The sequence below is a fragment of the Chlorocebus sabaeus genome, chromosome 25 (assembly GCF_047675955.1).
Source record: "Chlorocebus sabaeus isolate Y175 chromosome 25, mChlSab1.0.hap1, whole genome shotgun sequence".
NCBI lineage: Eukaryota > Metazoa > Chordata > Mammalia > Primates > Cercopithecidae > Chlorocebus > Chlorocebus sabaeus.
In genome coordinates, this window is record NC_132928.1 from 23,666,360 (window position 1) to 23,736,178 (window position 69,819).

The following is a 69,819-nucleotide window of genomic DNA, read 5'->3' on the forward strand; positions in this document are numbered from 1 at the left end:
AAGTTTGGCTGGAATCCTTTGATTGTGAATCTGGGTTGCTAAAAACATGGCCACCCTAAACCCGGTATTCCTTTTATCCAAGGGAGATAATAGGAGACAAAGTTCCTACTTGAGAGCTGAACATTTCATTAAATTTTTTTTTTGAAAATTCAAATCTAATCAAAGAGGGTTGGTTTTTATTGTTGTTGTTGTTGTTTCTTGAGAGGGGGGTCTTGCTCTGTCACCCAGGATGGAGTGCAGTGGCAAGATCATGACTCACTGCAGCCTCAACTTCCCAGGCTTAAGAGATCCTCCCACTTCAGCCTCCTGAATAGCTAGGACCACTGGTGCATGTCACCACACTTGGCTTTTTGTTTTTCTATTTTTTTGTAGAGATAGGGTCTCACTGTGTTGCTGAGACTGGTCTCAAACTCCTGGGCTCAAGCAATCATCCTACTTCAGGCCTCCCAAAGTGCTGGGATTACAGGTTTAGCCACTGCACCTGGCCTAATTAAATATTTTATAAAAACAAACCTACTTGCAATTCTAATATTCAGTGTCCATCTAATGTCAATAAAAAGAATCAGTATCATGTTTAACATGTTGTATCTAGAGGTACAAATATAAAAATGTAACAATAATACAAATTATTTATTACTACAAAATGTTTCTTAGCACCAACGTGCAATGTTGCAAACACTACACTAATTCATGGGTACCTCCAGAACCAGAAATTGGAACATAAAACAGAGCAAGAAAATGGACACTCAGCACTACTGGTAGATAATATGTCATGCGAGAATTCACTACACAGCCAAACGCGGTGGCTCATGCCTGTAATCCCAGCACTTTGGGAGGCCAAGGCAGGTGGATCTGACCTGAGGTCAGAGTTTGAGACCAGCCTCACCAACATGGCAAGACCCTGTCTCTACTAAAAATACAAAAATTAGCTGGGCGTGGTAGCAGGCGCCTTTAATTCCAGCTACTTGGGAGGCTGAGGCAGGAGAATCGCTTAAACCCAGGAGGCAGAGGTTGCAGTGAGCCGAGATGACCACTGTACTCCAGACTGGGCAACAGAGCAAGACTCTGTCTCAGAAAAAAAAGAAAAAAAAATCCACTACAGGCAGGGCGCAGTGGCTCACGCTTTTAATCCCAGTACTTTGGGAGGTTGAGGCCAGTGAATCACTTGAAGTCAGGAGTTTGAGACCAGCCTGACCAACATAGTGAAACCCCATCTCTAATAAAAATACAAAAATTAGCTGGGTGTAGTGGCATGCGCCTGTAATCCCAGCTACTCAGGAGGCTGAGGCACGAGAATTGCTTGAACCGGGGAGGCAGAGGTTCAAGCAATGTGCAGTGTGCAGTGTGCTGAGATCACACCACTGCACCCCAGGCTGGGCAATAGAGCGAGACTGTCTCAGAAAAAAGGAATCCACTGCAGCCATGCTATCTAAGAGGAAGGATTTGACAAGTTAATTTTCTTTTCTCTTAGCTAAGCACTTGGACAGCTCAATTCCTGCCTACACTCCAAAACCACAGTGGCCTCCAAAGTTCACACTGATACAACCCACAAACCTTCAGGGCATCCAGACACAGTTACCTTTCTTTTTTAAAGACATAGAGTATGTTTGCTTAGGTAGTACATATACTAAAACTGGAACAATACAAATTTCCAATTAAAACAACACAACCACACAAGGATAACACAAAAATATGTGAAGCACTCCATATTTTTAATGTATACATATTTCAAAATGTCAAGTACACAATAAATACATACAATGTTTATCTATCAACTCAAATGAATAAGACAGAGCAAGATATATAAAGAAGTGACCCCCGGGGTCTGAACTGTATTAGACTCAGTAATGTGTGTTCAGTGTTACTGGTTGTTCTGTGCCAGTGCTGAGCACAGAATCCCAAGGGACAGAGGCATCTCTGTGTTTGTAATGGATTTATTTCCTTTGTGGTTATATTATATGGTGCCTTCTAAAGCATTCAGTTTGGGGCAGGGGGCTTTCTTGCCTGGGTCTGAGAGGTAAGGTGTTATTTTATATGCCACATGGTGCCTGGTCTGGAAAATCAGGAAGGCCTCTGGTGAGGAAGTCATGATTGAAGCTGAGACTTCAAGGTTGAGTAAGAGTTAGCTAGGCAAAGCACAGAATGGGAAAAAATATTTGCAAAATTTGCATCCAACAAAAGTCTAATATTCAGAATCTATAAGGAACTGAAACAATTGAATAAGCAAAAAACAAATAACCCCATTAAAAAATGGGCAAAAGACATGAACAGACACTCCTCAAAACAGGATATACAAGCAGTCAACAAACTTATGAAAAAAATGCTCCACATCACTAATCATCAGAGAAATGCAAATCAAAACCACAGTGTGATACCGTCTCACACCAATCAGAATGGAAGTTATTAAAAAGTCAAAAAACAGATGTTGACAAGGCTGCAGAGAAGGGAACACTTACACATTCTTGGTGGGAATGTAAATTAGTTCAGCCACTGTGGAAATCAGTCTGGAGATTTCTCAAAGAACTTAAAACAGAACTACCATTTGACCCAGCAATCCCACTACTGGATATACATCCAAAAGAAAACAAATCATTCTGCCAAAAAGACACATGCACTCACATGTTCTTAACAGCACTATTCACAATAGCAAAGACATGGAATTAACCTAGGTGCCCATCAATGGTGGTTTGGATAAAGAAAATGTACATATATACCATGTAATACTATGCAGCCATAAAAAAGAACAAAATCGTGTCCTTTGTAGCAACATGGATGCAGCCAGAGGCTATTGTCTTAAGCAAGTTAACACAGGAACAGAAAACCAAATAGCATATGTGCTCACTTATAAGTTTGGGTATTCACGGACGTAAAGATGGCAACAATAGACACTGGGGACTGTTGTGGGGGAGCAAGGAAAGGGGGATAAGGTTGAAAAACTAACTATTGAATACTATGCTCAGTACCTGGGTAACAAGATCATTCATACCTCAAACGTTAGCATCACACAGTATACCCAGGTAACAAACCTGCACAGGTACCCCCTGAATCTAAAACAAAAGCTGAAAAACAGAAAGAAATGAAAATATATATCCCTAAAAAGGCTTGCACACATTGCATATAGCAGCCTTCTTTGTAATAGCTCCAAACTGGAAACTACTGAAATGTCCATCAACAGATGAATGAATAAGCAAACAGGTGCATCTATATGACGGAACACTACTCAACAGCAGAAAGGAACAACCTGTTGATACACATAACATGGATAAATCTCAGAATAAGTATGCTGAGTGAGAGAAATCAGACAAAAAAAGATATCTACTACATGATTCCATTTATATGAAATTCTAGAAATGAAAAACATCTATAGTGACAGACGGCAGGTGGCCCAAGGCATGGGTTGAGAGAGAAAGATGAAAAGAAGCAGGAAGAAATGCAGGGTGTTATGGATATACTCTTTACCTTGATTGTAGTGATGTTTTACTGATGTATACATATGTCAAAACATCAAATTGTACACCTTAAATCTGTGCTGTTTATTGCATATTATACCTCAAAAAAGCTCTTAAATTTAGAAACAAAACAAAAAAACAGTGAGTTAGCTAGGCAAAGAGTTGGGGGGGCAAGGGAGAGAATTATGCCAGACAGGAAATACAGTAGGCAAAGTAGTAAGCAAAAGTAAAATAGTAAGGCAAATGAGAGCCTGAAACCTTCATGAAATGAAAGGAGTTGGCCAGCCACGGTGGCTCAAGCCTGTGATCCCAGCACTTTGGGAGGCCAAGGCGGGGGATCACCTGAGGTCAGGAGTTCATGACCAGCCTGACCAACATGGAGAAACCCCATCTCCACTGAACATACAAAATTAACCGGTCATGGTGGCGCATGCCTGTAATCCCAGCTACTCTGGAGGCTGAGGCAGGAGAATCACTTTTACCCAGGAGACGGAGATTGTGATGAGCTGAGATTGCGCTACTGCACTCCAGCCTGGGCGACGAGAGCAAAACTCTGGCTCCAAAAAAGAAAAGAAAATAAAAGAAAGGAGTCCAGTTGGGGCCTTGTAAATTAGGAGTGGAATTGTGGGCTTTGACTTAGGACAATGGGAAAGGAAGTATAGCTAAGAGGTCCTTCTTTCCTTCTGTTCTTTTGTTCCTTTTTCTACTTTCTTTTTAATACTTATACATGATTTCTTATATGCCAGGCACTGTTCTAAGTTATATGTACATATATATAATCATTTAATCCTAATAATTACCCTATGAAGTAGGCAAATTAGAAGGTTACTTAGGTTAGTCATTTGGGAAATGCAAATCAAAATCACAATGGGATACCACTTCACATCCACTAGGTTGACCATAATCCAAAAATGCAAAATAATAAATGTTGGTGAGGATGTGGAGAAACTGGAACCCTTGTACCTTGCTAGTGGGAATGTAAAATGGTGCAGCAGCTATCGAAAGCAGTTTAGTGTTTCTTCAAAAAGTTAAACATAGGCTGGGCACGGTGGTGTGTACCTGTCGTCCCGGCTACTTGAGAGGCTGAGGCAGGAGGATGACTGGAGCTCAAGAGTTCAAGTCCAATCTAGGTAGGAAAAAAAAAAAAAAAGGCCAGGCACAGTGGCTCACACCTGTAATACCAGCACTTTGGGAGGCCAAGGCAGGCAGATCACCTGAGGTCAGGAGTTGGAGGTCAGTCTAGCTAACATGGTGAAACCCTGTCTCCACTAAAAATACAAAAAATTAGCCAGGCATGGTGGTGCGTGCCTGTAATCCTAGCTACTCAGGAGGCTGAGGCAGGAGAATTATTTGAACCCAGGAAGCAGAGGTTGCAGTGAGCTGAGATCATACCATTGCACCCCAGCTTGGGCAACAAGAGTGAAACTCTGTCTCTAAAATAAAATAAAAAGTTAAACAGAATTGCCATATCACCCAGCAATGGTATATAGTCAAAAGAAATTAAAACAAAAGATATTCAAATGAAACTTATATATGAATGTTCACAGAGGACTATTCACAATCAAAAAAGGTGAAAACAACCCAAATGTCCATCCATGGATGAATGGATAAACAAAATATGTTGTATCCATACAGTGAAATATTATTTATAAAAAGGAATGAAGTATTGATCTATGCTACAGTGTGGTTGAACCTTGAAAACATTTGGATAGAATATTTGAGGGCAAAACATAAAACAACAACAACATAATTATGTTAAGTAAAAAACCCATTAGCAGAAAGTTACATATTGCATGGTTCCATTTATATGACATATCCAAAATAGGGAAATCTATAGAGACGAAAAGTGACTAGTGGTTGACTAATCAGGGAGGGGAGGGGAAGGAAGGGGAGAGTGGGTACTGACTGCTAATGGATACAGGATTTCTTTTTGGGGTGATGAAAATGTCTTAAAACTGGACAGAGGTGATGGTTGTCCAACACTGTGAATATAATAAACACCAATGAATTGTACATTTTAAATTTATGTTATGTGAATTTTACCTCAAAAAATAAATAAATCCAAAAAAAAGTTATTTAGGAGGTAGAGTCGATGCACAGCAAGTGGTGATTGATGGGTGGTGGGCGAGGAGGCAGGGAAGTAGAGGAAGGAGTCAAGAATGACTCCCAGATGGCTGACAATCAAATGAGAGAGGGAATCCTCTTTTTTGGGATGGAGAAGACAGAGTAAGAAATATACATCTGGAAGATAACTAGCACATTTTGGATATCACAAGTTGGAAGTGCTGAGACATCCAAGTTCAGAGCTCAGAAGAGAAGTCTAAGACAAAGATATTTGGGCGTCATCAACAGAGCACCATAAATGGACGCTATACAAGTGAATGAGACTCCATATGTAAGGGTCTGACAGAAAGAAGGCCCAGATGTGTAAATTACAAGGTGTCAGCAAACCTCACAGAAATTTTTAAATATAAGGCATTTAGAAATTAATATAAATTTTAAAATATAAAGTCTCTGTGTTTAAGGACTTTGTGATCAAGCATAAAACAATAAGTTCATGTTAAAGAAGGCTTCAGCTGTGTAACATACCACCAAAGCCTACCATTTCATCTTTCATTTTACACGTCCCTACATGCATCAACCACATGTTAAAGAACCTGCTGTTCCTTGAAAATGCCAAATTCTCGCTTGCCTGCCTGCCATTTCACTCTGTTCTCTCTAACTGGAATAATTCTTTCCCATTTCCAATTCTTTTAGGCATATACTTAGGAGTGAAATTGCTCAGTGATATGGTAATTCTGTGTTTAACCTTCTGAAGAAACATCAAACTGTTTCCTATAGCAGCTGCACCACATTATATTCTCACCAGCAAATGGACAAGGTTCCAATTTCTCCACACTCTCACCAACACTTGTCATTTTCTGTTATTTTCTCTTTTTTTTTTATTTTTATGGCCAACCTACTGGATATGAAGGGGTATCCCATTGTGGTTTTGATTTGCAATTCTCTAACAAGTAACCTAAATAACTTTTTAATCTATTTACCATTCTCCAACCCACTGACCTCATTTTCCACCTGATATATTGCAACAGCCTACCTCCTAGGGTAATTATTAGGATTAAATGAGTTCGCATATAAACCCACACAGTCAGAGTCAATCAAAGCACCTCCATGTCTTTGAAGACTTCCTGAGCCTTGCCTTCCTGTGACAAAATATACCTTTGTCACAATGTTTCCTCCTGTGACAAAGGTATATTTTTGTTAAAGCTCCCCAGAAGATTCTAATATGCAGCCAAGACTGAAAACCACCAGACTGGGGCAATGTTTCCCAACCCGGTAGGATCATGGGAGTCACCTGGGGCACTTATTTAAAAAGGTAGGTTTCCTGGCCCAGCACCAGACGTTTGGAAACAGAATTTCCAGGAAAGAGGCCTGGAAATCTATATTTTAAAAGAAGTTCCCAACAGGTGATTCCTATGACCAGGCCAGTTTAGGAAACCCTGGTCTAGAGGATAATCATAGAGCAGTAGGCAGTAAACACAGAGGGCAGTTTGAAACTAGGTAATCTGGTTTACAAGGATACAGTCCTTTTGCCTCCTGGCTCTTGCAAGATAAAGTTTGCTCATCTTTGGCTTGTGACCCACTGTGGGGATGCTGCCCCTATTAGCTCCCACCTGCATCTATGTAAGAGACTGTCCATCATTGACCCTTTCCACGTAGGCGTGCCCTCACACTCTGGGAAGTCTAAAATTTCATGTGAGGCCCAGAGAGAGCCTGAGCTGCCCGTTGCAAATGCCTAATCCCTGTTTATGGCTCTTTCTCTTTGGTGAAATCTTAACAGTCCTACTGTGTGCAGGGAATGTTCCAAATGCCATATTATCCTAATCCTCTCATCATCTGTGAAGGCTAATGCAACCCCATCTTGGATGCTAATCCACCGTGTTGACTTCTGATTAACCCCAGTTCCGGAAATGCCTCTAAGATTTCTATTTTATCTACTATTCCTTGGTTAGACCATGTACTTACCATAAATCCTGCTTTTAGGTTAAAATAATTGACCATAAATCCTGCCCTTAGGGAGCTTCACATAGCATTCTCGCCTTTCTCTACACATTCCTTCCCTGTAAGGTATAGGTATTCCTTCCTTACAAGACATACAAGCCCTGGTCTCACTGCTCTCCGAGATATAGACAGGGCTTCTGTTCAGAAGTCCCTATTAAATGCTTCTTTCTAAGAAACCAGATTTGTCAGCCTCTTTGGCCTCTCAGCTTTCTCAGACTTGGGGGGTAGGTTTACACAGAACTGCTCACCATGGAATATATGTTGCAGAAAGGGAATTATGTCTCCATTTGATAGACATGGCCCAAGGTCACGTACCTAATGAATGGCTGAGCCATTCATGGATTCAAATCCATGTGATTACAAAGCTGTGGTATATTCCGCTCTGCAGCACTGCCTCTCAAAGATTGCATTTCTATCCCCAGTTATAGTTCACCAGACCATTTTGTTTGCTGTCAAGGCTTCCCAGCTATACTCAGTAAATTCAGAGCCGTAGCTCCAAAACACCTGGAACCATCTTGCCTAAGGGAATCCCAGCGCGGGTATCCAGGGGGCTTTGGGGAAGGGGAACTCAGTTTTAGAGAAGCAAAGGGAATGATGACAGTGCTGAGCACAGATGGCCACACTTCCCTATCCCACCCCCATCACTACATCCTCCTAAAACTGAATGAAGCCGGAAGGGGATGTCACCTCAGCTCTGGGCAGCAGGAAAGAAGTTGACCTCTGGGAGGGAGGGAGCAGCAGAGGGGTCACAGCAAGGGGAAAAATGGGAGGGGGCACCCTCCCCCACAGAACAAAATACAGAAAAGTTTCCAGCCATGTCAGGCTAGTCTTATGACTAGCCATGCTGGTTAGGGGGTCCAGGATCTATGGGGCTCTGGAATTTTATGATGTCTCAAGATGAGTGTTCAGGTAGTCTATGGAGAAGCCATTGGTAGACAGTACTTGGCCCAGAAGGAAGGCCATGGGGCTAAGAGAACCTCAGGATAGAGGCTAAATTACCCACATATTAGGACAAGTGCCAAGCAAGACTGAAGAATGCTGCCCCACAGAGGACTTTCCTACACAGGCTCCTTCACAGGCCCCTGCCAGTGATCAACAATTCCTTTTGCCACAACCCTCTTTCCCACCCCACACCCAGCATATGCTCATATTCTAAGTGAAATCACTGTGCTTGCTATACAAATGCTGTTTCATGAGAAGTCACCCAGCCTCTCTCCAACTAGATGGCATCCTCAAGCTCAGTTTATATAAAAATTTGGGGTGCTACTACCAGCTTCTAGGTAAATGCCACATTATATTCTGAAAGACATGAGGAGGGGATGCTGTGAGTTTGTTAGGGTGCTGCAAGGAGAAATTTCTGTCTCCCAGAGTAACAGGAATCAGTGAGAGACTCTTGACCAGACCTGGTCAAGGATGCTGGAGAGAAACACAGCAAGAGAAAAACGCTATAGAATGCAACAGGCCTATGAAAACAGTGCATGGAGAAGAGGCTGACTCAGTGGTATTCCATATTCAGGATGGACATTACAGGCCATGAGGAAGTTAAGCTGATTTTGAAAAAAGAGTTGCCCAATGGGGGATAGGAATAAGACCCTCCAACCAAAGTTTCAGGGGACCTCCTTTGGAGAAAGAAATGTGTTTCTAGGTGTGGAAGAGCTCGCTTGGCTAACCAGCTCTAAGATTGGGCATGTCTTGAGGCAAGAGAGAGTCCACATGACCTTTGGAGGTTCTTGTCATACAAAGGTCCACGGTGATGCTTAGAGACCCTCACTATCTTTTTGACACCCCCAACTGAGTCTCTCCTGAAGTATCTGGCTGGCCTGCTACTTGCTGGTAGTTCCTGTCTTTTCATCTGTGACCTCTGCTCCCTACATCTGTGTTCGTCATTTCACAGACTGTAGCTATTTCTGCTCTTTCAGTAGAGAAGGGCCAGGATGTCTTCCTCTTCCCAAGGTCACAGCTGGCTAAGCCAGAGGAAATCGGCTTCCCCCAGGTCCTCTTGGTGTTTGACTCTAGGGATCAGCACAACATAGAGCAAGGTACCTACCTCAGTCTTATCCACCTCATCCATCATTCATTCAACGTATTTATTAAGTACCTACTATGTGCCAGGAGCTGGGTTTACACTAGTGATCGAAATAGATATAGAGATTATATTCTTGTTCCAGTGGCCCTGACACTTCAGAAGACACCAAAACCAAGGGCTTTTATATTTATTTACTATAGAAATATTTGCAATACCTATAACCAACAAAGGACTCATATCTGATATTCATGAAGAACTCCTACAAAGTAATAAGACAGGGCCAGGCTCAGTGGTTCACACCTGTAATCCCAGCACTTTGGGAGGCCAAGGCAGGCGGATCACTTGAGGTCAGGGGTTAGAGACCAGCCTAGCGAACATGGTGAAACCCTGTCTCTATCAAAAATACAAAAATTAGCCAGTCATGATGGCATGTGCCTGCAGTCCCAGCTACTAGGGAGACTGAGGCAGAAGAATCACTTGAACCCAAGAGGTTCCAGCCTGGGCGACAGAGCACGATGCCATCTAAAAAAAAAAAAAAAAAAAGTAGTAGGACAGAAGGAATAGAATAATAGAAAATGGACATAATACTTAAACAGATATCCAAGGGTCAAATAAATGTATGGAAAGGTGGTCAACTTCATTGGTTATCAGGACAAAGTAAATTTAAATTGCAATACCACTATATACCCACCAGAATGGCTAAATTTTTAAATTTTTCTAGATTGACAATATCAAGTGTTAATGACAATATAGAGCAACTGGAACACTAAGACGCTGCTGGCAGGAGTGTAAATTAATATGAGCACTTTGAAAAAATTGTTTAGTCACATTTGCTAAAGTTAAAAATATGCCTATCCTTTTATGACTCAGTAATTCTACCCCTAGGTATATATCTAGTATAAATATGAACGTAAGTGTACCAAAGGACATGAACAAAAACATTATCACAGTCTTATTCATAATAACGCCAAAGTAGGAACCACCCAAATGTCCATCAACAGAATAACAGATAAATTGTGGTATATTTATTTAATGGCACACCGTACAGCAATGAAAACAAATAAGCTACTGCTACCACAATGTTTTTGATGAGTTTCACAAACACAGTATTTAGTGAGAGAAGTCAGACACAAAATAATACCTACTGAATGGTTCCATTTATATAAAGTTCAGAAGCAAGCAAAACCAACCTGTAGTGTTAGTAAACGTTACTTTTGAGAAGGAGTGTGGCATAGTCACCAGGAGCAGATAGAAGGAGGGTATCTGGGATGCCAATAATGATCTCATTCTAGATCTGGGTGGTGGTCATAGGGGGATGTTCACTGTGTCATCATTTGTTGACCTGTACACTTAGGTTTCCTGTTCCTTTCCTAAATGCCTGGTATATTTCAATTAAAAAAAAATACACACAGGAGAGGGAAACTGTTTTCAAGTAAGTGAAAACATGGAAGGTAGAAAGGAAATAGGAGAGAGATCAAGGATTTATACACCGGTAGCTAAGCTGTGGCAAGATTAAATGGGGTAGTGGAGGGGAGGGAACTGTTGAATAAAACAGGGCAGAAGTTGCCTCCAGCCCAACTGAAGTTTCTCCAGATATATCAGCCTTAATTCCCCATCCAGCCCCACACCCCGTATTCACAAACCTCATCTTTCTGGACAAGGCCCAGCATTTTCCAGACTAGCAGCTACTTCTCCAGGCAGAGAAACCCAGTATTTGAGGCCAAAACTGGGGTCTGAGACACTGATATTTTGCTCTAGTAGGTCCTGTGAGTCTGCAGGCCCTTGATGCAAATACTCCAGAGCTGATCCAGAATCATCCTGGGGGTACTGGTTTGGGGTGGGTGAGGGGAACAGGGTTTGGTATGTGTATTTGTCATCCTTATCAAAAGGAATGACCTGTTCAAGTTGCTGTGTGTGCTCTTGTGTGCACGTGCCCAAAGTTTCATACACAGCACTGCGTTCTCCTCTCCCCAGGCACATCTTTGTTCCAAACCCTATTCAGGGGTCTAGAGCCATGTTCGAATGCCCCCGGGCCACTTTCAGGGAGGAAATGGACAGGAAGGAACCGTTGGTCACAGGTTCCACTGACAAGAGGGGAAAACTTGGGGGTGGGAGTTCCTTTATGGGGGAGGTCACACCCCCTGCACAAAAACATCCCAAAGAGGACTGGCATTGAGTTTGTGTTGGAGAGGTGGAGATACCCCAGGGAGGAAGTGGTGAAAGGTGAGCATGGGAACACCCCTCTTTGATCCCACAAGGTGCGTCAGGGAAAGTTGGATTTCATTTAGCGCGGGATGGAGACATCTCTCCGCATGCTGCCACCAGGCTCAGTGGGTCAGAGGAAGTGAGGCTCCCATCCGCTCCTACCTCAGGTGATGCGTGTGCGACCCCAGCCGTGAGTCTGACCTCCTTTCCCTCCCGCCCACCAGTCTCCACCCCTTTCAAGGCTGGGACTTTTTTAAGGCCGGATTCGTCAGGGGTGAGCCATTTGCTCAAGGAACGCGGAATCTGGAGGGAGCTGAATGACGAGCTGGCGGGAGAGGAGCTGTGTCCAAGAGCAAGGTAGGGACTGTTCTGTCCGGCTACCGAGCGGGAGGAGGGAGCACGCGGATGGCTGCTTGAGCCCGGGGTCAGAGGTGGCTGGCTGGCTGGCTCCACAGGGACGTTTGCCCGTCTTCCCGAAGCCCAGAGGCTCCAAGGAAACATCCAGCGGCAGGAGAGGACGCGCACTGTCGCACACGCCTCTCAAAGGCCGCTGGGGCTCCGGCGCGGCGCAGCGGACCCGGGGGCGGCAGCACCACGCAATAAGCTCGGGCAGAGGGTCCCCCGGACCCCGGGCCGATGGGCGCTGGGACCCGCGCGCTCCAGGCGCGTAGAGCCGGCTCCCGGTTCCCGTCACTACTCTTACTGCGTTTCCCCGGCGCCCCGCCTCCAGGGCACCAAGCAAAGGAAAGGGGCCGGGCCGAGGGTGATCCCGCCCCCTCCCCAGTCCCTGATTGGCTGCTGCTGCTGTCCATCCGAGAATCTATTTTTGATGGAGGGGGGTTGCCACCCAGTCTGCCCCAGATCACGTTTGCCACCGGCAGCCAACCAGTTGGGCCCAAGTCCGCGGGCAAGAAGCGATTGGGGGCGAGTGAGCTCGGCCCCCCGGTCCCCCGTCCGGGTGCTCCGCCGCCGGGCCTGAAGCGGTGTATCCTGCCCTCCCCGGTCACCTCCCACGCGTGGAAGCGGAGCGGCGGCCTCGCTGTAACGCAGAAGCGAAATGTAGCCAGCCGGGTGTCGCGGCTGGACGCTCGCCTTGGCTGGGGGTGTGGGGGGGGCACGCCGGGGGCCAAGGAGGACTGCCGAGGAGGAGTGATGAGAAGAGGGGGTACCCTGCACTCCCCGAGACCACGGGCCCCGTTGCCACTCGCCAGGCGCCCCCCTTCCTCCCAAGCGAGAGGCAGGTCAGTCCTGTGGGGTCCTGGGGCGGGGAGGGGGTGGTGGAGGGCGGGAGTCCTGGCGCGCAGCACATTTGCTGAATCTGAGTGGTGGAGAGACCGAGGAGGCCACCCAGTTACTTTCTCTCCCTCCTCAGGGTTGGGGATACTAAAATGGGTCTTTTTTGTCCCCGCCTGGGAGGAGGGGATAGGGCGTCCTGGTTCACTTTTGCTTCTTTCGTCGCAGGGCCTTAGGCCCGTCTGAAGTCTCTTTACTGGGGGAGTGGTGAGGGAGGACTGGCTTCCCCTCCTACGAGCCCCCTCTCAGGTTCAGTGGCCTGCCAGGAACACAGGAGGGAGGCGGGGGTGTCAGCTTTTAGCGGACTCAGAAACTTTTCTGGCATAGGGGCCCTAGGACTCAGAGGTTTCCTCCTGGATCTCTGGTGAGGGAGTTTGAAAGAACCACAGTACTGTGTTTAAAGAGATTGAAAAAGGGAGCCCTAGTGGGTGACTGAATTGATAGAGGAAACAGTTCTCCTGGCCAGTTCCTGGGGTTTGATACCGCCTTTCCTAAACTGAAGTTGACTAATTGTGTGTGTTTGGAATACTTAAGGACCTGTTCCTCTTACCTGGTGGAACTCTCTTTAAGTTTATTTTTTACGAATAAGAGTTATTCTGGTGAAATGGAATAGGATGAGAGTCCATGAGGAATTAGGAAGCCTGGGGATTCCTTTAGGCAGAGAAGTGGAGCCATTACAGCTAAAGAGATGCATTTGGAGCAAGTGCATATTGGCTTACGGTGCTTTGGTTTTTGTTTGGGGTTTTTTTTTTTATTGCTACTTTTGTTTTTTTGTTTTTGTTTCTAAGAATTCCACTATATCCAACTCTCAGTAACCCTGGGGAACAGGAGGAACCTAATTAACTGAAATGCGTGGGTAATAAGCAATCATTTTATGCTCTGTCCCTTCTAACTGAGATAACTCCGTTGTCCTATCTGACAAGCTCACAGGGCCAAGAGCAGGGGGAGACGGGGAGAGACAGAGGCCTGGATGCGAGTCAGCTGTCTGAGCTCTTTGTAACACTGTTGACTCTCAAGGGCAGGAGTGGGTAGGCCTCTGGCTCTTGGCCTTGGTCTGGCAGGCTTGCCCCACTGCCCAGGGAGTCCTCCTAGCTTTGTTTTGTTTTCTCAGAAGCTAGAGCGTTCTGGGGTCTGGGGGACTTCACGCAGCAATCAGTTCCTCCCTGTTTCTTTGCCCTGTGTGACTGTCTTTCTGTTGCGGTCTTGTGATGATAAGCAGTCACTTTATACAGGGGTGGCTGTATGGCAGGGAGTTTGTGACTGAATTTGTAACTGAACCCCACTTAAATAATGGAGGGGCATTCAAGAAGGGGTCTTGCTGAGGACATACCTACCCACCCCCAGTTGCTGAGGAAACAATGCAGAGGGCACCTGCATGGCATCTTCCCAGTCCCAGGCTGGTCACATCTCGTTGCTGGTGACCATGGTGGTGATCCCCCAGGAGGGTTGCTGGTGGGGAGGATGGCAGGGATAGCTCCTGCTGAGCCTCCAGATGGAGCAGTGCAGGACTAAGTAATTTTTGTGGAAAAAGGGAGGCAAATAGCAAACTCTATAACTATATGACGAGTGCCTAACTGCCTTGGGGGGATATTCTCCCAGTAGGAGCTGTCCTTTGCTATAATGTAATGTTCTTTTTCTTTTCTTTCTCCTTCCCACATAAGGTGTTCCACACTGATTCTCGTGACTTTAAGGACCAGGGATTTGAAGAGGTATTAGCTCTTCCCAGGAAGAGAGAAAGTTTCTGGAAGAGAAGGGAAAGACAGCAGACGCTGCACTGGGACCAGCAGAGCCTGAGGAGCTGTGGGAAGCTGACAGAGCCCAGCCAAAGCAGTGGGAAGAAGCCACAGCCCCAGGCGGGCACTGTGTTCTGAAAGATTTGAACTCCAGCTGCTTTTCAAGGAGGAGGGGCCACTTCAGAGGGCACCCCAGACTTTGGTTGAGCTCTTCTACTCTGGATGCCCCCTACTCCAAGGAGCCTGCCGCTGAGAACCAAAGAAGATAAGAGGACAGATACATTTTCTTCAAGCACAGAGCTGGTGGGTTGGAGTCAGGCATCTCTGCACCCCTAGTGGCTGTCTGGTGAGGAGTTTCTTGTTTCTGCCCAGCTTGCGGCTTCAGTGCTTGATGGGGCTGCCTGTTGGTGGATCAGTTTTTGCAGTGCCTGGTAGGAGTGGAGAGCCGTGGGAAGAGGTCCCGCGGCGCCCAAGCCTGGGTTCACCCCAAGACTAAGTTCTTTCCCAAGTTAGAGAAGGAGAGAGAAAGCAAAAAGAAGAGAGGAAAGTTCTCCCTTCCCCTCCTCCCTGCCTGTCATGTCCTCTAAGCCAGAGCCGAAGGACGTCCACCAACTGAACGGGACTGGCCCTTCTGCCTCTCCCTGCTCTTCAGATGGCCCAGGGAGAGAGCCCTTGGCTGGGACCTCAGAGTTCCTGGGGCCTGATGGGGCTGGGGTAGAGGTGGTGATTGAGTCTCGGGCCAACGCCAAGGGGGTTCGGGAGGAGGACGCCCTGCTGGAGAACGGGAGCCAGAGCAACGAAAGTGACGACGTCAGCACAGACCGTGGCCCTGCGCCACCCTCCCCGCTCAAGGAGACCTCCTTTTCCATCGGGCTGCAAGTGCTGTTTCCATTCCTTCTGGCAGGCTTTGGGACCGTGGCTGCCGGCATGGTGTTGGACATCGTGCAGGTAGGACCTGAGTAGGGCAGCTCTTGACTGAGCCCAGGGCCACCTTTGCCTGCTGGGAAACTTGGAACTTCCTCTCTACCTCCCTGTCAGAAGTGGCTGCTGCTTCCTAGAATACTGTTTCCCTTTGGATCATGTCCTTGGTTTCTTCTTGGTCTAGTTCCTTCCTACAGAAGCCTCAAGGAAGCCAAGTAGCCCGGGGGAGGCAGTCAGGGCAGTATTGCTAAATAGAAACAGAATTGGCTCCAGAGCTCAGGCTTGGGAGAGGAGAGATGGAACAGGGTCGTTGCTTGCCATCTCTCCCAAGCATTCCTGCTGAGCCCAGCTCAGTAGGAGACATTTACAAGGGTCTCCTCTTTATGCCTTTTCTCCCCTGCATTTGTGGTTTCAAGGATACCCATAATAGAAAGCTCAGTTTCAAGCCTCTGCTCCATCCCCCTACTGGGCAGGAATTTGTTCAGCTGCCAAGAGGGTCTCAAATTAAGTGGGAAGGCTCTTGAAGGCATTTTGCTTTGCTTATCTTCCTGTAACCTTGGCATAATCCCCTTGCGGGGGTGGGGGTGGACACTTGCTGTCTGATGCATGATTCGGAGATTTGGTGTAACAAGACCCAAAAGCACTAATTATCTGCTGTAAATGGGGACAAAATGTAACTAGGCCTGGGCAGAACTGTCTCTCCTCTTTGCTCCTTACCTGTCATTCTGAACCTGCCCTGGGCTAAAAGGGTTCTTTTTGAGGACATTGGGTAGAATGAAGGATGAGAGTCGGAGGGACCTGGAAGCTAAGAGCCGGAGACGTGCTATGTTAATTTATTGTGAGTCAGGACTTATAAAGAACCTCCAGGTCCGAGAGACAAAGTTTTGTTTTTAGATGAAAGTCTTTTAGGCATAGTGTGGCACACCAAACTTTTTGAAGGTTGCTGGGTTTATCTAAGTCATTCAGCAATGTGTATCAAATTCCTGCTGAATGCTGGCCTCTGTCCTAGGTACTCAGAGAAATATTAATACCGAGGCAGGAGGAGATCTGGCTTTTGCTTTTTGGCACCCCCAGTGTTCCCTGACTATGGTATCTCCTAGAAGGACACGAAGCTTAGCGTCACCTTCCCTGTGCCAAGCCAACCCTACAGACCATAGTGATATAGAGTCCTGCTGGTAGGTCTCGCCATGCCTGTGTCCCCGGAGACTGAAGATGGTTGGTTCTTGATAGTGTGTGCACGTGGAGTACTTTGACTTGAGCCCTTCAGGGGAACCCTGAACCTTTGATTGCTCATAAGAATGATGTTTAAGTCATGCCGAAGTGCCTTGCACTGCCTCCCCTTTCCCCAAACCTGGTACCTTGAAGATTATTCCTACATGGAGGTTGAGGACCAGGCTGGAGCTTTGGGTTCCTCCCCCTAGTGGCTGCTCCTCCCCCTAGGGCAGTGACTGGGACAGTAGGAGGAGGAGAAAGAGACTAGGGTAACATTTTTCTCCACCTCTTCTATTCTTTTCCTATGGCCTCAGTTCTCATTCTTGAAGTTTTTGCATTCTGGTTTGATACCTACAAAGGGGTGCAGAACCAGCGTCCAGAGGTGAACTGAAGAGGGTTGTCTTATTTTCTGGATAATAATAATGGTATTGGGGAAGCATTTGGGGGGCTCTTCTGAAGGCCCATGAGGTAGGATCCATAATCATCTCCATTTTGTAGGTAGGGAACCTGTAGCTTAGAGGGATTAGGTAACTTGTCTCTGGTCATCTGACCCTAGAGCCCACACCACTAACCCCTGTGGCCTTCACCATGGCCATGGTTTACCAGTTGGTTAAAAACTCGGAGAAGAGGCCAAGTGCAGTGGCTCATGCCTGTAATCCCAGCACTTCGGGAGGCCAAGGCAGGTGGATCGCCTGAGGTCAGGAGTTTGAGACCAGCCTGGCGAATATGGTGAAACCCCATCTCTACTAAAAATACAAAAAAATTAGCTGGGCATGGTGGCGGGCACCTGTAGTCCCAGCTACTCGGAAGCTGCGGCAAGAGAATCGTTTGAGCCCAAGAAGTGGAGGCTGCAGTGAGCCAAGATCGCGCCACTGCACTCCAGCCTAGATGACAGAGCAAGACTCCACTCAGAAAAAAAAAAAAAAAAAAAAAACTCTGGCTGGTCATGGTGGCTTATGCTTATATTTCCAGCACTTTTGGAGGCTGAGGCCGGAGGATCACTTGAAGCCAGGAGTTCAAGACCAGCCTGGGTAACAAAGTGAGACCTTATCTCTACCAAAAAAAAAAAAAAAAATTAGTCAGACATGTTGGCATTCTCTTATAATTCCAGCACTTAAGAGGCTGAGGTAGGAATGATCACTTGAGCCCAGGAGTTTGAAGTCACAGTGAGCTATGATTGTACCACTGCACTCCAGCCTCAGCGACAGAGCCAAACCCTGTCTCAAAAAAAAAAAAAAAGACTCTAGGAGGAGCCTATTTTCTTTGTCTTTTCTTGAAGAACTGGGTGGACTAGAATCTGGATTAATTAGAGTTATCTTCTGACGTGAGCAAGAATTCAAGTTCTTAGATGGGGTAGGGAGGGACCCCCACATACACACCCCTCCCCTACCCATCCCACACACTTAGATTCCAAAGCTTCTGATGTGTTGCCCCACCCCCACTCCAGGCCCATGAGCTGGAGACATTGAGAAGCCTAGGTAGGAACCTTTGGAGCTGCTGTCAGTGTGGCACCTCGGCTCACCCTAGAGCTGGGGTCCACTTGGTGTGGATGACAATGGCAGGTTTGTCCACATCCTCCTCCCCCAGTCTTCCTGCTACAGCTCTGGCTGGAGCAGGCCCTGCAGATGGCAACAGTGAGATGGCAGGAGGGGGTGAGTGCAGAGGGACCAAGACATGGGACCACAGAGAGATTCTTATTCCACATCCACAGGAGTGAAAGCGGGACTGACAATCTCAGATTCAGGAAGAGCAGGACAGTTTCTAAGGATTCACACCTATATTACCCCTTCATAAGCTAAGATGGCCTTCGGTAAGACAGAGTCTGGAAGTGCCCCAAGACCCTGGGGCCATCTGGAGAAGCTGGCTATGGAGTGTCCCCAGTGTCTTGGAGCAACTGAGCAGGAGTCCGTGTTGGCCATGGTTCAGATGTCTCCTTGGTCCACAGCCCCCATCTTTCCTTGCTGCTACAGAAAACTTGCTTTCTCTTTCACCAATGCGATGCAAACAAAAAAAAATTAAATTGTAATTTTAATTTAAAAGAAAAAGAAAACCCACTCTCTTCCTAGAAGGCTCATTTCTGCTTCCTCTTATCTGCCCTCTGGTAAATGTGCACAGCAGCATCTGCAGTGAAATAAGGGGCTGGTGCTGGCCCAAAGCAGGAAAAGAATAAATGGACATCCATCTGCTCTAACTTCCCAACCATGGCTGAAAGTTCCTGCAGCATCTGGAAGGGAAGCAGGCTGGGGCCTGGTGTTGGCTTCTGAAGGGGGTTGGGATATGGGAGCCTTCTCACTGCAGGAGCCTTGTGCCCATCTGCCCAGTTTGGTCCTAGGCTGCTCCGGACGTCTCACTCCCTTTGTCTGTCAGCCTTTCTGAGGGATAGGGTGGCAGGAAGTAGTGTGCCCATCTGCACTTTAATTCCCAGCTCGATTAAGATGGGTCCTTATTTTGGCTCACTACTCACCTGCTAAGGATCTTGAACAAAACAGACCCTGCTGTGTATACAGAAGTCTACAGCAATGAAAGTGGATGGCAAGCGTGGCCTTGGGGAAGTAGAGTGGGAATGAAGTATTCCTCCTGGGCCTGGCCTGCTCCTGTGGTCGCAGCATCCCTAGGCAGGACACTCATATCTGCTTCACTTGACTACCCCTTCTGCTTTGCCCATCTCTGTCCCCTGCCTGCTGTCAGGGACCCATTTGCTTTGCTCCTGCTTTGTACTGCACCGTATATCCAGGTGTGCCCTAAAGCCCTTTCCTGGACACCTAGAGGATGCTTCTTGGAAAAGCCTCAGACAGGTGAAGCCTGGGGTTACTGCAATCTCATCTGACCCAGTCCTTACCCTAAAAGATCAGCTCCAGCCCAGCTTCTCCCACAGGAGCCGATTCTCCCACAGCCTGGAGCCTAAAGCTTGTATCTGGGAATTTAAGTCTTCTTAATGTCTTGATTCCTGGCTCTGACTTTCTTCCCTGCTGCTACCCTCCTGAGGTGGCTCAGGCCAGAACCCTTGAAGGCAGTTCGGGGTCAGAGTATGAGCTTGGAGTAGGTGAGGGACGGAAGAGGCGCATTGGAAGGGCAAGGGAGAGGTACTGGCAGGACCACCGAGGATCGAGACTTGCGATTGCTGTGCCTCAGGATTCGTTTTGGCCATGGGGGAGGCAGTCTCTTCCCTCACCTCCAGATTACCAGGGATCCATGAGCCCCTCACCCCAAGGTTAGAGAAGGAAAGAGATGAGGGGCTGCATTTCTGAGAAGCAGTTAAAATTTAGATGTTCCCCTCACCCCCAAGCAGGGCAGCACTTCCCGGAACGTGCCCTTTTTCATCCCCGTCAGAGCAGGAAGGCGTGGGTGGCTGCTTGGCGGACGGGTGTGACTTCAGGGGCAGATACTCCCAGCCTGGATGAACAGGATGGGGCTGAATTTGGCCAAAAGAGGAAGAAGAGCTACTTACTGTCTGCCCCTGCCACATCCTGCCTACTCCTAACCTCAGGGCTACCCTGATTCCTGGGCTGGTTCCACATCTCCAGCCTCCAGCATCCCTTCCCAGAGTCCTATGCGTGCCCATGTGTCAGAGGCTTTCTGCCTGAGCTGCAGCTTTGAGAGGGTTTGTGGGTGAAGAAAGTATGTGTGCAGGAATTGGCTTCTCTGACCCAAGTGCCAACTCGGGGCTTTGCTGGCCCAGGGTCAGGTAGTGTGAGGTTCCAGGCTATATTCTGTAAGAGTCGGGAAGACTTTTGCACAGGGGCTCTTACTGTGACTGCTCCCTCTCCTTGCCTGTCTGTCTCTCATCCCACGCTCCTAAAACTCCGTACTTTGTAGGTCCTCCTGTAGCTATAAGGAGAGGGTGCATTGTGCTGGGAGGTGGAGAGATTTGGGGGTGCTTATGGTAGCAGCCAGAGGAACTTAGCTGAGCTTTATACATTTTTTGTTAAATAATAATAAAAGCAAGCAATATTAGTTACAAACAGCTCAGAAAACATTGCTTGCATACATGTGGGATCTTCTTCTGGGTTTTTTCTTTCTACGAGTACATATATATTAAAAAATATACCTCCCTGCAGAAGTGAGATTTTCATGGAGCTGGCAGCTTGGCAGCAGGGTGGAGCCAGTGTTTTGGGGTGAAGATGAGATCTGAGGCTGTGCTCTGAGAGGAGCTTTGAAAGCCCACAAGGAAGGGGAGAAGAGGGGGATTTTTCCCCTCTCTGGAACTGGTTTGGGAGGAAGCAGGAGGCGAAGCAGAGCAAGGCGGGACTGCAGGGAGCTGGAGCCTCAGTGGTATGTACCAGCCGTGTTCAAGAGTAACAGTCCCCACGTTGCTCCAGGGCAGAAGGGGCTCACTGGGGCTGCCTTCACTCTGGGGGTTCTGAGCGTGGGAAGGGATTTACCTCCCTTCAGTGTTTGGAGGGGGCTGGCTCATCCTGTGGCTGCCTGGAAGCCCAGTAACTGTTGTTGAGATGGGGGGCTGTCTCCTCCCCATTGTTAGTCCTTACGGTGGGGCTTCCCTAAGGAGAGTCCCAGGTCTTGGCCAGACCAGGAGCGCAGGCAAGCGTATGCTCCAGCCCCATTGAAATGAGCCCTTCCCCAGGGTCCTGTGAGGCCTCCCACCCCATCCACACAGGGACAGCTCTGACAAGAAAAGAGAGGTTCTTGCCTCATAGGGCCACCCAATACGCAGCCTCTCCTGGTCTCAAGCCCTAGCCCCACCACCTCTGATAGCCTTGCTTTTTGGTTATTGTGGTAAAAAAATATGTAACATAAAATTTACCGTCTTAACCCTTTCTAAGTGTGCTGTTCAGTAGTACTAAGTATATTCACCTCATTGTACAACAGATCTCCAGAACTTCTCATCTTCCCCAGCTGAAGCTCTGTACCTATTAAACACTCACTCTTTTCCCTGCTACCCCAGCCCCTTGTTTCCACCATTCTTCTTTCTGCCTCTATGAATTTGACTACTTAGGCTGGGCACGTGCCTCATACCTGTAGTCCCAACACTTTGGAGGTCTAGGCGAGAGGATCCTTTGAGCCCAGGAGTTCAAAACCAGCCTGGGCAATATAGTGAAACCCCTGTCTCTACAAAAAATATAAAAATTAGCCAGGTGTGGTGGTGCATACCTGTAGTCCCAGCTACCCAAGAGACTGAGATGGGAGGATGGCTAGAGCCTGAAGCCATGATTGCGCCATTGCACTCCAGCCTGGGCCACAGAGTGAGACTGTGTCTCAAAAAAAAGAAGTTGACTACTTTGGATACCTCAGATAAGTGGAATCATACAGTGTTTTTTATGACTAGAGTAATGTCCTCAAGGTTCATCCATGTTATGGCATATGACAGGATTTCCTTCCTTTTTAGGGCTGAGAAATATTCCATGGTATGTATGTACCACACTTTGCATATTTTGTTTATCCGTTCATTCCTTGATGGACATTTGGGTTGCTTCTACCTCTTGGTTATTGCATATAGTGCTACAATGAACATGGGCATACTAGTATATCTTCAAGACCTTGCTTTCTATTCTTTTGGATAAATATCCAGAAGTAGGATTGCTGGATCATGTGGTAGTTTTATTTTTAATTTTTTGAGGAACCACCATACTGTTTTTCATAGCAGTTGCACCATTTTATAGTCCCACCAAGAGTGCACAAGGGTTCCAATCTCCACATGCTTTTTTTTTCTCTTGAGACAGAGTCTTGCTCTGTCACCCAGGCTGGAGTGCAGTGGCACAGTCTCGACTCACTGCAACCTCTGCCTCCCAAGTTCAAGCGATTCTCCTGCCTCAGCCTTTAAAGTAGCTGGGATTATAGGTGTGCGCACCACTCTCGGCTAATTTTTGTATTTTTAGTAAAAGCAGGGTTTCACCATGTTTGCCAGGCTGGTCTCCAACTCCTGATCTCAAGTGATCCACTCGCCTCGGCCTCCCAAGGTGCTGGGATTACAGGCATCAGCCACTACGCCCAGCCCAATCTCTACATATTGCTAACACTGATTATTTTCTCGGTTTTTAAATAGTAACCATTCCTAAGGGGCATGAGGTGATCTCTTACTAATCTACAGTATTGCTCATCTTTATTTTATTTATTTTATTTTATTTTATTTCATTTTTGAGATGGAGTTTCACTCTTGTTGCCCAGGCTGGAGTGCAGTGGTGCGATCTTGGCTCCCTGCAACCTCCACCTCTTGGGTTCAAGCAATTCTCCTGCCTCAGCCTCCCGATAAGCTGGGACTACAGGCGTGTGCCACCACGCCCAGCTAATTTTGTATTTTTAGTAGAGACGGGGTTTCTCCATGTTGGTCAGGCTGGTCTCGAACTCCTGGCCTCAGGTGATCCGCCCGCCTCGGCCTCCCAAAGTGCTGGGATTACAGGCGTGAGCCACCATGCACCCGGCCACTGCTCATCTTTCACGACAGAGTGTGGGTGTTGGAAATGCCTTGAGAGACCATCTGACTGGTCCCTGAATTGAACATTTTTCAAGAGCTTGAGGCCCTTGTAACTTGTCTAAGGTGTCCAGCTGGTCTACGTAAGGAGGCATATTGGGGAGATAAGCAGGAGGCCCGTCCCTGCTGTCTCCTCTTGGAGACCCAAGGGTCTTGGTCCAGTGCCCTTGCCCCACATAGTCCTTGGCCTCCCAGCCATGATACCCAGACCAACCCATATATATCCGCCTGGCCTGCCTCCTCCTCCCTCTCCAAACCTGGAGGCTTTCCATTCTTAAAACAAATAAAGGAAACCACCTACCTGGTTAGGGCCAGGAAGGGAGACACAATCCTAACCTTTTTTGCAAGTCCTTAGTTTCAGTTGCAAGTAAAGTAGCTTTCAAATAGCCAGTCCTGGCTCCTGCAATCTTCTTAGCACTAACTAGTAGGATACACTCTGGACCCCAGTTTCCTCATTCACAAAATAAGAATAAAATAGCCCCTACCTTATTGGGTTGTTAAGATAATTAAAAGAGAAATATATGGAGATCACTTAGCCTAGCACATAATCAGTCCTTAATAGATGTTAACCAAAGACATTGGTAGGAAAGCCAGGATTGATTGTCTTGGGACTAGAACTCAGGTCTCCTGACTCCCGTCCAGGGCGCTTCCTACAGGAGTACACTTGCTTCTCCTAACTGAGAGACTGAGGAAGGTATGTGGGGTAAGGCAGTGCACAGAGGAATAAAAAGCCTCTTACAGGCCAGCATTCAGAGGTTTGGGGGCCACAATCTTAATTCAGAGCCTGTTCAGAAGGAGAGTTGCTGTGGCTGAGGCCCAAAGCCCTTGGAGATAGAAACCAAACAAACTCTCTAATCTCCCCAGCCTCGGCCCCAGCCCCGTGGAGCCCAGCTCTCCACAGCTGAGACAACAGAGAAACTGGACTGAATGCAAAGGGGCCAGGGATTGCAATTTGAGGGGGGATTGCAAAGGATTTCTAGGGTGTCAGGCAGCCCAGGGCAGCTCAGCTGTGTGGGTCCCCATTACCCTTCCCCACCCACCTCCAGGAAAGCAGACAGAGGAGGTAGTGCCAGACTGAGCGTCTCCCAACCAGCAGAGACCCTCTCCATCTCCCTGGTTCTGGGTAGCAGGAAGGGGGGTTGTGTTGTTTGAAGAACCATGGGCTTGGTTTCGTTCCAGGGTTCTTGGAGGAAAGGTGGCTAGCGTGCTCACTCCCTGCTGATTCTATTTCCTCCTCGAACCCCTGATCTCAGACTACCTGTTGAACCTCAATGCCCACCCTTTGGGGCACTGAAATTCCTGGGTTCTGTTTTCACCTTGTAGCACTGGGAAGTCTTCCAGAAGGTGACAGAGGTCTTCATCCTAGTGCCTGCGCTACTGGGGCTCAAAGGGAACCTGGAAATGACCCTGGCATCAAGGCTTTCCACTGCAGTGAGTGTCCTGGCTGGGAGGAGTGGGGCACAGAGAGGACTCTGGGCAGCACAGAGCCAGAGACTGGGAGAGGGCTATGGGCACTTCTCCACTACCCAGGCCTGGAGTGTGGGACTGGGGTGGGAAGGGAAGGCCTGGCTGGGCAGGTGTAGGGAGATCCCAGGCTGGGTGTCCTGCTCCTGGGCAGGGGCTCCCTGCCTAAAGTGGTTCCCAGGCTTGGTTTCTGGATGTCCCAGCCACCCCTGGACTCCTGCCCCACCCCCTACCTCTCAACCACCTCGTGACTGTTTGTGCAGCTTTGACAGGCAGGCATCATGCTGGTTCCTCCACCCGCACAGATGGGGGCCTCCTCTGATCTCCAGCCCTGCTTTGCAGCTGGGCAGGAGCAGAGCCAGGCCCTCCCAGCACCCCCAGTCCCCCGGCCCTCCCATTCCCTTTACCCATGGCAGCTTGCTCTTCTTTAAGGGAACAGACAGAGGGGAACTGCTCGTCACTCCTACCTCCCGCAGTCTTGAGCCATGACATTCCGGGCCTGAACAGATACAGGGCCCTGGGTTGGAGGTGGGAGATGATAAAACTCAGGAGGCCTGGGATGTCCCTGCACAGCCAAGAGTCTAGAGAAGGTGACAGAGAGAAGTGGCATCCAACTTAACCCACCCTGACTTGCCCTACCCAACTTCTGGCCCATGCCCCCATCTCCTTCCCGAATACTCTTGGAGCCTCAGTCCTGCACCAGCAGCTGACCTTTCTTTCCTTGGGATAGCAGGCTGGCTTCAGAGTCAGGGACTGGGTTGTTCTGACCCATGCAGGAATGGGCTGCCCAGATAAGCAGGGCAAAGAATGGAATTTGCCTCTGCTCAGCTGGTGTCCTGAGAGGAAGAGAGGCGACTGCCTAGGGGACCCCCCTCCCATCCCCTACCCAGCTGCAGGAGCTCAGCTTTAGCTCCTTCCCTCTCGCCTCAGTTTCTCTGATCCTGCTTCACCTTTCCAGGACTGTCAGGTCCTGCTCTCAGAGTCTTAGGCCACATGTACTGCCTCATGATCTAGGCAGGAGCCTAATGGATGGAACTTCAGGCCTTTTCCAGCCTGGAGCTCCAGCTCCTTGCCCTCCCTCTCCCAGGCCAACATAGGACACATGGACACACCCAAGGAGCTCTGGCGGATGATCACTGGGAACATGGCCCTCATCCAGGTAAGAAGGCAGGGACCAGAGAGGGTGGGCTAAGCTTCCCCTTAGTCAGGAATCTCTGAAAGGCTTAGGTCAGCCCCAGCAGGCTCCTGAGTAAATCTCCAGTATCCCACTGAGCTGGCTTCCCCCAGAGTAGCTCTAGGAGATAACTAGGTTACCCAAGAAAATGCCCAAGATGAGGAGAGCCCAGCATCACCCATTCCAGTTCTCAGTTTCTGGTGGTGCAGGTGCCTTTGAGTCCCAGCAGATCCTGGCAATATGAGCAGACTCAGGAGTGCCGAGATGTCCTGTGCCACTGCTGTTCCATCTCACCATGAGACCACACAGGTTCAGACCGGGAGCCTTCCTCCTTGAGGCCCAGGCCTTAACTCTGGGTGGAAGGCTCCAACTCTGTTGAACCTCACTCCCATCCCCAGAGGCACACTCCTTCAGCCAATAACATGTTCTGGGCTCCTGCAGAGTGCACTGCGCAGTGCTAGTGTCTGGTGTGAACCTAAATAAATAAAGACATCCTTCCAGCCTGGGAGGACTGGACAGTGCAGTCCAGCCTGCCTCCTGGGGCTATTGCCAGCCAGGAAGAGGTCTGCCCAGATGCACATGACCTCAGCTTAGGAAGCCCACTGCTCTCAGGGCTTTCCAAGTTACCACTCCTGTCCCCAGGTGCAGGCCACGGTGGTGGGCTTCCTGGCGTCCATCGCAGCTGTCGTCTTTGGCTGGATCCCTGATGGCCACTTCAGTATTCCGCACGCCTTCCTGCTCTGTGCTAGCAGCGTGGCCACAGCCTTCATTGCCTCCCTGGTACTGGGTAAGGAAGGGAGGGCGTAGAGGAGTAAGGAGTGCCACCCCAGAGGTGTTGGCTGCACCTGGCACTCCACTCTGTCTTTTTGTTTGTTGAGACTCCTTTATCTCTTCTCACCCTGCCTGCCCCTCCCACTTCCTCACCAGGTATGATCATGATTGGAGTCATCATTGGCTCTCGCAAGATTGGGATCAACCCAGACAACGTGGCCACACCCATTGCTGCCAGCCTGGGCGACCTCATCACCTTGGCGCTGCTCTCAGGCATCAGCTGGGGACTCTACCTGGAACTGAGTGAGCCACCAAGAGTGTGGCTCGGGTGGAGTCCTGGGTGGGGTTGGGAGAGATGGTAGTAGTTTGGAAATGTGCAAGAGTTTCTTCTGTGTTCTTAAACTATTTGGTTTGAACACAGGTTGTAATAATTCCTGATCTTAGAGATGTGAAGCTAAGTACTGATCTCAAATTCAAGCAGGCATCAGGGTCGGGGAAAAGTATCAGAAGTATATTCCTGTTTGGTCATGCATATTCTTACTTCTCTTGGAGGGATGAGGTGGAAAGAGTAAAGGAAAGGAACCAGAGGCTGGGATCTGCTTGCAAAATGAAGAAATGGGTGGGAGATGGTGATTTCTGGAATCCAATCAAGAGACCGAGAGTCTCTGTCCTCTGGTCTCTGTCCCTAATTGGTTCAGTGCCTGGCTAGCTCTCTACCTTGGTTTCCTCATCCATAAAATGAAAAAGGCTGGTACCACCTACCTCCTGAGCTGCCAGTGAAGATCAAATGGGGTAGTGTGTTTACTGGCATTTAGTGTAGTCTTGCTATTGATCTGTTGGGACATTTTCAGGCTGAGCCAGGGAGAAACTTGGAGTAGGGAACCACAGTGCTTATCTCCCTCTCACCTCTGCCCTCTCAGATCACTGGCGATACATCTACCCACTGGTGTGTGCTTTCTTTGTGGCCCTGCTGCCTGTCTGGGTGGTGCTGGCCCGACGAAGCCCAGCCACGAGGGAGGTGTTGTACTCGGGCTGGGAGCCTGTTATCATTGCCATGGCCATCAGCAGGTAGGCTGGAGCCCTGAGTATCCACTCCTACCCCACTCCCACCCTGCCACAGACTTCTTTTTAAACCCTGGAGAGAGGGGGTGAGGGTCAGACCCTAGAAATGTGTTCATTAGTGTATCAGTCACATATCCTTCTGTTGAAAATGACAGAAACCATCTGAACTGGGTTTCATTCCAAGGCAGAATGTATTGGCCTGGAGAACCAAAAAGGCACAGCTGAATTCAGGGACATACCTAAGATCAGGGCCCCAGTACTCTGTGACTCTCTGCTCTGCTCTTCTCTGTCATGGCCTGCAGCCCAGGTTTATGCTTTTCTTATTCCTACCAATTCCAGTGGGAAGAGAGATTCTTTCTCCCACCAATGCCACAAAGTCCCAGTATAGAGTTCCACTGCTTCTCATCTGGTGACATGATTATCTCCAAACCAGTCAGCGTGGCCTCAGGGCCGCGATCATCTGACTGGATGGACCTGGAGCCTAGCCATCATTGAGGCATTGTCACCTGAGCCACAGTCACTGAGCTTGAGAGGGGTGGTTCCCTGAGGAGGAGCCCAGTGCTATCACCAGAAAGGGAAGTAAATGCTGAGTGGGCAGAACAACAGAGGTCCTCAGCGGCAGATAGTCCCACAGGCTGCTCCTCCAGCCAACTTAGAGGGCAGGTACAGGGGGTGGTTGCCTGACCCAGTACCACCGGCTTGTTCTGGAGTCACTGCCTAGTCAGAATGTTATGAGCAGCACCTAATCCTGTCAAGGGAGGCAAGGACTGGACGATGAGGAACTCCTGAGAGCCACAGTGCTTCCCTTCATCTCCAATGATAGCTGGGCCTGGACCTCTCATCCCAGAGACTAAGGCAGAACCCTTCAGTGGTCTTCGCGTCATTTTGTCTTTATGTCTCTATAGTGTGGGAGGCCTCATCTTGGACAAGACTGTCTCAGACCCTAACTTTGCGGGAATGGCTGTCTTCACGCCTGTGATTAATGGTGAGGTCTGGGCATCAGCTGTTGGAGGGCAGGGCTGGGGGAAGGAAAGGGACAGGAGAAGAGGACTTAAGGGGTTGGTTTCTGTATCAGTCAGGGTTCCAGTAGACAAGAGAATCTCGCTCAGATGTTTCAAGACCTTAATGAAGGGACTGCTTACAGAGGTGGGAGCAGAGTAAAAGGACAGATAAGGGATGTTGAGGCACCCAGAGATTAGCAGCAATGGGAAGCCTCTAGTCCTAAAGAGTCAAGGGGAGTATCTTAATCCATTATCTGTTGCTAGAACAGAATACTTGAAACTGGCTAATTTATAAAGAAAAGAGGTTTATTTGGCTTCCAGTTCTGGAAGCTGGGAAGTTCAAGATTGGGAAGCTGCTTCTAGTGAGGGCCTCATGCTGCATCCAAACATCCAAATGGAGAAACAGAAGGAAAACTGAGCATGTGCAAAATGGGCAAAACAAGAGAAGCAAACCTTGCTTTATGACAACCCACTCTCATGGGAACTATACCTTTTCCAAGAAAGACATTAATCCATCTTAATAACCTATTCAGTCTTAAAGGCACCACCTCCCACCACCACATTTGGGGACCAAGCCTCAACATGAGTTTTGATGGGGACAAACTATATTCAAACCATAGTAAGGAGGGAACAGCATTATAGGAGCCCAGTGAAAGCTCTGTCTTTGCCCCCAGTGTGGGGAAGCCAATGCTGAAAAGCAGGGAGGGATTGGGAAAGACATACCTGATCTCTCTCTCCACCTGCCCTCTGGTCGCCTGCTATTGCCTCCCACTGAACAAACACAGTGGAAGCAGCCAGCAAGGGAGACTGGGTGATGCAGTCCATGGAGACCAGTCTCCCAGAGCTCAGAGCAAGACTGAGAAGAGCAGGGACCAGGTTGGGATGTGAGGGCAACAGAGAAATCAGCACAGGTCCTGGCGGAGTTACCAGTTTCCAGAGTTTGGAGCTCAAACCTGATCCTTGAAACTGGTTACCAGAGCCAGCATATGACCATAGGGTACCTGGGTCTGCTCAGAGTGTTGGAGAGTGGGTGAGGCAAGGCAGGGCTTCATCCCCTCAGCTGTGTGGGAAGGCAGGTGCCCATGCTGCACTGGTGGAGAAGTCAGGCTCTCTTGAGTCTGCAGATCTGCACGTATCCTTTCCAGCACTGTCACAGCTTTGCCAGGGGAACATGGAACTGCTGCATCTCCATAGAGGGGAGGATGAGGGAGGTTGAAAGATTCCCTGGAAGCAGGGGTCTTTGTCTGCCTTCTTAGTGTCTTACTCTTCTTTTGGGGACTGGTGAATGGGTGATGCCCACATAGACCCTAAATTAAGACAGAGGAGAGTGCCTCTATAGATAAAAGACAAAGAATGAGAAGATCATTTTGTTCCCACTCCTCCCCCTGACCCCTATCTGTGTCTAAGCCCGTATCTGTCTCTGCAGGTGTTGGGGGCAATCTGGTGGCAGTGCAGGCCAGCCGCATCTCCACCTTCCTGCACATGAATGGAATGCCAGGAGAGAACTCTGAGCAAGCTCCTCGCCGCTGTCCCAGTCCTTGTACCACCTTCTTCAGCCCTGGTAACAGCAGATTCCCAGGCTCCCAGCCCTGGGGGGAGTGGGCGTACTGTTGATGAGCTTCACTTAAGCGACAGCTGGGGCCCAGATCCACAGGTTCTCCTTGGAGGAGAGAGGTTCTCCTTGAAGGGCAGAGCCCAGGCAGGAGGGCTGTCTTTTCCTAGAGCACCCTAGCGGTTGGAGACCACAGGATGGAGAAGTAGAGACATTCATCTGTCTGTTGCCCTGGGATATGGTGCAGTCCCTCCTGACTTTGAAAGACCTTCTGGGGCCAGGTCTTCTCCTCCCCTCCTCTTTACACCCTCTTTTCCCCAATTCCAGATGTGAATTCTCGCTCAGCCCGGGTCCTCTTCCTCCTCGTGGTCCCAGGACACCTGGTGTTCCTCTACACCATCAGCTGTATGCAGGGCGGGCACACCACCCTCACACTCATCTTCATCATCTTCTATATGACAGCTGCACTGCTCCAGGTACAAAGTGGCAAGAGCAGGGGCATGGGAAGGAACCAGGATGCCCTGCAGGGGTGGGAGAGGAGGCCAGACTTGGCCTCTTAGACACTCAACCTCCTCTTTCTCTGTGTCGGGGCAGCTGATAAACACTGGACAAAGGTGCAGGAGAACAGATGGTAGTTCCAGTAGAGTCACCAACATGCTGTGTGACTTTGACCTTGTTCTTTTAGTTCTCTGATCCTCAGCGATACCTTTGTAAATTGAGAGGAATGGACCGGGGGTGGTAGTTTTCATGCAGGTGGTTGTAGGATGCTGAGCATGTGCGATTTGCGTGCCACCCCCACTGGCCGCAGAGTTCCATGTGGCTCTGTTTTGCATGCTAGTCTTTCTGAGAAATTCATTTGCATAAAAGGTCCCATAGCTTGAAAAACTGTCAAAACCACTGTACTAGATAATCTGTCAGATCCTGTCTAGCCTTGCCATTCCATGATACCATGACAATTGCCATTCCATGATACCATGACAATTGCCATTCCATGATACCGTGACAGTTGCCATTCCATGATACCGTGACAGTTGTCATTCCATGATACCGTGACAATTGCCATTCCATGATACCGTGACACTTTTTCCCTTCTTGTATTATTACATTGTAAAAGCTTTTTATTTTGAAATCATTACAGATGTGTAAGAAGTTCTCAAAACAAGGTTCAGAAATCCCATATACCATTACCCAATTTCTCTCCATGGGAAAATAACATTTTGCGTAACTTTAGGGCAGTATCAAAATCAGGAAATTAGCATTGATATGATCCACAGTGCTTATTCAGATCGCACTGGTTTTACATACACTCGTGTGTGTGTGTGTGTGTGTGTGTGTGTGTGTGTTCTATGCAGTTTTTGTCACAAGTGGAGATTTGTGTGGCCACCACTATAACCAAAACACAGAAAACTGTTTCATCACCACAAGGCTCCCTTATGCTATCCCTTTACAGCTAGGTCCACCCTTATTATTACCTTTTAAATTTTTATAAGTTTGATTTTTGAACAGTCACATAGTTCAAAAATGTTTTAAGGTTCATAGTGAAACCCTAGTGAAAAGTCTTCTTTTCTGTCCTCTTCTTCACAGCCATCTGTTTTTCTCCTTCACAGACCATCAGTATTATCCCTTTCTTGTGTGTCCTTCAAACCTATTCTGTATTTATAAAAGTAAACGTATATTTTTCTTATTTCCCTCCTCTTTTTTACACACATGTGGTATACTGTATACAGTCTGCCCCCTGCATTTTTCACTTAAGTTTATCTTTGAGATCGTTCCATATCAGTACATAAAGAGAACAACACCCTGATTTTCTTACAGCTCCATCATATTCTATGATACACAGACCATAATTTTATTTCGCTGGTGTATTGATTAACACCTGTCCCTCCAGCCCCCTCATCCCCAGCTTTAGAAAGGTTGTGTTCGGACATCTTGGCAGGGGCGGGGCTGAGAATCAGCCATATGCTGTTGCCCTGCAGCAGTTAGCCAAGCTGTCGCATTCCATTGCTACTGGGTTCCAGTGCAGCACGTGGTGGGAAGGTGGGGGTGGATATGCCAAGGGTCTGTGGTGGAGGTTTTCAGCTCATCTCTTGGCCTGGATTGGAAGGGATGAGCCTCAGTGCCATCACTCATGATGAATACCCTAGGAGACACTCTTGCCTCTGCTCTCCTCTCTAGATCTGTGGAAGGCCAGAGCATGACACTTGATCCCCTGTAAAGGCTCTTATTGATCCCTTTGCCACCTCCTCCCAGCCGTGTGTCCTGGGGCCTGCTCACGAGGCTGGAATGTGAGGACAGCTGCTACCATTCCCTTCCTAGGGCACGTCCCAAAGGCCTCCTGGCCATGCTCTTTATTTGGGACCCTTCTGCAGCTGCTGGAAAGGGTGTGAAGTTACGGAGGGCAGGGGAGCCAAGGCCGTGGTATCACAAGACAGCTGTGTGCAGGGCAGGCAAGAATGTGAAGAGTCACCTCTGGCTTCCTTGAAGAGAGGGCAGGATTCTCTCAGGCAGAGCCTAAAATTTTAAAAAAAGAGACAGAGAGGACAGGAGAGCAACCGAGATTGCCTAAAGATAGGTATCACTTCTGGCTTCCGGATCCCTTAAGGGCTGTGGTTCCCGCATCTGGATCCCTTCGGGCAGAATTTTCATACCACAGTATTTACACAGTATAGTCAAGGGTAAAACCTCCCAGATGACTGACTGTATTGGAGATTAACCGTCAGAAACTGTTTCATTCTCACGCAGATGCAGTCATTTAGGGGAGCCCAAATGTCAGGCACTGTGCAGACTCTAGGAGATTCAGGCCTGCCCCACCGTGGTATTCCAGATCAAAGGCATCGCCAACCTAAAAGCACGTGTGAATGTTGTTAAATGCGGACTCTGACTCAGGAGGTCCAGAGATTCTGCATTTCTAACAAGCGCCCAGCTGTTGTTGATGCTGCTGGTCCTGGGCCCACTGGCTAGATTCTGGTCTGAGTCATTCTTAATTCTCTGTATGAATAGAAGGTAAGCAAGAGCACAGATACAAATCAAAGCCGCAGATCATGTCAAATGTGTTTTGAATTGGTATGCAGTGTCTGCTTTATATTAACATTAAGGTGACTTATTCACAATTCACCTTTATTAGGACTAATGTTAAAATAAACTTGCATTCTTTGAGCCCAAAGAATGGAGAGGAAATGGAATGGAAAGCCACAACAACAGAATGAAAAAGGGTCAGGAGGAAGCCAGCTTGGGATGATCGTCTGTTACTTAGACAACTGCCAGCAGCAGCTTCAAACACTGTCCTTATACCACTCTGCCCAGAGAAGACATCCCTTTAGGAAAAGCTGACTCCAACAGCCAGCCCCCTGCCAGGCTCCTGGAAAGGCCAACATGGCAGGAATTGGAGTGACCCCAGAATAAGGTGACCCAGAGTTAGAGGCAAGAGGGCTGAGTTCCTGCAACAAGTAGGATCTAGGTCAGGAAGCTCCTCGTTTGGTAAACTTGGGAGCAGAATATAACACTGATGTGGGTGACCCTGGGCCATAGCAGCATCTTCCTTTCTAAAGAGGTCTCATTGTGCCTGTTGTCTGCTCAAGGTGGTAATTGTTGGGTGGAGGAACACAGGTTGCTGGAGTGGAGAGAGGAAGATAAAAAGTAAGGACTGTAGCCAGCCAAGCCTTGTGAGGCACTGAATGGGTCTGATCGTGTGGCCTCTGGCTCCCCCTGGAGAGAGGGGATGGCTATAGGCTGGGCCCTTTTTGTCTCCCCAGGTGCTGATTCTCCTGTACATCGCAGACTGGATGGTGCACTGGATGTGGGGCCGGGGCCTGGACCCGGACAACTTCTCCATCCCATACTTGACTGCTCTGGGGGACCTGCTTGGCACTGGGCTCCTAGCACTCAGCTTCCATGTCCTCTGGCTCATAGGGGACCGAGACACGGATGTCGGGGACTAGTTTGGTCACTCAACCTTTTCCCCATCCCTCTGCACTTTCTATTTGAAATTTTTCTTTTGTTTCCCTGTCCCTACTCCACCCTACACTCCCACCTCTTTCTAGGACTTCACTTTGATACCAAATTCTCATTATTTTCAATGGGAATTTTTATACATTGAGCCAAGTTTATATAGCAAGAATCCAGGAAAGACAGACGGCCTGAGATAAGCAGTACAAGTAGGTTTTTGAGACAATCACCAAGTGCAATTTCATGGTGGGTGCCTCCAGGTGATGTGGACTGGGGCAAGGGAGTTTTGTCTGGAATCTGGGGACATGGGGTTTGGCTTTAGCAACCTGTCTTGGCCCTAATGAGAAACCCTTTGTGAGTGGGCTCTGGGTTTTTGGTTTTGTTTTCTTTTTATCTGTTTTGTTTTATTTTTGGTTGAACAGAGGGACAGAAGAATTAAGTAACACTCCCAAACACAGACATACTTTTGTAGAAATGGACCAGCCTCAAAGCTCTGGACAGGAGACAGCTGCTCCAGGCCCCTGTGATCCCAGCTCTATTCTCTTGCCCTCTGGACCTAAGCCCTCCCACTCAGAAAGAGTAAGGTGGACTGACTTTTCAATGTGTGCACATGCCTCTTGTTCATTTGCCTGATCAACATCAACAACCTCTCCCTCTGATCATTTCCAGTTGATTGTCATATTCAGGAAAAAATGGAACAGTGGACTCTTCTCTCTGTTGACCCATGTCCACCTATAGGTTCCCCAAAATCCACATTCTCCCTGGGCCCAGAGGACTGATTCTTTGTCTCTCTTCAACCTTCATCTCAAATTGTCTCTAAGCACCACCTTCCCCAGAGCTTGCCAAGTTGGGTTTTAAGATTAGGGACAGGTCATGGGTATGTGGAGAATGGTTTGGAGGTTGAGGACAACCACGGGTGTCTCATTGCTGCCGTTTCTCCTGAGAACATAATCACTTGATCACCTTGGACCCTGTCACTTCCTAAAATTACTCATTCTGTCATGCCATAGAGGTCAGTTTTCCTCTTTCTTGGCTTCTGCCCACAAATATTCACCAATCGTTCATTCGCTCATTCAGCAAATATGCAGCCTCTGCAAGATGAGCTCTCCTGCAGGCAAGCATGGTCTGAAACATTCTTTGATCAGTATTTATTGAGTGCCTACTATGTGTTAGGTACTGTACCAGGCACTGACAAGCCAGTGGTAAGGGAAACACAGCTCTAACCTCACCTCATTCTCCAGGTTACAAAGGCCATGTGCCCCTTTCAATCTGGCAGAGAAAGTTTCCTCGTTGTATTTGCAACTACTTCAAGCCAGATTCTTCTGCCTCTTTCTCCTTACTAGACCCCAACTCTGTGCAATGCTGACCACAGCTAGAGCCACCAGCCCCATTGCTCAACCAGTGTTTATTTCCCTAAACGACCCTTCCTCACATTCCCTTCCCTCCATCTCTCCTCACCAAGCACGCAAAAGGGGATTTAGAACTAGCAGGGTGAACATCAACTGGTTGTTTCTACTTTTCTCTGCCTAGCACAGAATTGGGAGAAAACTGGAGCCTCCATCTGCAGTCACACATGTACAGATCTGGGGATTTGGATGTAGGCTTTTTCTAACTTCTCTCTCAGAAGCTTCCACAGAAACCCATCTGTAGCCTCAAGGGCCCACCTCCAAGGGAAGGCTTAGGCAATGATCCTGTTTCTACCAAGACCACACCTTATCCCAGGAACTTGCCCTAGACCTTCAGAGACTATATTTTCTCTCTCTCCATTTCTACCCAGACCTCCAGGCTTCCTTCTGGAATCATAGAACCGTAGAATTGGAAGGAATTTTAGAGGTTATCTAGTTGGAGTTGTATCCAACAGAGTTCATTAACACCAGCCTGGGCTTGTTTTTCCTCTTCCCTCTGGACTTTTTTCATCTTTTCCTCCACTTCAAAAAACACTTGCACACAGATTCTTCTTGTACAGGCACCGAAACCAGCTCCTCTGCCCCTCAGGCTGTGTCCCTGTGATCTCCAGCCACCCCTGCCCCAGTCACTCGCCCCTTCCTCATCTCTGGAATTTGGCCAGGTAGTCCCAGAAGACTCTGGAGTGACCTCCTTTGCTTAAAAAGCAGACGGATAGGCATGCCCCAGGCCCTGAGTGTGTGAGCAGAGGAGGACTGGAGGGTGAGAGGGAAAGAAAATGAAGGTGACTTTCATGGAAGATTCATTTATTTTCCCCGATTGTACCAACTGCATGTATTTTTGGCCTGGCTGCAAGGAGCAATATTGGTTTACTCTTGTATCCTTAAAAAGTTACAGAACTGTGTCTTAAGAGAATTATTTATAGTTACTATAACTGAATTGACAAATGTCAACTTAACTGATAAATTATATTTGGTAAAATAAAGAGGACGTTTATTTAGATGGTTGGTGTTTCCTGTACGTCTCATCAAAAAGCAGCTTCAGCTGTTGTCTTGGGCTCCTCTGTAGGTCTTACCCTCTCCTCACTTAGGAGTAGAAAGGGGCCACAGTGTGACAAGAAATGAAACATCTCGGCCGGGTACAGTGGCTCACACCTGTAATCCCAGCACTTTGGGAGGCCGAGGTGGGCGAATCACAAGCTCAAGAGATCGAGACCATCCTGGCCAACATAATGAAACCACGGCTCTACTAAAAATACAAAAATTAGCCAAGCATGGTGGCAGGTACCTGTAGTCCCAGCTACCCAGGAGGCTGAGGCAGGAGAACTGCTTGAGCCCGGGAGGTAGAGGTTGCAGTGAGCCAAGATCACGCCACTGCACTCCAGCCTGGCAACAGAGTGAGACTCCATCTCAAAAAATAAATAAGTATCTCTAAAATGCAGAGATTGTGTGATAGAAAACACAGCATCACCAGACACAGTGTCTCATGCCTGTAATCCCAGCACTTTGGGAGGCTGAGGGGTGGATCACCTGAGATCAGGAGTTCACGGCCAGCCTGGCCAACATGGTGAAACCCCATCTCTACTAAAAATACAAAAATCAGCAGGGCATGGTGGTGGGCGCCTGTAATCCCAGCTACTTGGGAGGCTGAGGCAGGAGAATCGCTTGAACCCAAGGGGTGGAGGTTGCAGTGAGCCGAGATCATGCCATTGCACTCCAGCATGAGTGACAAGTGCAAAACTCCGCCTCAAAAAAAAAAATAAAAGTCATTTATGGAGAAATTGGTGCACAGGGACATACTCGAGACACTAGATGCAGGGTCCTTGCTCTCAAGGAGGTTGTACTCTGGTCTCAACATGTTAACTCAGCTTCTGTTGGGGGATTGTGCTACGGGTCCAAGCATTTATGGGTTAAGATTCTCTCCCTGCAGAGGCTTACAATCTGGGTCAAAATAATGACAGCTATTATTTGTTGAGTATTTCCTGTGTGCCTTCACCGTGCACCTTGTAAGCCCTTAGAAACTTAAAATTGACTGCAAAGGGTTTGGAGTCAGATGGGCCTGGGTTCAGGTCCCAGCTCTTCTGCCTGTATTTGTATAACCCTAGGCAAATCATTCACCCTCTCTGAGCTTCAGTTTCCTCATCAGTACTAATACTTATTTCATAGGATAGTTGTGAGACCTCAGTGAGATAATAAACATAAAGCACTAAGCTCCGTGCCCGGTATATGCTAAACCAAAAATCCTAATCAACACTACAGTGGGGGAGGGATGAAGGCCAGTGACTAGGTCATGTCAGTACGCTGGCCATGGGATAAATTCAGGGTGGATAAGGGAGCGGGCCAATGAAAAGGGCACCTGATCAAGTCTTGGGAGTCAGGGACACCTTGGAGGAAGCTGAGAAGAATAGGAGTTAGCCTAGCAGAAAATAGGAGAAAGCCGTCCTGCAGAGGGAACAAGGAGCTGAGCAAGGAAGTGAGCCTGATGCCTTTGGGAACTGCAAATAGTTCTGTATGACTGGAGTTGGGAGCGCGGATGTTGGTAGCACAACCTTATGAGACGCACATATTTGTGACAAAGCAGTTTTTCTGAGATGGCAGATACAGAAAGGCAGAGTCAGAGCACAGCCCCACTGAGGTCTCTCGGACTACAAAGCCTGTGCCAGGAACCACTGCCCACCCAGGACATGCCCCCGTGGGATATGTCACGAAAGTATTGAGCAGATACTGGGTGCAGAACATTTGCCAGTCTCAAAAATCTGCCTTTTATCAGTGCTGTGCTCCAGTACTAACTCTTCAAAGCAATGTTAATAAGGCTATTAAAGGTTAATGGAAAGAGGATAATTGCTTGTTAATTATTATCGATATAGTGTTTCACTATATAGTATACTATATATATATACTTTTAAATGATAGACTCATTTGTAACATCAATATTATCTCTAATAACGCTATGAGATAGATATTACTGCAATTTTACAAGAGAAAAACTGAGGTTCAGAGAAAAGTTAAAGGTCTTGCCCAAGGTCATATATTCACACCCAGGTTTCTTAGCCCAGTGCCTGCCTTCTATGCCTGGAGCCAGATGAAATGGCTGGCCATGGTGCCCCTTTATAAGGAACATAAGACATCACTAAAACGATCAGAAAAATGGGTGCCTGTTATCTCAGTTTTGCATATGAGACACTATACATGACTGCAAAATGTTAATTTTTTACTGAAATAGTATCTTCCAATGGACATTTAAAGTCATGCCTCCCAGGCGCCAGCCTATCTCTGATGGTATTTTTGTAACATAATTACAGGCAACACTACCAATTCAGAGGTCAGTCAGCTGACAGTCTCCTGAACTTAGTTGTCTCCTTTAGCTAAACTTCAGAAACCGAATAATGCATAGTATAATACTGTTTACTGTACTGTATTTTTATTACATTATCTAAAAATGAAATATTTTAATATGGCACCATGAAAATGTCTGGCTTGAATGATTAAAAACAAAAAAAACAAATTCTAGAGCCAGGCATGGTGGTATGAGTCTATAGTCCCAGCTACCCAGGAGGCTGAGGCAGGAGGATCAGTTGAGCTCAGGAGTTCAAGTCTAACCTGGGCAATTTGGTGAGACTCTCTTTTCAAAGAAACAAAAATCTCAATAACTCAAGAAAAAAAAATTGCAGAAAAGTGAAGACAGCTTGGCCAACCAAAAAAGAATGTTTAAACATAATTTCAAAGACTTTACGGCCATATTTACGTTTAGTTAACTATGAATGACTAATATTATCTAGTCATTGGTGATTTTTTTAAGTTAAATGAAAAACACGTCCAAATAAGTTTAAATGCTATATCCTATTCAGTCATATTTATATGATATACAGTTCTTGTTTTGAACATATTTTTTATTATATTCAAATATTAAATGAAAGAAATGTTGAACAATTGTATAGAGAACATTATATTAGAAGAGCCCCAAATTGCAGCCTTCTTGGGATATCTACATGTTTATCTGTCTTTTGCTCTGCCACAGACTGGCATGCACATAACTTTCAGTCATACTACCTAAATTGTTAACTACTTCACAAATTAGTCAGAAATAAAGTATGTGGTTCTTAGGAATTCGAAATCCATGGAAACAGAGACTAAAGCTTTAAGAGGTTAACTTTAAGACCTGCCCCAGGTGTCAAAGATGGAATATTAACTACAGTCTCCCGATTGGCAGACCACACACCAAACCACCCTTCAATACAGGCTCAAGAAGGTAGCGGGGGAAGATGTCACCATGGCCGGAAGTACTCTTGGGGGACTCACTTCCAAGCCAAAAACAAGACCACTGATCTCTCGCCCTCATAAGTCCCATCCTGTGGAGCCAGAATAGTCCATCATGTACCCACTGATGCTTCTACTCATGCTTCTACATTCTATATCTCTCGCTTAGCTTAATGTCTAGGTTATCTTTTTTCTGTAGCAGGGTCAAAGCTGGCTGCCAGAATCCTCTGGGATGACCCAGGGCTTACCTAGAATTTCTCCTGCTTCTCCAACCAGACACAATTGCCAGGCTGCCTTCGCCAATCAGGGCAGATTCTTTTTTTCTTTTTTTTTCTTCAGTAAGTAGGGGTCCTGTTTTCCGCCTTTGGAATGAGGAAACTCAGAAAACACACTGAGGATGCCGTACTCTTCTGGGAAGGCTCCCTCGTCCCCACACCCAGCTTAATTTTTTAACATAGTTGTAATGAGAGGTAGACAGACATAGTAATAGATTTGATCCTAGCTCTCTCAGCTTGTGGCCATAATTAGCCTCTTTTGGTCCCCAAAATGAAACAATAATGCCCTCTCTGTGGGGTTGCTAGGCACACAGAAGATTCGATAAACAGAAGCTTTTATGATGATGATGATAAAATGTGGGTTAAATTAGTGGTAGTGATAATATGAAGGAACTGGTGAATGAAGAAGTGGATAGCCCTGGAGCGATGCTGGGTTTTTTTGTGGGTTTTTTTGTTTTTGTTTTTGTTTTTTTTTGAGACGGAGTCTTGCTCTGTCACCCAGGCTGGAGTGCAATGGCGTGATCTCAGCTTACCGCAACCTCCACCTTCCGAGTTCAAGCGATTCTCCTGCCTCAGCCTCCTGAGTAGCTGGGATTACAGGCATGCGCCACCACGCCTGGCTAATTTTTTTGTATTTTTAGTTGAGACAGGGTTTCTCCATGTTGGTCACGTTGGGTCTCGAACTCCCGACCTCAGGCGATCCGCCTGCCTCGGCCTCCCAAAGTGTTGGGATTACAGGTGTGAGCCACCACGCTCAGCCAGTGCTGGGTTTTATCCATCTGTGACATGGGTGCAGCTGAAGCTGGACAACGCTGAGCAGTGAGGAGGACCAGCCCGTTTCACAGCTAGGTTTCCACTGGCTATGACCCAGCTAAGCTAAGCCAACTGTGACCCTGAGCCCAGCCTCAACCTCAGAGGCTCAGAAACCGAGTCCCATTCAGACATCATCCCACTCAGGAAGGCTGACAGACCCACACAGCCCCAGAGGCCCATGCATAAGACCAGATACCAGTTGGTCAGTGGACTGGACAGACACATCAGCCTGACTAGCACGTTCACTCCTGGAAGCCAGCCACATGGGAAGGCAGATGATCAGAAAGTACCTGGAAAGTCAGGAATCCTAATAGAGAAGTTAGTTTTAAAACTCAAAAGTTCAGCAGGCACCAGGCCTTGTTATATTTGGCTGCATGAGTCCGCACAATAAGGATACCTGACAGAGGGCCAGATATTCTCGTAAGACTCTGGTCCCTCTGCCAGACAGCCCAAAGAAGTGAAGCCAGAATTCTTGCAGCGTCTCCTTTCTTTGCCTCTGAGACTCTCTCTGGATCAGTGCATTCCTTCTTTAGGTATGTTTATACCTTCTGTCAGTGTCACCTCCTGCCTGAGCACCTCTCGTTACATGTGGATTTCACAGTTTATCTCTGAGAGGGGTGGGAGGACAATGCTACTTTCAAGTTCTTGGCAAGGAGAGGCAGGTTATCAGTGGGTAACTAAGGATGGCCTATGGGTGCAATAATTTCTGCTTTCCTCACCTCCTAGAGAGTTGAAATAACATAGGAAATTAGAACAGTCATGTCCGTGTTGGAAGGGAACTTTATTTTGTTTCACAGATGATACTTTCCTATGCCATATTGACAGTTGGGAACCACACAATCAGTTCTTTAAAGCAAAATTTTCTCTTTAGTTTTCACTTTTTTCCTGTCTTCTTTCCCTGGCCTTTATTTGGGGTGAAAGGAGGGTAGCCACAGAACGAGGTAAATGTGGCAACCAAGGCAGTGAAAACTATATTTTGATGTTTTCCCTAGATACTCCCAGGCCCAAAACTGGCCTAAACCCTTGGCACAGTCCAGCAGAGGAATGATTGGCAGGCTGCCCTTTGAACTTGCCAGCCTCTCTGTCCCGAGGGTTTCCTTGGGCACCTTGCTGCAAAGTCTTCCGGCTGAATGCTTAGCTGGGTCACAGGCATTTCACCAAGCTGCCTGCCCCTCCCCAAAGCAATCGCCAAAAAGTTATGATCATCGAAGTGAGTCTGGAGGTTGGGGCTGAGGAACAGCTGTAACCTCTTGGCCTCACCCTTCTCTGGGTCTGTCCCTGTCCTCCATGCTGCTGCTGGGCCATTTGCTGTGACACTGCAGTCTTCCTTTCATGTTACAAAGCATTTTTCCACTCTGCTCCTAGGACAATGGTGGAAGCTCTGGAGATTATATAAGCTGTCTCTCTCCTATTTGAAGTCAAGCTCCAAAGTCCTTAGGAGATTGCCTGGCACCAGATCATTTCTTCAACAAGTGTTCATTGAATTCATAGTGTAGGCATCACCAATAGCTACCTGACATCAGCAACATACTAAGATGCTCACCATATCCTCTGTGTGGGGCTCTTGCCCAAAATGTTTCTTAAATCTAATCTTGAGGAAACAAACAGACAATCCAGGATATGAGACTTTCTATAAGGCAACTGGCATGGACTCTAAAAAGAAAGTCAATGTTATAGAAAGTTAAAAAAAAAAAAAAAAAAAGGCAAGGGATTAATATAGACAGTACTGTCCAATAGGCCTTTCTGTGATGATGGAACTAGTTTGTGTCTGTATTGTTCAATATAGTAACTGCTAGCCAAATATGGCTACTAAGCACTTGAAGTGTGACTAGGCAACTGATGATGTCCCATTCAGACATCATCCCACTCAAGAAGGCTGACAGACCCACACAGCCCCAGAGGCCCGTGCGTAAGACCAGATGCCAGCTGGTCAGTGGATTGGATGGACACGTCAGCCTGACCAGCACATTCACTCCTGGAAGCAAGCCACATGGGAAGGCAGATGATCAGAAAGTACCTGGAAAGTCAGGAATCCTAATAGAGATTAGGTGTCTAAATTTATTTATTTTAATTAATTACTTTAAAAATTTTTTTTAGAGATGAGATCTTGCTATGTTGCCCAGACTGGTCTCAAACTCCTAACCTCAAGCCATCCTCCTGCCTCAGCCTCCTGAGTAGCTGAGATTGCAAGCGGGAGCCACCAAGCCCAGCTAATTTTGTATAACTTAAATGTAAATAACCACACATGGCTACTGCCTCCTGTATTGGACACAGCATGCTCCTAAGATTGAAAGAGACTAAAGAAATAGAATAACCAAATTCCATGCGTGAAACTTCATTGTATTCTGGATGAGAGGTGAGGAGAAAATGAGAAAAAAATATTGGGGAACTATAGAGGGATGTAAATGTAAACTGTTTATTACATGATATTATTGGATTAAGGTTAATTTTCATAGGTGTGACAATGGTATTTTGGGCTGGGTGAGGTGGCTCACTCCTGTAATCCCAGCACTTTGGGAAGCCAAGGCAGGCAAATCACTTGAGGCCAGGAATGTGAGACCAGCCTGGCCAACATGGCAAACCCTGTCTCTATTAAAAATACAAAAAATTAGCTCTGTGAGGTAGCGTGCATCTGTAGTCCCAGCTGCTTGGGAGACTGAGGCAGAAGAATTACTTGAACCCGGGAGGCAGAGATTGCAGTGAGCCAAGATTGTGCCACTGCACTCCAGCCTGGATGTCAGAATGAGACTCTGTCAAAAAAAAAAAAAAAAAAAAAAAAAAATTGGTATTTTGGCTTTGTAGGATAATTTTGTTATTAGGAGCTGTATGTTGAAGTATTTAAGCTTGAAGTGTCTTTGAAGTGTCTGCTACTTACTTTCAAACAGTTCAACACATACACAAAGAGACAAAGCAGATATGGCAAAATGTTAGTAACTGGTAAATCCCGATTAAGGACATATTAGTATGCATTGTACTCTTAACTTTTCTATGGGTTTGAAATTTTTCAAAATAAAAAGTGGAAAGTAAAAAGTACAAAAGAGAGAGGCAGACACATACAGAAAGTGTGATAGTAACAGAGCAAGGCTGACCCCTTTCCCCAGCTTCCAAACTATATGTTCCAAACATATACCAGTTGACCCTTGAACAACATGGGTTGGAACTGCACAGATCCGCTTACACAGGGCTTTTCTTCCTCTTCTGCCACCCCTGAGACAGTAAGACCAAACCCTCCCCTTTCTTCCCCTCCTCCTTGGTCTATTCAATATAAAAATGCCAAGGGTAAAGACCTTTATGATGAACCGCTTCCACTTAATGAATAGTAAATATATTTTCTCTTCCTTATGATTTTCTTAACATATTTTCTTTTCTCTAACTTACTTTATTGTAAGAATACAGTATATGATACATATAACATATAAAATACGTGTTAATCGGCTGTTTATGTTATTGGTAAGACTCCCAGTCAACAGTAGGCTATTAGTAGTTAAGTTCTCGGGGAGTGAAAAGTGACATACGAATTTTTTACTGGAGCGTAGGTAGGCGCTCGTAACCCCTGAGTGGTTCAAGGGCCTACTATATGTGCAAATCAATTGTTTGGCACCTTGAATGCGTGTTCTCTTTCTCTTATTTATAACCATCTGCCTTTAAAACTGCGATCAGAACTGCAATTTAGTGTTGAAGAAATACACCTTTCGGCTGGGCGCTGTGGCTCATGCCTGTAATCCCAGCACTTCGGGAGGCTAAGGCAGGGGGATCACTTAAAGTTAGGAGTTCAAGACCAGCCTGGCCAACATGGTGAAACCCCATCTCTACTAAAAATACAAAAAAAAATTAGCTGGGCCTGGTGGCAGCCGCCTGTAATCCAAGCTACTTGGGAGGCTGAGGCAGGAGAATCTCTTAAACCTAGGAAGTGGAGGTTGCAGTGAGCCGAGATTGCGCCACTGAACTCCAGCCTGGGCAGCACAGCGAGACTGTGTCTCAAGAAAATAAGAAGAGAAGAGAAGAGAAGAAAAGAAAGGGAAAAAAAGAAATACTCCTCTCATCCCCATCAAAGAAATGATTACTACTTTGAGAAGTGTGACTTTCAGGGATTTGCTAATCTTCCCTCTTAAATCTTAACTCCTCACCTTTCTGATTTTGGAAGCTAAGAGTAGTTCCTTTCACAGATGATCAGGAGCAAAGTCAAAATTTTGAAGGAAAAATTTACTTTTTTTCTGTTTTCTTCTAGACTAGACATGCTGGCTGCTTATATAAGTTAAATAATTATAAATTGGTCACATAGTTAAGTGACCAAAGTGCAAATATAATATAAATGCTACAGGCCAGGCATGGTGGCTCACACCTGTAATCCCAGCACTCTGGGAGGCCAAGGCGGGTGGATCACAAGATCAGGAGTTTGAGACCAGCCTGGCCAACATGGTAAAACCCTGTCTCTACTAAAATTACAAAACTTAGCCAGGTGTAGTGGCACATGCCTGTAATCCCAGTTACTTGGGAGGCTGAGGCAGGAGAATCACTTGAACCCCGGAGGCAGAAGTCATGGTGAACCAAACTTGCACCATTGCACTCCAGCCTGGGTGACAAGAGCAAGACTCTGTATAAATGCTACAGGTGACCAATAAAGGCTGTAATAATAAGGGAAATGTTTATAAATAAGTAGATATTTAAGTCAGGCCTTGAAGCACCATTTCTCAAAGTACCATTTCTCAAAGTGGAATCTGGCCTAGCAATCACATAGGTACTTGTTAAAAATGCAGATTCACCTGGGTCCTCCCCTAGCCCTACAGAATCAAAATGTCGGTATTTAACAAGTACCCAAGGTAGATGATTCTTATGAACACTAAAATTTTAGAACTTACAGTGACCTTTATGACAATCTACTCCCACGTAGTGAATAATATAGTTTCTCTTCCTTTTGATTTTCTTAATAATATTTAAGTAAGATTTAGCTATTTTATTGTATTTTTAGTAGAGATGGGGTTTCACCATGTTGGCCAGGTTGGTCTTGAACTCCTGACTTCAAGTGATCCCCCTGCCTTAGCCTCCCAAAGTGCTGGGATTACAGGCATGAGCCACAGCGCCCAGCCGAAAGGTGTATTAGAAGATATTTAAGTAAGATTTAGAAACCTGAAGAGTATTCTGAAAGTGATGCATCCTGGACAAAAATAGAAAAGCAAAAATGACATTGGGCTTTAAAAGAGCATAAGGAACCTCACCTTGTTGGAGGGAGGAAACTCCCATTTGAAGTCGGGTGAGATAAAATTGGTTAGGTAGGCTGGAGCAGGTGCATAGAAAGCTTTGGACACCAGCTTCAGGGAGGTTGGCCTTTTTGTTGAAAGATAGTTGGTAGATAAGGAAGAACAAACAATGGTGTTTTAGGAAAACCATCCTGTCCAATTGTAGAGGGTGACTTAAAAAGAAAATAAACTCAGGGAAACCAATGAACAGGTTACTGCGGTAATGCGGGTGTGAGATGGTGAAAGCCTGAACTAGGAAAGTGTTATTTGTTGATTACCTGGGTGACAAAATTATCTGTATGCCAAACTCGCGCAACATGCAGCTTACTCGTGTAACAAACCTGCACATGTACCCCTTGAACCTAAAATAAAAGTTAGAGAAAAAAAAAAAAGAAAGTATTACTGGATATGAAGCAGAGAGGATGAGTGGGAGAAACCACTTACTGAAGAAACAATCAATCAGACATGGTAACTGACTTTTTTTTAAAGGGTATAGGCCAGGTGCTGTGGCTCACGCCTGTAATCCCAGCACTTTGGGAGGCTGAGGCGGGCAGATCACTTGAGGTCAGGAGTTCAAGACCAGCCTGGCCAACATGATAAAACCCTGTCTCTACAAAAAATACAAAAATTAGCCAGGCTTGGTGGTACGTACCTGTAGTCCCAGCTACGCAGGAGGCTGAGGCACAAGAATCACTTGAGCCCAGGAAGCAGAGGTTGCAGTGAGCCAAGATAATGCCACTGCACTCCAGACTGGGCAACAGAGTAAGACTCCATCTCAATACATAAATAAACAAATAAATAAATAGGTATAAAGGGACATGTGTAAAGGAAATAATAATTCTCAGAATCTGAAGTCTCCATGAAGGGAAGAAATAATGAGACCAGTGACAGAAATAGGGAAGCTGAGAAAAGGAGCTATTTTTGTGGCAATGTAGTAAGAGGAAGGATGTGGCAGGACATCCAAGTGGAGGCACCTTTTAGGCAGCTGAGTATCACTGATCAGAGATAAAGAACAATAAAGTGAAGACAGATCTTTGACACCAAGGACAATTCATTGAAGAGTTTATAGAATGATTGACTCAAAGACCAAGAATCGAGCTTTAGGAAATACTTAGAGGGAAATGGGATGGCGAGAAACCGGAAAGAAAAGGATAATCATCGGAGAAGTAGGGGGATGACAAAGAAAGAGCAGTGTCATAGAAGGCATGAGGGAAACAAATGTCAAGGAGTGGTCAACTATGTCAAAACGAATAGGAACAGAGAAAATTGGATCCTTAAAGATGAGTAGCCTGGCCTAACCTCCTCTACCTGAGTAACAAACATTCTGGGCAAAATATATTGTGAACCACGCTGATGTTCTTTCCCCACAAAACATAAGTGATAGCCTCTCTATCAGGAGACCTAGGCAAGATTTCATAGTGTCTGGTCCTGGGCTGTTTTCCCATGGCCCTGCTGGTGCTCTTCCTCTGATTCTAGAAAAAGTCTAGAAAATGGAGCTCTCTTTGCTTGCCATTGAGCTCATGTCCTGCTAACTCCTACCTAAGTGACAGGCAGGTCAGTAAAGTTTCAGGCTGAGAAATTAAAATTATTTGCCAAACACTAGTTTTATGATTATCTATTAACAACAGCCACAATGAATCGAGAAGGATTCCCAGTGTATTTCAATTAGCCTCTACCTCAAGTGATACATGAGTAGTATGGTTAGAATAGGCATTGCAGAAGTATGAATGGGGAACTGTCTCTTGTTTTCTGTCTATCTTTATTGTTATTGCTGGATATTAAATGCTGTAACTTTTGGCATATGTTTTTTCCAAAGAATGGTCTCTTGAGTCAAGTTTTCCTGAACTTGCCTGGTATTGGGCAAGCTCATACAGAAAATATGAGTCATTTCACAAAGTCCTGGGCTTGTCTATCTATTTGAAGGAATAGGAAATGGACTTCACTTGGAGCATTATGGATGAGGCTTGGACTTTTACTAACGAAATAAGTTTTAATCTTAACTCCGTTAAACCTTTAAAGACAGGAGAAGACTATCTGGGGATGGATTCAGGCCAGTGAGATCACGTTGCACAAATCTCCTCTTAAGGGATCTTTACTGACCCAGAATTGCTTCAAAATAAGATTCCGAACTGTTGAAGGAGTTTTGAAGCCTTGAAACTTTGTGTAGGTTGGCTTAAAACGAAAAAAAGAATACACTACATTTCCCAGGAGGCTTCGCGAGTGAGCCTCCGCACTCGGCTGGTTCTCTTTACCGCGAGGAAAGCTGGGAAATGTAGTGCTTCAGGCAACCCTGCACGTGACGCTGGCGGAGGAAGGCGAGAGAGAGGCGCGGGACGGTGTCTAGGGAATAGAAAGGTACCGGCTGCTCCTTCCTCACAATTTGGTATGTGCTGCAAGGGGAGGGTCCTCATCATCTGGCCCCAGTGGTGTAATGAGCTGACTGGGATTCAGTCACTGACTCGGAGCTGCTCCGGGAAAGTCCTGGTGGGGAGGTTCCGAGGCGCCTGGTCCTGTTTCTCGGCAGTCAGGCCAGGAGGGGGTGGGGAAGGTGCGAACAGCCGGGGGCTCGGAGCTTGCGCCCTGCGCCCCACCCAGGTTGCGGCCGCCCGGGGAGGAAGCACGTATAGGTTGAGTGCAAAGTTTCCTTTTTTGCTTTCTTGCCAGAGCAGCCCACACAGGCGGTGGGTGGGAATGCCTCACTTCAGTTTGAAGAGGGTCCGGAGCCAAAGGGGTTAAAACAAGCGACTCCCCCACTTCCCGCCTCCCTAAAACGCACGCCCCGCTAGCCATGGGCAGCCGCGACCACCTGTTCAAAGTTCTGGTGGTGGGGGACGCCGCAGTGGGCAAGACGTCGCTGGTGCAGCGATATTCCCAGGACAGCTTCAGCAAACACTACAAGTCCACGGTGGGAGGTGAGACGTCTTTCGGGGGAGGGGGGGGAGGAGGCCTCGACCGCGGACTCGAGCTGGGGACCCAAGTGGGATCCGGATTTGCTGTCGGTTGTTGGGTCCTTCTTCGTGTCACGAAGTACTGTCTGGGAACCCAAGTGGGATCGGGATTTGCTGTCGATTGTTGGGTCCTTCTTCGGGTCAGGAAGTACTGTCTGGGAACCTAGATGGTGTAATTGCTGGGTGTTTCGTTTACACGCCTCTCTTGAGTTTCCCCAGTTAGATTTTTCCCAACCTGACCCCACTGCCAGGAGAAAGGTAAGGGCAAAGGCGTGAAGATGAGAAATAGGGAAGGGAGGATGAGGATAAGCAATTGCTGTTTATTGCAGGCGCACTGTGAACTCAAGTCTCCAGCCTTTCAGCTGTCGGGCATCTCTCCAATCAGCAGAAGCAGCTGAGATCCTCTGGGGGCCTCCTGGTTAGGTGCCGGCTGGGGCTGTAGTTCTGCCCCTCTGTTGAGGAAGGAACCGCAAGGTGTTTAACCTGGCTTCAGTGGGAGAACGCAGGAAGCGGAACTGGTCTGAAGGACTCTAGCTTTGTTGTGGGGCTGGAAGACACAAAATCCCCAAACGAGCCCCTTGGCTACGCAGTCAGATGCCCATGAAGGCTGATGAGCTGTGTTTTTGTCCGTTGATTGCTTAAATAAAAGTAACCAAGGAATTCTTCGAAGAATGTGAAATATACCACTTCTCTGACCTATCTTCCCACCACTTTTTTCCTCAAACTGAAGAAGGTAGGGAGGAAGGGAACACTGAGTTCATTCCTTTCTTTCCCGGGTATGGCCTTTTTACTCAACTATTTTTTCAGAGGTAGAAATGCCTTATTGTTAATTAGAAGGTATTTAGGAAGAGCTGGTGATGGGGGAGAGTAACTTAAAATTTTCTCTCTTAAAAGAACTTGTTTTAAGGGGAGAAAAACGTACCAATGGAAAAAGTGAAAATGTGTGCTCCTGTTCATATGGAAGTTTAAAAAGAAATTAAGCATTTACATTGCAATTAAAACATTCTCCTTAAGAACCCCCAGTAGGGCCCAGTGCAGTGGTTCATACTTGCAATCCCAGCACTTTAGGAGGCTGAGGCAGGAGGATTGCTTGAGCTCAGGAGTTCGAGAGCAGCCACTGGAAACATGGCAAGACCCCATCTCTACAAAAATTAAAGAAAAAAGTAGCCGTGGTTCCAGCTACTCCGGAAACTCAGACTAGAGGATTGCTTGAACTCAGGAGGTCAAAGCTTCAGTAAGCCCCGTTCGCACCACTCACTGCACTGTAGCCTGGGCAACAGAGTGAGACCCTGTCTCAAAAACAAAGGAACAAAACATTTAAGTGTGGCAAAATTAAAGGTTCAATGTTTCAGACACACTATCCTGACCTCTCTGCCCTTCCACTCCTAAATAATATAAGGGTCCCTATTTCACGGATTTGGGTTAAAATTGGCCTTCTATTAATAGTTAATTTTTAACAATTGCTGTAGTTTTCCTTTAGCAAAGAATACAATTGACTCTGGCTAATTTTTTTTTCAGTGTTTAGTCTAAATTTCCCTTAGTTTTGATTCCTGTTACAGATGTGAAAGATAATATTTCCAAACCTCAGAAATTACTGTGTTTCTCTCCTTAGCCAAAAGCTTTTCCCCATGGAATACTTAGCCTTAAGGAGTCTCAGCATCTGCAGACTTTGTGGTAGATTCCAGCAGGACTCTTCAGCAACATCCACACAGTGTCTTCTTGGGACTCCCTTGGGACCTTTTCCGTTTATTCCATTCTTGCCCAAGATAATACCTGCAACCTTATGGTGGATGTAGAGTTCCCCAGGGTGTGTTATTTTCATAATACAATTTGATTAGAAACCAGCAGTGAAATTGAATGTGGAAGATACAAAAACAACCACACTTGTCTCATTTCCCCCTTCTCTCCCATCACCCCTCCCCTGAGAAAACCCCCTAAATCTCCCAGAAACTGTTTAACCTGAGAATGAGAGTTGTTTTCATAGTTACTCCTACCCCCAGTCTTGGAGACAAGTAGTAGCAAACAGATAAGCTTGACAGGAGAGTAAAAGCTGGAAACCCCTTTGGAGAGTGAGTATGAACCATCCATCTCACACTTAATACACACGTGTGGACTCATCTCAGTGAATTGAGGGCTTAAAGATAAACATGGGATTCGAGTTGTGTGCCCATCGGGTTGTCACTGCCTATTTGATTTGAGTTTATCCCTATTCATTTTTTACAGTGAAATTTTATTAAGGTATAATGTACATATATTTTCAGTGGATTTTGCTCTGAAGGTTCTCCAGTGGTCTGACTCCGAGATAGTGCGACTTCAGCTGTGGGATATTGCAGGTAAAGTGGGAGGGCTGGATAGGAACGAGGGAAGAAATTTTGATTTAACCAGGAAACTCTGAGAAAAAAAAAAAATGGGGCAGCAAAGCCAGAAATTGTTTTTCTGAACCTGGAATGATTGAGCTGCTCTGAGGACACACGAGCTGAATAGGTGCAGAGCTTTTGTAGATGTTTTGCCCTGAATAGATCTAGAGCAGTCTCCATGTGGATGGAGGGGCTGGCAAGGTGGTGGATTGTCCAGACTATAGTGCATACTCCCACAGCAGGGGAGGGTACTTTTTCTAGGTTTAAGACTGACCTTGGTGAAAAACAAGATCCCCAGAAAATAGATACAGCAAAAATAGTGAATCCTTATTATGTGCCAAGCATTCTTCTAAGCATTTTAAATTCACTGACTCGTTAATCCTCACACCAACCCTATCATAAAAGCTACTGCTTTTGGAGATTTCACTTGAACCTGGGAGGCGAAGGTTGCAGTGAGCCTAGATGGCACCATTGCACTCCAGTCTGGGCAACAGGAGTGAAACTCTTAAAAAAAAAAAAAAAAAAAAAAAAAGTTACTGCTTTTATCTTTACTTTAGAAATGAGAAATCTGAAGCACTGAGAGCTTAATTTGCCCGAAGTCAAATAGTATGCAGCAGAGCAGGGATATGGACTGGAGCAATCGGGGTGCGGAATCTGCCTTGGAAATGATCAGGCTTCATTATCCCTTTACGGGATAGATAGAAAACCAAGAGTCAGAGGGGGAAAGTGAGTGACTCCCTCTGCCACATATGCTTACTGCCCCCCTCCACAAGGAATGGGGAGAGGCTGAGGTGTTAGAGAGGATGTGGCGGCTGGCTCTTGGGTCACCTTCTTGAGAACTCTCCCTTTTCTCCCCAGGGCAGGAGCGCTTCACCTCTATGACACGACTGTATTATCGGGATGCCTCTGCCTGTGTTATTATGTTTGACGTTACCAATGCCACTACCTTCAGCAACAGCCAGAGGTGGAAACAGGACCTAGACAGCAAGCTCACACTACCCAATGGAGAGCTGGTGCCCTGCCTGCTCTTGGCCAACAAGGTATGTGGCCAATCTCAGAAAATGGTCCCTAGCCTGCCGGGCGCCATGGCTCACACCTGTAATCCCAGCACTTTGGGAGGCCGAGGTGGGTGGATCGCAAGGTCAGGAGATTGAGACCATCCTGGCTAACATGGTGAAACCCCATCTCTACTAAAAATACAAAAATTTAGCTGGGCGTTGTGGCGGGCACCTGTAGTCCCAGCTACTCGGGAGGTTGAGGCAGGAGAATGGCGTGAAACTGGGAGGCGGAGCTTGCACTGAGCCGAGATCATGCCACTGCACTCCAGCCTGGGTGACAGTGCGAGACTCTGTCTCAAAAAAAAAGAAAAAAGAAAGAAAATGATCCCTAGCCTCTGTCTGTGGTTAGAAAGGAAGTAGTCTCTGATTCTGGGCATCAATTTCCCCTTCTTAAGTTGACAGAATCATCTCTACCTCCTTTCAAAGGATGTTGAGGGTGAGACTTTCTTTTTTTTTTTTTTTTTTTTTTTTCCCGAGACAGAGTCTCACTCTGTTGCCCAGGCTGGAGTGCAGTGGTGTGATCTCGGCTCACTGTGAGCTCCGCCTCCCGGGTTTACGCCATTCTCCTGCCTCAGCCACCCGAGTAGCTGGGACTACAGGTGCCCGCCACCACACCTGGCTAATTTTTTGTATTTTTAGTAGAGACGGGATTTCATCGTGGTAGCCAGGATGGTCTCAATCTCCTGACCTCGTGATCTGCCCGCCTCAGCCTCCCAAAGTGCTGGGATTACAGGCGTGAGCCACTGCGCCCGGCCAAGGGTGAGACTTTCTTTGGGAAGAATGTCGACTGTAGATTTCTGATGCTGGTGTTCTTATCCATTGGTGGAAAAATATTAAAATCCTCAGTATCTGAGCCATATTCTTATTCCCAGGAAGTTTATGATATTGCCTTTTATTTTTTTCTCTTTGCCAGTGTGATCTATCCCCTTGGGCAGTGAGCCGGGACCAGATTGACCATTTCAGTAAAGAGAATGGTTTCACAGGTTGGACAGAAACATCAGTCAAGGAGAACAAAAATATTAATGAGGCTATGAGGTAAGTAGCTTATGCTGATAGGCATGCAGAGGTATCCATCTTCCACCGTGGCCCCATGGACCCTCTTTTCTTGTTTCTGAGCCGACAGTGACAGACTGAGCCGCTGGAATGCCAGCCCCTAAAGGTCAGGGATACTGTCTTCTCTCCTGAGATAACTGGGGACAAAGGGGCATTTAAACCTTCTGGCTTTACCAAATAGTCTCTGATGATAAACCAGACTACATCTGCCATTTCTGCTTTTCCTCCAAAATAAGCTTCTCAGGCTTATTTTTTGTTTTTTAGAGTCCTCATTGAAAAGATGATGAGAAATTCCAGAGAAGATATCATGTCTTTGTCCACCCAAGGGGACTACATCAATCTACAAACCAAGTCCTCCAGCTGGTCCTGCTGCTAGTAGTGTTTGGCTTGTTTTCCATCCCAGTTCTGGGAGGTCTTTTAAGTCTCTTCCCTTTGGTTTTCCACCTGACAGTTTTAAGTACATTATAATTGTCTCCTGACTACTGTCCAGTAAGGAGGCCCATTGTCACTTAGAAAAGACACCTGGGACCTGTGTGCATTTCTACATCTCCTGGATTAGCCTTTGACGTGTTGCTGGCTCATGTTAGTGCCAGTTAGTGCCTTCTGTGTAAGATCATCTCATCAGCCCTCGATTTGTGATTCAGAATTTTGTGAGAAGGATTAGAAATCAGCACCTGCGTTTTAGAGATGATTCTCACCTACTTTTGAGCTTATTTTTCCATTTGATATTCATTGATATCATGACCTCCAATTGAGAGGAAAATGAGATCAAATGTCATTCCCCAAATTTCTTGTGGGCCATTGTTTCAGATTCTTTCTGTCTTGGAATGTAAACATCTGATTCTGGAATGCAGAAGGAGGGGGTCTGGACATCTATGGATTTTTGGCTATTAGAAGTGACCCAGAAGTCACTGTATTTTTGAAACTTCTAAAGTCATAATTAAGTTTCTCTTGTCTTGGCATCAAGAATAGTCAAGTTTTTTGGCTGGACATAGTGGCTCATGCCTGTAATCCTAGCATTTGGGGAGGCCAAGACAGACAGATCACTTGAGGCCAGGAGTTCGAGACCAGCCTGGCCAGCATGGCAAAACCCCATCTCTACTAAAAGTACAAAAATTAGCTGGGCGTGATGGCACGTGTCTGTAATCCCTGTAGCTACTCTGGAGACTGAGGTGGGAGAATCGTTTGAGACTGGGAGACAGAGGTTGCAGTGAACCGAGATCATGCCACTGCACTTCAGCCTGGGTGACAGAGCAAGACTCCATCTCAAAAAAAAAAAAAAAAAGTCATTTTTAAACTACCTATTTCATGCAATGAGAGCATTTTCTTCCACAAAGAGCTTAATCCTCATGATAGGGTTGTCTAGTGTCTCTGATTTGCAGGTTTCTGGGTTGATGTCTTAATGCATAATACTGCAAGTGACATCAGTTGGCTGTGATGCTTCGAAATAGGTCTGCTCCTCACAGCTTTGGGAATCTAAATGGAAGAAGAAAAGGGAGAAGTTAACAGCCTCCACTGGGGCAAGTTTGTGAGCACATAGGCACTTAGTCATAGGAAACATATTACATGCAGGCCCTAGCCTGGGGGAGGAAAGTGGATAGACAGAAAATCATTAGGTAATTTAAGTACTAAATTGGGCAGGGCTTTTTAGTATCAAATCACTACTAGACTGTTTAATTTGTTAAATTCTCTCTAGGATGGTGGCTTATAACCTAACCAAAGTTATCAATATTCTTGGTAAACTCAGAGGCCTAAAGTTCTTTGATAGACCTGAAATAAGTGTGCTAAGCAGTGGTTCCCAAGTCTGGCTGATCAGGAATACCTGGGAAGTTTGTTAAAATTTGTTTAAATGTTTTAAGATTTTTGGGTCCTGAGCCACATGTGGCAGCTCACGCCTGTAATCTCAGCACTTTGGGAGGCTGAGGCAGGCGGATTACCTGAGGTCAGGAGTTCAAGACCAACCTGGCCAACATACTGAAACCCCATCTCTACTAAAAATGCAAAAAATTAGCTGGGCATGGTGGCGGGCGCCTGTAATCCCAGCTACTTGGGTGGCTGAGGCAGGAGAATTGCTTGAACCCAGGAGGTAGAGGTTGCAGTGAGCTGAGATTACACCATTACACTCCAGCCTGGGCAACAAGAGTGAAACTCCATCTCAAAAAAAAAAAAAAAAAAAAAAAAAAAAAAAAAAAAGATTTTTGGGTCCCAACCTCAAACCTACTGAATCAGAATTTCTAGGGATGAAGCCTAGGAATGTGTTGTTTTCAGAGCTTCCCTGGTGATTGTGATTAGCCTTGTTTGAAAACCATTCCTGGAGAACTTGGTAAAGATACAGAGACCCAGGCCTTTTGTATTTATATTTAAATACAAATCCTGGGTTTCTATATGTTCTGTTAGCTTTTCGGGTGATTCTGCTACACGGACGTTGAAAACCACTGCCCTAAGAGATCAGAGGCCACATATCAGAGAGAGAAAAAGGGCCAAACCCTTTGGTGGTTTGTGGTGTGTTTTTTGAATGCCAATTATTTTAACTTGCACAGTCTTCTGAAACCTTGTATTAATAGTTCTCTTTTGTATTACCATTTTCAGGTAGCATTTTGATTACTATGATTCTGAAGATAATAGTGGAGTAGCAAATTTCATTGATATGAAGAAATCATTGATTTTCATTCATTGATTTGAACACCTGCAAAATCACAAATAAATGAGAACTAAGTCTTGTATTCATGGTAGTTATTGGCCTTTAATGTGAGTTTGTCAAAGTGCTGTTTTATACTGATAGCTCAAGAGGATTGCAGAAATGGAGACTTTATTTTTTAAATACCTGTTTATTTGTTAAATACCTTTTCGTTTTTTAAATTTTTGATTCAAGGGGTACGTGTGCAAGTTTGTTACATGGATATATTGTGTGATGCTAAAGCTTGGGTTTCTGCTTAGCCTGTCTCCCAAGTAGTGAACATAGCATCCAGTAGGCAGTTTTTCAACTCTTTTGGGAGTTCTCTCTCCCCACTTTTGGGAGTCCCCAGTGTCTGTTGTTCTCATCTTTATGTGTGTGTCCAATGTTTACCTCCCACTTACAAGTGAGAAATGCGGTTAAATACCTTCTTTTAAAATGAAGGTAAATATTATTCTGTTTACCTGTTAACTTACTAATATCAATTGCTTAGATCCATCTGCCTGGTACCAATTCAGTACTTGATGTAACATGCCAAATACTGCTTGGAAATGTGACCTTGTTGAAAAACTGAATTTGCTTTCTTTTCCCATTTGCTGACTCAGGATTTACCTGCCTTTTCAAGCATTGCTAGAGGCTGGCCAGTCAGCCAGCCCTTCTGGATATTCTCTCCCAACTGGTGAACATTACAGGCCTGAAACTAATTAAAGAAGGAACTGAAATATAACTAATTCTTCTTCATGCCCCTATCCATAAAAGAAAAGCAATTATGATTAGGAAAATAAAATATTTACATGAATGGAAATGTGATGCTACTAAAAATAATTAGGTCTTATCATTCGGATGCTACCTCTTTGGTGCATTCAAAAGGGGTAGCGTCCAAAATTGTTTGGAACATAGATATTGTAGCCCCTCCCTAGAGACAGACCTATATTTGAGACAAGATGCCTCTCCAACCACTCAGGTGGCTTTTGGCCAAAAAGAAAACACAGTTCCCCAAGAGTGTTCTCAGAAACCCTAAGGGAGGGCTGAGAACACAGCTGTGGGGTAGTGTCTGCCCTGGCTTTCTTCTTTGAATAGAAGAAATTTGGTCACTTAGCTGAGTGACCACATAAGTGGGACAGAGGAGATTGTAGGTCAGGGAAGGCCCTTTAGCAGTAAAGAATGGTTTGCTGCTTTATCACTGCTATTGAGCCAGAATTACCCCCACAATGTTTCCCTGATTCACTTTCTCCATCTGGGGTCCCTCACTGTTTCCTATTATCTCCAGATTTAACTTTTTCTGTAGGTGGTCTCTCTTCGGTCCTCAGGATACTATCTCATCTAACGTGAGGCCTTTCTTGAGCCTGATATTTTTGTAGGCAGTGGCTAAGGCCGTGGTTAGAGGATGTAAAAATTTCCATAGAATTCTGTAAAATCTAGTAACCAGATTGCTCAAGGAAACAAAACTCAATGCCCTTTTCCCCTCCACCCTTCTTGGTTCACTGTGTATAGGAAGATTTCCTCAGCTGTGTAAGTGACTCATCTGTTAAAGCCAAATAACCCCCAAAGCTGCAGGTTAGAATACGCAGGAAGTCACTAGAAAATTAGGTATTCTGGAAAGAACTCTACATATAATTATATATATGATATCTATATATCATATATATATATAGTTGGGCTTTTTTTGTTTGTTTTGAGACAGGGTCTCACTCTTGTCACTGAAGCTGGAGTGCAGTGGCACAATCTCAGCTTACTGCAGCCTTGACCTCCTGGATGCAAGCCATCCTCCCACCTCAACCTCGAGTAGCTGGGACTATACATGAATGCCACCACACCTGGCCAATTTTTGTATTTTTGTAAAGACAGGGTTTCACCATTTTGCCCAGGCTGGTCTTGAACTCCTGAGCTCAGGTGATCTGCCTGCCTCTGCCTCCCACAGTGCTGGGATTATAGGAGACGAGCCATCGCACACCCAGCCTCGCATTATGTCTTTTTTTTTTTTTTTTTTGAGATAGGGTCTCACTCTCACCCCGGCTGGAGTGTAGTGGTGCGATCTCGGCTTGCTACAGCCTCAACCTCCTGGACTCAAGCAATCCTCCAACCTCCCCACCTCGGCCTCATGAGTAACTAAGACTGCAGGCTTATGCCCCTGCGCCCAGCTGATTTTTGTATTTTTTGTAGAGACAGGGTTTTGCCATATTTCTACTTTTTTTTTTTAATTCTGCCATAAATACCAGAGACTTCAGGATATGGTCAGAATATATGACCTTTGTTGTTAAAAAACCCCTGCCTGCCTTTAGTTTTCCAGCATGACCTGAATTCTCTGAAGTTTTAGCTGCAGTTTTGGTATAATGGTATTTATTGTTCTATATTAGAGTTCTCCAGGGAAACAGAACCAATAAGAGAGATTGGTAAATATTGTAAGTAAAAGATATATAGAAATAAACATATAGGGAGATAGAGATATCTAAATTTATGTGTGTTTATTACAAGGAGTTGGCTTACACAGTTATGGAGGCTGGCAAATCCAAAATCTGCAGAGATCGGCTGGGGGCAGTGGCTCACACCTGTAGTCCCAACACTTTAGGAGACTGAGGTGAGCGGATCCTTTGAGGTTGGGAGTTCAAGATAACCCTGGCCAACATGATGAAACCCCGTCTCTACTAGAAAATACAAAAATTAGCCAGGCATGGTGGTGGGCACCTGTAGTCCCAGCTACTCGGGAGGCTGAGGCAGGAGAATCGCTTGAACAGGAGGCAGAGGTTGCAGTGAGCCAAAATCATACCACTGCACTCCAGCCTGGGTGACAAAGTAAGACACTGTCTCAAAAAAAAATAACAAATCTGTAGAGCTGATGTCCAGCAGGCTGGAAGAGCCAATGATCCAGTTCAAAGCCTGTCAGGAAGGAGAATTCTCTTTTACTTGGGGGAAGGTAGTATTTTGTTCTACTCAGGCCTTCAACTGATTGGATGAGGCCCACCTACATTGAGAAGAGCAATCTGCTTTACTCTGTCTGCCAATTTAAATCTTGTCCAAAACACCCTCACAGAAATACCCAAAATAATGTCTGGCCAAGTATTTGGGCACCCTGTGGTCCAGTCAAGTTGACACATAAAATTAACCATCACATCATGATGGGTACTGTTTTGATTCCTTTTTTATAGTCTAATTTAATTTACAATCAAGTTAAAGTTCATCTGATTAAGAACGAATTATATGTTAATGGGAAAAAAGCAGACAGGAAGAGGAAAGAGATATTTTATGATTTCTTTCATATAGAATTCTTCCCTCAGATCTGTGAGTTGTATATGCCTCTTACACTATCTTGGAAATAAGAAAGTAAGCAATTCCTCCCATTCTGTGTTTCAGGGAACAAATGTCTTGAAATTTGACTGAAAGGCAGCTGGTTGAATTTGTAATACAGCCAAGGCATAACTGCAAGTCTTCTCATTCTCTGTCTCCATTCTGTCATGTAGGTTTCTGGGAAACATTTGGCCTGAAAAACCTATTTTAGAAAATAAGCCCAGACATTTAGAGAAACAGAACTGAGCCCTTTGGGGTTTGAAACTCTTGGTTTGTGTTAGATATCTTTTGAGAACATGCTCATGTGTGAAACAGAGACATGCATGTAATTAAATTTGGGGCCAAATTAGGTGCAGTTAGAATAGCATGCAGTGCAGACATATCCCAAGCTGTTTAATTGACAAGTTCCACTTACTAAGATATGTCACCTCAGTGACTGTCATTTAATTTTGAATATCCCCTTTTTGTTTACAAGTGCAGAGATTTTGACAACCATTCCAGCTTCAACTGTTGCGGCCAGTAGCTAATGTTCATCTGAGTGTTTGGTATAAACCAAGTTCTCACCTAAGTACTTCACATAGATTATTTTTATTTTCACAATGACCCTATGAGATAAATATGTAAGGAAACTGAGGAACAAAAAATTTAGACTTTGCTCAAAGATTAAACAGCCAACAAGTGGCAAAACTGTGATTTTTTTTTTAACCTTAAGTGGTGTTACTCCAGAAACTGGGCCCTGTACTGTACTACACTGCCTCCGTGAAGTTTTTCCATTTAACAAGTGTTCAATATGGTGGAAACCGTAAGGTATTAAAGGGGTATATAATTTTTCCAATACTTTTGTAATGAAATATGAAAAACTCAATAAAGAAAATGGGCCAGGCACAGCGGCTCATGCCTGTAATTCCAGCACTTTGGGAGGCCAAGGTGGGCGGATTACCAGAGGTCAGGAGTTCGAGATCAGCCTGACCAACATGGAGAAACCCCATCTCTACTAAAATACAAAATTAGTCGGGTGTGGTGGCACAGGCCTGTAATCCCAGCTACTCGGGAGGCTGAGGCAGGAGAATTGCTTGAACCTGGGAGGCAGAGGTTGCAATGAGTTGGATTGTACCATGGCACACCAGCCTGGGCAACAAGAGTGAAACTCCATCTCAAAAAAAAAAGAAAATCCAAACCTCCTAGGGCCCAGCAACCCAAACAGAACCTCTATTTCCATTTCAATAAATTTGCTTTCAATCAACTTTTATGCAAATATTTTTTCACATAATTGTATTCATATTTAAACAAAACTTTTTTTTTTTTTTTTTTGGTAGAGACAGGGGCTTGCTGTGTTGCCCAGGCTGTTCTCAAGCTCCTAGCCTCAAACAATCCTCTCACCTCGGCGTCCCAAAATGTTGGGATTACAGACATGAGCCACTGCACCTAGCCTAAACAAAATATTTTTTATTATACACCTTTTATGTGTCCATGATTACGGGAGGAGTTATAGGGGATCTAAAGGCCCATGCTATTGAAGTCCAAAGAAGAAGGAGGTCAAGAAAGATTTTTTGAAGTAGCATTTAAGATGGATAAAAATCAAGAAGTGAGATAGGTTTTCAGGTTGGGACAAAAGTTTAGAATTCTTATGCAGGTTTAGGAAGTAGCCAGTAGAACCCAGCGTTTATGTTTACAGCAGTGAGAAATAAGCTTAGATTATTGGCAGATTGTTTAGGTCATTAATTTAAACAATAATGGTGTACCTACCATGTGCCAGCTACTTCATTGGGTATGTAGGATGCAGGGCTGGGGAAAAGAAGGTTCCTGTCTAGGAAGGGCAGTCCAGAAAGCAGATGGACATGTGTAAAGAATTGTGTCTCAGTGCAGAGAGCACCAAGTCTTTACTACTTGTAGTGATGGAGGGCAAGGATGAGGTCAAGGAAAGCCTTGTAAAGGAAAGGGTGCTCAAGCTGGGTAAGAGGTTGCCAAATGGAAGACTACAGGAAATTCGGAGAATAGTGGATATTCATTATAGCTGGAGCTGGCAGGAGGACTAGCGTTCTCTTTGTTTAGGCTGCTATAACAAAATGCCTTAGATTTGGGTAATCTATAAACAACAATTGTATTGCTCACAATTCTGGAGGCTGGAAGTCCAAGATCAATGTGCCAGCAGATTTTGTGTCTGGGGAGGGCACTCCTGTTCATAGGTGGCACCTTCTTGCTGCTTCCTCACATGGCAGAAGGGGCAAACAAGTTCCCTGTGCCCTCTTTCCTAAGGCAGTAATCCCACTCAGGAGCCTTCCACCTTTATGACCTAGTCACCTTCCAAAGGCCCCATCTCCTACTACCAACACACTGGGAAATAGATGTTTTTTTTTGTTTGTTTGTTTGTTTGTTTGTTTTTAAATAGAGTTTTGCTCTTACTACTCAGGCTGGAGTGTAGTGGTGCAATCTTGGCTCATTGCAACCTCCGCCTCCTGGGTTCAAGCGATTCTCCTTCCTCAGCCTCCCAAGTAGCTGGGATTACAGGCACACGCCACCATGGCTGGCTAATTTTGGTATTTTTCAGAGAGATGGGGTTTCACTATGTTGGCTAGGCTGGTCTCGAATGCCTGACCTCAAGTGATCCACCCACCTTGGCCTCCCAAAGTACTGGGATTACATGCGTGAGCCACCGTGCTTGGCTGGGAAATAGATTTTAACTATGAATTTTTAGGCTGGGCATAATGACTCACACTTCTAATCCCAGCACCCTGGGTGGCAGAGGTAGGAGGACTGCCTGAAGCTAGGAGTTTGAGACCAGCCTGGGCAACAAAGTGAGATCCTATCTCTACAAAAAATACAAAAATGAGGCCAGGTGCGGTGGCTCATGCCTGTAATCCCAGCACTTTAGGAGGACAAGACAGAAGATGGCTTGAGCCTAGGAGTTTGAGGCTGCAGTGCGCTATGATTGGACCACTACGCTCCAGCCTGGGCAACAGAGCAAGACTCTGCCTCAAAAAAACAGAAATGAATTTTGGAAGGACACAAAACATACAGACCATAGCAAAGGCAGAGGTGAGAAAATGAGATTGGAGTTTGAGTCAAATTAATGAGAGTTTGTATGCCATGCTGAAGTGTTTAGGCTTCATCTTTTTTTTTTTTTTTTTTTTTTTTTTTTAAGAGTCAGGGTCTCGCTCTGTTACCCAGGCTAGGGTGTAGTAATGTGGTCATAGCTCAGTGCAGCCTCGAACTCCTGGCTTCAAGCTATCCTTTAACCTTGGCCTCCCAAAGTGCTGGGATTACAAGTGTGAGCCACCACATCTGGCCTGGATTTCACCTGTAGCAGAGAACTATTGAAAGGGCATTTTTAATCTTTTTTTTTTTTTATTGAAAAACATAAATATTACTTCTTTTATAAGTGGCTTAAAACAACACAAATTAATGTATCTTACAGCTCTAGAGGTCAGAAGTCCAAAATGGGTCTCTCTGGGGTAAAATTGGTGTTGGCAGGGCTGCATTCCTCTCTAGCAGCTATTTTAGGGAAGAATCATTTTTCTTGCTTTTTCTGGCTTCTAGAGGCTGCCCACATTCCTTGGCTCATGGCTCCCTTTCTTCATCTTCAAAAGCCAGCTATAGCTGATGAAACCTTTCCCATATCTCATCACTCTGACCTTTTCTGCCTCCCACTTCCACTTGTTTGTTTGTTGTATTTTGCTTTTGAGACAGGGTCTTAGTCTGTTGCTCAGGATGGAATGCAGTGGCACGACCACAGCTCACTGCAGCCTGGACTTCCCAAGCTCAAGCAATCCTCCCACCTCAGCGTCCTTAGTAGCTAGGATCACAGGCCCACACCAACACACATGGCTAATTTATTTTTTCCTAATTTTTTGTAGAGATAGGCACTTTGAGGGGCCAAGGCAGAGGATGCTATGTTACCCAGGCGGGTCTCAAACTCCTGGGCCCAAACTATCCTCCTGCCTTAGCCTCCCAAAATGCTAGAATTACAGGCATGAGCCACCATGTCTGTCTGTTCCTCTTCCACTTTCGTTTTTGTTGTTGTTGTTGTTTTGTTTTGTTTTGGCAGGGGGTGGTGCAGGAAACAGCCTTGCTCTGTCACCCAGTTTGGAGTGCAATGGCACTACTTGGCCTACTGCAAACTCCGCCTCCTGAGTTCAAGGGTTTCTCATGCCTCAGCCTCCAGAGTAGCTGGGATTACAGGCATGCGTCACCACACCCAGCTAATTTTTGTGTTTTCAGTAGATAGGGTTTTGCCATTTGGCCTGGCTGGTCTCAAACATCTGGCCTTAAGCAATCCACCCGCCTCAGCCTCCCAAAGTGCTATGATCACAGGCATGAGCCACCATGCCTGATTCCTCTTCTACTTTTAAGGACCCTTGTGATTACATTGGGCCCACTGGGATAATCGAGGTTAATTATCCCACCTCAAGATCAGCTGATTAGCAATGTTACTCTCTGCTCACATATTCACGGATTCCAGGAATTAGGACTTGAACATTTTGGGGTAGTCATTATTGTGCCTACCAAAGATGGGAAAACCGAGTAGTAGAAGGGTTCAGGAACTTGCCCGAGGTCACACAGCTAGTTGGTAGTAGGGCCAAGAATAAGCACTGTTTTTTAAAATTCAAATTATAGACATTTTTAAAAAGGAACCAGGCACAGTGACTCACACCTGTAATCCCAGAACTTTGGGAGGTCGAGGCGGGTGTATCACTTGAGGTCAGGAGTTCAAGACCAGCCAGGCCAACATGGCAAAACCCCGTCTCTACTAAAAATACAAAAATTAGCCAGGCTTGGCAGTGCATGCCTGTAATCCCAGCTACTAGGGAGGCTGAGGCAAGAGAATTGCTTGAATCCAGGAGGTGGAGGTTGCAGTGAGCCAAGATCATGCCACAGCACTCCAGCCTGGGCAACAGAGCAAGATTCTGTCTCAAAAAATAAAAATAAAAAGTAAGCCAGGTGCGGTGGCTCACGCCTATAATCCCAACACTTTGGGAGGCCAAGGCGGGTGGATCACGAGGTCAAAAGATCAAGACCATCCCGGCCAACATGGTGAAACCCTGTCTCTACTAAAAATACCAAAATTAGCTGGGCTTGGTGGCGCACGCCTGTAGTCCCAGCTACTGGGGAGACTGAGGCTGCAGAATTGCTTGAACCCAGAAGGCAGAGGTTGCAGTGAGCCAAGATCGGGCTACTGCCCTCCAGCATGGGCAACAAAGCAAGACTCTATCTCCAAACAAACAAACAAACAAACAAATAGATAAGAAAGAGAGAGAAATTTCCTCTTATTTCATCACTGAAAGATAACTCAATTAAGAGTTTGAGTATCCTTTCAGGTTTTTCTCTTTTTTTTTTTTTTTTTTTTTGAGACGGAGTCTCGCTCTGTCGTCGAGGCTGGAGTACAGTGGCTGGATCTCAGCTCACTGCAAGCTCTGCCTCCCGGGTTTACGCCATTCTCCTGCCTCAGCCTCCCGAGTAGCTGGGACTACAGGCGCCCGCCACCTCGCCCGGCTAGTTTTTTTTGTATTTTTTAGTAGAGACGGGGTTTCACCGTGTTAGCCAGGATGGTCTCGATCTCCTGACCTCGTGATCCACCCGTCTCGGCCTCCCAAAGTGCTGGGATTACAGGCTTGAGGCACCGCGCCCGGCCTTTCAGGTTTTTCTCTACATGTATAGTACTAGCTGCAAACCATTCCCCTTAAAAAAAAAAAAAAAAAAAAAGAAGAAATAGGCTCATATTTGGCTTTCTATAGTTTGCTTTTTTCTTTTTAATGTATCTTGGCTATGTTCCCATGTAAGAACATACAGTTCTAGCTCATTCCTTTTCATTGTTGCACAGGACTATATGGATATATTAATAATTTATGTTGCCAGTTATCTTTTTTTTTTTTTTTTTTGAGACAGAGTCTCATTGTGTTGCCCAGGTTGGAGGACAGTGGCATGATGTCAGCTCACTGCAACTTCCGCCTTCCAGGTTCAAGCAATTCTGCCTCAGCCTCTGCAGTAGCTGGGATTACAGGCACTTGCCACCAGGAGCCCGGCTAATTTTTTGTATTTTTAGTAGAGATGGGGTTTCACTATGTTGGCCAGGCTGGTCTCGAACTCCTGCAGGTGATCCACCCGCCTCGGCCTCCTAAAGTGCTGGGATTACAGGTGTGAGCCACTGGGCCTGGCCTTTGCCAATTATCTATTGATGGATATTTGAGGTATTCCTTTTTCCTCTATTACAAAGCATGCTACAAACTAATATAATTACATATTTATAAATTTATGTGAAACTTCTTTAGGAACTCCTAGAAATGGGTCAGCGTATACGCACTTTGATATAAACTCCCACCAGTAGGGTCTGAGAGGCCAGTTTCCCCATATCCTTAACAAGACAGTTTTCAACCTTTACCAATCTAAGAAATGAAATACTTTTTAAATTTTCTTAAAATAATGTACCTTTTCTAATCCTGCAGTGTGCATGCTAGAAAATTTTTTTAATTCGTTTTTTGTTACAAGTGATCATATTTTTAAATGTATTAGTCATTTTTATTGTATGAGTCACCTATTTGTGTCCTATGTCTGTTTTCATTTTGTCTTGTGACTTTGAAAAAACTCTTTTTATATTGTGAACATTAACCTTTTGTCACACATATTGCAAATATTTTCCCCAGTTCATGGAGGGATTGTACTTATTTTTTATTGAGACGGAATCTCGCTCTGTCTCACAGGCTGGAGTGCAGTGGTGCCATCTCAGCTCACTGCAACCTCCACCTCCAGGGTTCAAGCGATTTGATTCTCGTGCCTCAGCCTCCGCAGTAGCTGGGATTACAGGTGTGCACCACCACGCCCAGCTAATTTTTTTTTTTTTTTTTTTTTTTTTGTATTTTTAGTAGAGACGGGGTTTCACCCTGTTGGTCAGGCTGGTCTCGAACTCCTGACCTCAAGTAATCTGCTTGCCTCAGCCTCCCGGAGCTGGGATTACAGGCGTGAGCCATTGTGCCTGGCCCGTGGAGGTATTTTAAGTAGAGTAATATTAGATTTGGGCTTGAGAAATCTCTCTGGTGGTAGCTTAAATGCTAGTACAGTTTAGCCTTTATTGTGGAAGCTGTATGGACTTATTGAAAAATTGAGTATGAGAATGATATGAGCACTGTGGTTTAGGAAGGTAGTATTGCCTGTTATATCTACTACAGATTACAGAAAAAGGAGAGAAGAAAGACTGTTCTAGTAGTTTAAGCATGAATGGTGACAGTGTAGATGGCAAGTGAAAAATGAATTTGAGAAATGCGATGAAGAAGGAATCAAGAAGTTTCCACGTTGAAGACTAACAGTGAGGCATAAGACGGAGTCAGTAGTACCAAGATTTGAACACAGATAGCTAAGAGGAAGGTGATAACGTACAGCAAAGAAAACAGTCTACAAAATGAAAAGGCAGCCTACAGAATGGGAGAAAATATTTGCAAACCATGTTTTCAGTAAGGCATTAATATGCAAAATATATAAGGAACACATACAACTCAATAACACAAACCCCCCCCACACACACACAAAACCAAATAACCCAAATAAAAAATGGACAAAGGACCTAAATAGACATTTTTCCAAAGAAGACATACAAACACCCAACAAACACCCAGCAGGTGTATGAAAAGGTGCTCAACATCACAGTCATCAGGGAAATGCAAATCAAAACCACGTTGAGCTGGGCACCATGGCTCACACCTGTAATCCCAGCACTTTGGGAAGCCAAGGTGGGTGAATCACCTGAGGTCAGGAGTTCGAGACCAGCCTGGTCAACGTAATGAAACCCGTCTCTACTAAAAATACAAAAATTAGTCAGGTGTGGTGGTGTGCACCTGTAATCTCAGCTACTCGGGAGGCTGAGGCAGGAGAATTGCTTGAACCTGGGAGATAGAGGTTGCAGTGAGCTGAGATTGCACCATTGCACTCCAGCCTGAGGGACAAGAGCGAAACTCCACCTCAAAAAACAAACAAACAAAAAGAAAAAACCACAATGAGATACCACCTCAAGCCTGGTAGGATGGCTATTCTCAAAAAGTCAAATGTAACAAGTGTAGGTGAGGAGGTGGAAAAAAGGGAATCCTTATCCATTGTTAGTGGGAATATAAATTAGTACAGCCATTGTGGAGAACAGTATAGAGGTTCCTCAAAAAATTTAAAAGTAGAACTACCGTATGATCCAGCAGTCCCACTTCTGGATACATATCCAAAGAAAATGAAATACCTCAAAGAGGTATCTGCATGCCCATGTTCATCACAGCATTATTTGCAATAGCCACAGTATGGAATCAGATTGTCAGTGGATGAATGTATAAAGAAAATGTGATACGTGTGTTTATATACATACACACACACACGACAGAGTATTATTCAACCTTAAAGGAAATTCTGCTATTTGCAACAACATGGATGAACCTGGAAGACATTACACTAAGTGAAATAAGCCAGGCATAGAAAGACAAATACTGCATGATCTCGTTTATCCAGTGTGTGGAATATCAGAAAAGTGGATCTCATAGAAAAAGAGAGCAGAGGATGGCTACCAGGGGTCAGAGGGTGGGGAGAATGGGGAGATGATGGTCAAAGGGCACAAACTTGCAGTTATAAGATGAACAAGTTTTGGAGACCTAATGTACAGCATGGTGACTACAGTTAATATTTTATATACTTGAAATTTGCTAGGAGAGTAGATCTTAAGTATTCTCACTACACCAAAAAAAAAAGATAACTGAGGCCATGGACATATTAATTAGCTTGATTGTGGTAATCATTTCATAATGTATCAAAACATCACAATGTACAACTTAAATATATACAATTTTTATTTGTCAGTTATACCTCAATAAAACTGACAGGGGAAAATGATACAGAGGACAGGAATGGAATCAGGAAAATAACGTGGGTGGGAAAGATGATTTTTTTTGACATAAATAAGTTGAGCTTGTGAACATCCAAGTGGAAATACCTGTTAGGCAGTTAGGGATACCGAGCTAGAACCCATACAGGGTAGAAAGGCTGGCGCTAGTTGGTGAAATCATGCCTATATGGTCATGGTTGGAACAGACTAATTCTCCTAGGAATAGTTAGGAGGTAGAGAATGTCATTGTCTCTCTGTATGAAACAGACAGTGCATTGCAGTGCTGCAAGCTGATGGTCATCACTGCTCATTACTGCACCTTTTCTTCATCTCATCTGGAAGCTGTGAGCAGTTTTTGTTTTTGTTTTTGTTTTTGTTTTTGTTTTTGAGATGGAGTCTTGCTCTGACACCAGGCTGGAGTACAGTAGCACCATCTCGGCTCACTGCAACCTCCACCTCCTGGGTTCAAGTCATTCTCCTGCCTCAGCCTCCCCAGTAGCTGGGATTACAGGTGTGCACCACCACACCCAGCTAATTTTTATATTTTTAGTAGAGACGGGATTTCACCATGTTAGCCAGGCTGGTCTCGAACTGCTGACCTCGTGATCCGCCCACCTTGGTCTCCCAAAGTGCTAGGATTACAGGCATGAACCACCGCGCCCTGCTGAGCAGTTTTTAACTGTTACCAGTATTCAGGAATGGTTGTATGCTGTTGGAGGAATAAGTCAGCTGTTGGAATGTGGGGTTTTCCTTTGATGAAGAGAAGGTGATCCCATTCTACCTCTCACAGTGCTTCGCAGTCTACAAACTACTTTCGCAAGTGATTCCATTTTTTTTTCTTGTTATCATGCTAACCTTGTGAAGTAGGTAAGGACCAGTATAATTATCCCCGTTTCACAGATGAAGGAGCTGAGGCACAGGGAGTTTGAAATTTGCTAAAGGTCATAGGTAGTAAATTATAGAGCTCGGAGACAGATAATCGTGATTACAAGTTCAGTGCTGTTTTTGTTCTACCTTGAGGCCTTCCTTTTCAGCAGTGTTCACCTCAGAATATTTGTCAGTAGTTTACATAGATAAAGATGTCTCTCCCTCAGTGTTACAATGGCAAGTTTTCTATGGATTTTATTTGTGTCCAGTCAAACAGTAAGTTATTCTTGTGGTATTTTTCTTCAATTTAAACTGGACATCTAGTTGTGTATCCTTATTGTTTTAATAGTACAAATTCACCTAAGCTTAGCTCTTAATATTCAAAGTAGAGAGGAAGATGGGAATCTGGAGCAAAGAAATACACACTTGAGAAAAGGAAGACAAGGGAAA

At 45.8% G+C, this 69,819-nt stretch overlaps 2 protein-coding genes across 9 annotated transcripts; both read left to right on the forward strand.

The window, feature by feature from the left end:
• Positions 1-12,017: 12,017 nt before the first annotated feature.
• SLC41A1 (solute carrier family 41 member 1) lies at positions 12,018-36,701 on the forward strand. 2 transcript variants are annotated; one of them, XM_037985641.2, is made up of 11 exons: positions 12,018-12,099; positions 14,697-15,716; positions 24,652-24,759; positions 25,880-25,951; positions 26,609-26,753; positions 26,894-27,040; positions 27,658-27,805; positions 28,705-28,784; positions 30,227-30,361; positions 30,680-30,828; positions 34,105-36,701. In XM_037985641.2, the coding sequence occupies exons 2-11, from the start codon at positions 15,345-15,347 to the stop codon at positions 34,288-34,290; spliced, it is 1,542 nt and encodes a 513-aa protein (XP_037841569.1). In that variant the 5' UTR covers positions 12,018-12,099; positions 14,697-15,344; the 3' UTR covers positions 34,291-36,701. The 2 variants fall into 2 exon arrangements, with proteins under 2 accessions (XP_037841569.1, XP_007986898.1); XM_007988707.3 differs by lacking the exon at positions 12,018-12,099 and adding an exon at positions 12,592-12,983.
• Positions 36,702-48,556: 11,855 nt separating this feature from the next.
• On the forward strand, positions 48,557-56,421 carry RAB29 (RAB29, member RAS oncogene family). Of its 7 annotated transcripts, none has more exons than XM_007988712.3 (6): positions 48,557-48,665; positions 48,952-49,194; positions 51,492-51,563; positions 52,446-52,627; positions 53,559-53,680; positions 53,963-56,421. In XM_007988712.3, the coding sequence occupies exons 2-6, from the start codon at positions 49,071-49,073 to the stop codon at positions 54,072-54,074; spliced, it is 612 nt and encodes a 203-aa protein (XP_007986903.2). In that variant the 5' UTR covers positions 48,557-48,665; positions 48,952-49,070; the 3' UTR covers positions 54,075-56,421. The 7 variants fall into 7 exon arrangements, with proteins under 7 accessions (XP_007986903.2, XP_007986902.2, XP_007986901.2 ...); XM_007988711.3 differs by having other exon boundaries at positions 48,557-48,637; positions 48,947-49,194; XM_007988710.3 differs by having other exon boundaries at positions 48,568-48,665; positions 48,947-49,194.
• Positions 56,422-69,819: the final 13,398 nt, after the last annotated feature.

Excerpts from the sequence above, each read along its gene's own strand:
- SLC41A1 (XM_037985641.2), top strand. The coding sequence starts at position 15,345 with ATGTCCTCTAAGCCAGAGCCGAAGGACGTCCACCAACTGAACGGGACT. Across the intron at positions 24,760-25,879 it reads CATCAAGGCTTTCCACTGCA|GCCAACATAGGACACATGGA; the intron begins GTGAGTGTCCTG and ends TCCCTCTCCCAG. Across the intron at positions 28,785-30,226 it reads CTTCACGCCTGTGATTAATG|GTGTTGGGGGCAATCTGGTG; the intron begins GTGAGGTCTGGG and ends CTGTCTCTGCAG.
- RAB29 (XM_007988712.3), top strand. The coding sequence starts at position 49,071 with ATGGGCAGCCGCGACCACCTGTTCAAAGTTCTGGTGGTGGGGGACGCC. Across the intron at positions 49,195-51,491 it reads CTACAAGTCCACGGTGGGAG|TGGATTTTGCTCTGAAGGTT; the intron begins GTGAGACGTCTT and ends ATATATTTTCAG. Across the intron at positions 52,628-53,558 it reads GCCTGCTCTTGGCCAACAAG|TGTGATCTATCCCCTTGGGC; the intron begins GTATGTGGCCAA and ends TCTCTTTGCCAG.